Raw genomic sequence first — 72,089 nt, forward strand, 5'->3', positions numbered from 1 at the left:
GATGCTTTCTGATAAGGTGAAGTACCTAGGTATTATCCTTGACAGCAAGCTTACATGGAAACCCAATATTGAGGAAAGAGTGAGGAAGGCAACAATCGCCTTGTATGGGTACAAGGGCGCAATTGGCAAAAGATGGGGCCTTTCGCCTAGAGTTGTTTTCTGGCTATATAATACTATTGTAAAGCCTATCTTGTTATATGGAGTCATAGTCTGGTGGAACTCACTAGAGAAGACGACATTGGTGAAGAAGCTGGAGAGAGTTCAGAGGTCGGCACTCATTGGAATTAATGGGGCGCTTCGAACGACTCCTACTCTGGCGCTTAACGCAATGTTAAATGTGGTACCCGTAGGCATCGCAGGCAGAATTGCCGCTACACGTACCACAATCAGACTGAGACGCTGGAGCTATAAGCTCAACCTCACTTATGGGCACTCAAGCATCCTTAGAAACTTCGAGTTCATCCCTCTGTCAACAGACCCTTGTTTAGTCCAACCGGAACATTCTCCACTCTCATCTCGTCAAGGGAAGAGTGGACGGAGGGCTACACTTGGGGGCAGGGCCTGGTGAACTTGTTAACGGATGGGTCGAAGTTGGAAGGAAAGGTTGGCGGAGGAGTCTTTTGCGAGGGGCTCCCCATCAGACTCAAATTCAGGTTACCGGACCACTGCCGTGTGTTCCAGGCGGAGGTAGCCGCAATCAAGGAGGCAGCTGATTGGCTGCTCAAATGCGTACTAACAGTCAAGAAAGTAAATATCAGCCTCATCTGGGTTCCCGGTCACCGCGACATTGTGGGAAACTGTGAGGCGGATGAGCTGGCCAGACCTTGTCTTGAGGTGACATGTGAGGTGATTTTCCCCGCGAAGGGAGAAAATTGGGATCCCCCTTGACTACCTGCGGTCTGTTCCTGGAAAGATGGGCATCGCACCAACTCACCGAGCGCTGGGCAAATACAAAAACGTGTAAGGTCGCGAAATCCTTCTGGCCACGTGCGGACCGGAGGCGCTCGGGCGAGATTCTGAGGCTGACAAAATATCAGCTCTTCAATCTAGTGGGTTCTCTCACAGGACACATTGCGCGAAAGATGCATGCTGGGAGACTTGGAATCACCTCGAGTCCTCTTTGCGCTGGATGTATGGAGGATGAGGTGGAATCATCTCAGCACCTTCTCCTTAGCTGCCCTGCTCTGGCGGGGCAAACATAGTCATCGTTCGTAATCCGCACGCTCCTAACCATCCCATCACCACCTCTCCCCGCCCTCTCCCTGCATCCCATCGGTCTTTCCCTTTCACCTCACCTCACAATGGTATCACAACGGACGAATCTATCTTCGTCCAAGTGCGCTCACTCCCTGGGCAACCATACCAACCTAACCTAACCTTACCTAACCGTCATTTCTTCGACGTTACTAAAGAAATTTTTATAGGATTCAAGTTTGGCTTTCCGTACTTTTTTCTTATATTCTCTCTGTATAAGTCGATGATTAGCCCAGTCCTCTTCTGTTTGGATCTTTAAGGCCCTATTAAGAAGATCAGGGTTCCACCAAGGAACCGCTTTCCCCAGCCTACTTTGCCTGAGTGGGCACAGTTCCTCAAAGCATTTGATTCAATCATTCTATTGATTTGAGTTTTTCTATCATTTCTACTGATTTGAGTTTTTTCAGGTTTGGTAATCGCTCTGTTACAAGCTCATCATGCCTGTCCCAGTCCACATTTCGAGGATTCCTACCAGAAGGTATTGATATTGTATCAATTCCCAGTCGGAATTCGATAAGACGATGATCAGAAAGTGAGTTCTCTTCCAAAACTCGCCATCGGTTGATTTGATTTCCAACTGACCTATTGGTAAGTGTTAAATCAATCACCTCTTATCTTCTTTTTGTCACAAAAGTTTTTTGTTACCAGTGTTTTGAATGACCAAATCGGATGACAGGATAAAATCTAGTAACTTGAGACCTCTGTGAATTCGTGTCACAGCCCACTATTAGCCCCAGATTATGGGATTCTGCATACTTGACCACTTCTCTTAGCTCCCTCGAAGGAGGTGGCTGTAAAGAGTCGTAGGGTAGGTAGGCCGAAACTATGAAAGCTTCGACACTGTTCCCACTTTTCAAGTACTTTATCTTTGCAACAACGATATTTCCAAAGCATAGCTCTTTTAACATCGTGTGTTCGATCAACCTCCGCATGATAATACATGCTCGCGGTCTCACATTCCCTTCACAATGAAGTATTTGTCTCCACGACATAGCACCTAGGCCACAGATACACTTGTGACATACCCATGGTATTGTATTAGTATTATGTGTTCGTTATGTTAGTAGAGTTCGTTACTTTATCATCCAGACGAACCGCACTTAGTACACTTGCGCAGGTCTTGTTGGATTTTATTAAGTGCCAAAATGCTCTCAGACCTGACTTAACATTATTCTCAACACGAAGAATATAATTAAAATGTATTAAGGCAATTGAATTCTTCTAAAAAATGGATTTAATACAAAAATGATGATTATTAGTTTTTATGAACTTTCCGGTTTATAACTTGGGAATATTGATAAACATATTTCCAGCAACGTTGATTTAAATGACATTGAGTGATAGAAAAATTTAAATTGCCTGTACCGAAAACGATACCAAGAATTCGACGATAGATTAAGTTCCCTAAAAATACAGAGATGAGTACCATCAACTTTATTACGAGCAAAAGAGACAATATTATCAGTGTCAAAAAAAAGTCGATTCCGATGGGACTCTACCCAACAATATTCCAGGCAGAAATGCATGCCATTGAAATGTGTATGGGAGAATGCCTTTGTAGGAAAATGAGAGGTAAGTACCTACTCTCAGATAGCCAAACGGCTCTAAAAGCCCTTCTATTAACAATTATCACCTCTAAATTGGCAAATGACTGCCCAACCTTCTCAACACGTTAGGGAATCCCATAAGTATAAGGGCAGTCCATAAGTTCGTGCGTTTTTTAAAGGTGGTTTTAAAATTAATAAAAAAGATGTTTAAAGAATTTATTAATCAATAATATATTTTCCTTAATTATTTACAATGTCTTCCCAACGTTTAGGCAAATTTTTAATTCCCTGCTCAAAAACTTGTTGTCCTTGGAGCCAAAATACGCTTCGATATCCCGTTTTATAGCTTCTTTTGAGGAGTAGTTCTTCTTACTCATATGGAATTGAAGTCCATGGAAAAGGTGATAATCACAAGGTGCAATATCCGGAGAGTATGGTAGATGCCGCATTAGCTCCCATCCGAGCTCGTTCAGCTTGCCTAATGTTTGCCTTGCGATATGAGGTCTTGCGTTGTCGTGGTGAAACAAAACTTTGCGTTTATTCACTAGAGACGATCGATTTATTTTAAGTGCATCATTCAGGTTTGATAGCTGATGAGAACAATAGTCAGCAGTTATCGTCTGGTTTTTTGGTCCCACAGTCGGAAAATTCAGCCTGCACAACGAAACATCCGGTAACGGACAGAGGCTGATCGACTTCGCCGGGGCCCGAAACATGGTAGTCTGCAGCACCAGATTCCAGCATAAGAAGATACACCAAGCCACCTGGCTGTCTCCTGATCGAAAAACACGAAACCAGATCGATCATGTTGTGATAAATGGAAGACACGCTTCTAGTGTATTAGATGTACGTACGATCTGGGGACCCAACATCGACTCGGATCACTACCTTGTTGCAGCCAAACTGCGCACACGCCTCTGTGCAGCAGAAAACGTGCATCTACCTACGCAAAGAATGTTCGACATCGAAAAGCTGCAATCACAACAGACAGCCAGAAGATTCGCCACTCGACTCTCACTCCTGCTCTCAGTGAGTACTGCCCAACAAACCGGCATCCACGAACAATGGAGCAACATTTCTCGTTCTCTACGTACCGCCGCCGAAGAAGAAATCGGATTCCGGCGAGCCCGAAAAAACAATTGGTACGACGAGGAATGTCATGCTGCCGCAGAAAGAAAGGATGCCGCCTATAGAGCCACGCTGCGATCGGGCGCAACGCGAGCCATGTGGGATCGCTACAGAGAGCTGAAAAAGGAAGAGAGACGTATTATCCGACAGAAGAAACGAGAGGCCGAAATACGTGAGTGCGAAGAGCTTGAGATGCTGGCCAACAGGAACAACGCCCGAAAATTCTACCAGAAAGTTCGGCGGCTTACAGAAGGTTTTAAGACCGGGGCGTTTTCCTGTAAGAACAAAGACGGCGAACTGGTGACTGACGTACAGAGCAATCTTATACTATGGAGGGAACACTTCTCGAACCTATTAAACAGTGACAGCGGCGCATGTCACCGAGAAAGCGAAGATCCCGATACCCCAATCGTTGACGACGGAATTGTCGTTACGCTACCCGATCATGACGAGGTGAGAATAGCGATATCACGGCTAAAGGACAACAAAGCCGCGGGCGTCGACGGACTGCCGGCTGAGCTTTTCAAACATGGCGGCGAGGAGCTGGTAAGGTGCATGCATCAGCTCCTATGCAAAATATGGTCGGATGAAAGCATGCCTGCCGATTGGAATTTAAGTGTGCTCTGCCCAATCCATAAGAAGGGCGATCCTGCAATTTGTGCCAATTACCGCGGGATTAGTCTTCTAAATATCGCCTATAAGGTTCTAGCGAGCGTATTGTGTGAAAGGCTGAAGCCCACCGTCAACCAACTGATTGGACCTTATCAGTGTGGCTTCAGACCTGGAAAGTCTACCATCGACCAAATATTCACAATACGCCAAATCTTGGAAAAGACCCATGAAAGAAGAATCGACACACACCATCTTTTCGTCGACTTCAAAGCTGCATTCGACAGTACGGAAAGGAGTTACCTGTATGCCGCTATGTCTGAATTTGGTATCCCCGCAAAACTAATACGGCTATGTAAGATGACGTTGCTCAACACCAGCAGCGCCGTCAGAATTGGGAAGGACCTCTCCGAGCCGTTTGATACCAAACGAGGTTTCAGACAGGGTGACTCGCTGTCGTGTGACTTCTTTAACCTGATGTTGGAGAGCATCGTACGAGCCGCAGAACTTAATCGCTCAGGCACAATATTTTATAAGAGCGTACAATTGTTAGCGTATGCCGATGATATTGACATCATCGGCCTTAACAACCGCGCTGTTAGTTCTGCCTTCTCCAAACTGGATAAAGAGGCAAAGCGAGTGGGTCTGGTGGTGAACGAGGACAAAACGAAGTACCTCCTGCCTTCAAACAAACAGTCGGCGCACTCGCGTATCGGCACCCACGTCACTGTAGACAGTTATAATTTCGAGGTTGTAAAAGACTTCGTTTATTTAGGAACCAGCATTAACACCGATAACAATGTCAGCCTTGAAATCCAACGTAGAATCTCTCTTGCCAACAAGTGCTACTTTGGACTAAGTAGGCAACTGAGCAGTAAAGTCCTCTCTCGACGAACAAAACCAACACTCTACAAGACTCTCATCATGCCTGTCCTAACGTATGGCGCAGAAGCTTGGACGATGACAACATCCGATGAAGCGACGCTTGGAGTGTTCGAGAGAAAGATTCTGCGTAAGATCTTTGGACCTTTGCACGTTGGCAATGGCGAATATCGCAGACGATGGAACGATGAGCTGTATGAGCTTTACGATGACATAGACATAGCGCAGCGAATAAAGATCCAGCGGCTACGTTGGTTGGGTCATGTCGTCCGAATGGATACAAACGCTCCGGCTTTGAAAGTATTCGATGCGGTACCAGCTGGTGGTAGCAGAGGAAGAGGGCGGCCTCCTCTGCGTTGGAAAGATCAGGTGGAGAAGGACTTGGCTTCACTTGGTGTGTCCAACTGGCGCCGGTTAGCACGAGAAAGAAACGACTGGCGCGCTTTGTTAAACTCGGCCAAAATCGCGTAAGCGGTTATAGCGCCAATTAAGAAGAAGAAGTTATCGTCTGGTTTGGTTCCAGAAGTTCATAATAAACAATACCGGCCATATCCCACCAAATAGACGGTTCTGGTGTTTCATCTTTATCTAACCATTGGCGTTTGCAAACAGGATTATTGTAAAGGATCCATTTTCCTTCACCAGTAACGATACGGTTAAAAAAACTTTCATTTACAAACCGTTGCAGCAGCTGAGAACACACATTCACTCCCTGCTGAAGGTTGGCGACGGAAAGTCTATGCGGAACCCATTTTCCCAGCTTTGAAACCTTTCCCAACTGAACCAGATGCCTGTGAACTGCTCCATGCGATGAATTTAATCTCTGAGCTATCATATCGACTGTCAAATTTGGCTCAGTTCCCACGAGTTCGAGCAAGGCGTAGGAGTTAAAGGCTTCAGGACGACCAGCGCGCGGAGCATCATCCACGTCGCAGTTACCACTTCGGAGTTTTGAAAACCACTTTTGCGCAATCCTTACACTCACGGTATCCTCTCCGTGAACAGTGTTTATTACTGCACCAGAAGTTGCTGCATTTTTAACACTTTTATAAAAAAAATACAAAATATGCCTCTTATACGCGTTCGAAGATTCCATTTTATTTTTTAACAATACGTGCTTCTATCCGCGATTAAAATCACTTGTTAAATGCACAATATATCAATGAAAATATAAATAGTTCCGTTATATTCCGCGAATAATTTTCTGTATGCAAAAATCGTTCAAAAGTGAAATTATGTGTGAAGTACGCACGAACTTATGGACTGACCTGATAATCTAGGCTGGACTCATAAGAAGCCACGTTAATGAATTACTTAGGAAACGGGGAGAAAGAAATTTGCAGCACACTGACTAAACTGTGACGGTCAGCGTCAAGCTAAACAATTTCTAAGTCCCAGCAAAGGAATATCTGACAGGCTACTCTCACTAAGCAGAGTAAATCTGCGACTTTTAATAGGATATTTTAAAGGTCACTACACCCTGAAGTATCATTTCAATAATATTGGACTGTCGCTTTTGCGAAATGGACATAGAAAGCTCAGAACATGTGCTTTGTGAATGTCCTGCATTAGGCAGGCAAAGACTTCCCCACCTTGGTGGTACCGTAGTATCTCCATGCAATCTTTGAACAACAAACTCAAAATCTTGCTAAAATTCTTAAAAGGCCTAAAATTCTAGGGTTACAAAAATAGGCCTTGCAAAATAGATCAACTATGGTCGCAGTGCGTAATGGCCTTATAATAATAATAATCAGTGTCAGCTTTCTAGGTTTCAAATTTCAAACCGGATGAACTTTTTACGCAAATACACAATTGCTCGATAATTCATTATTTATTAGCAAGTTCTATTTGAGAGGCTTCTATGTAGCTTACACGGTGTGCTCCGTTCTACCGACAACACATCCGATCTCTTTTTTTTTTTAGCCGTTTACCAGTAACAGTAGACCACTGTGTAGGAGGCTGTGAAGCAGTATTTGCACCAATACTTATTGTGTTGTTTACGGCAACAGCACCAGCAGCGAACGAGAGAGAAGTGGTATCAGCAGGTGTATGAGAGGAGCATTAGAACGAAGCAGCATAGTCAGCAGAAACTCTATCAGTTACGGGAGTTACAGTAGCATCAGCGAAAGAGAGGGAAGCAGCATCATCACAGCGTATCCCCTATCGAATCGTATATCCGCTTTCATTCAACATTTTCTAAGAAGGAGAACCAAAATTTGGCATTGTTGTTGGCTGCAGTGACAAATTACTCATATTTTGAACGTCGGTTCGGCTACTCAGGTTAGGGCAGACGGCAGTTGGGATTATTCTCCGTATTATCCAGAACAACAGATAGCGGTGGCGAACGTAAAGAATTTCGACGAGCTACAGAATAGGAGGAGAGCAAAAACTTCACACTAGTCGGAAAAATGTTAGCACAAGGCAAAACTAATCACAAGCGCATGCAGCAAACAAACAATTGATTTACAGAAAACGAATCTCTTACAATCTCGCTAAATACTTTAAAACAAAACTTAAAAGTGTATGCATATAGGCTAAGTAAATCAAATGAAAGGAAGAAACAAAATATAATATTTAGGTGCAACGAAAAACTATTTATAAAACTCTAACAACAAAACAACATATACAAAATATTGGTAAAACATATGTCAAAATAAGAAGGGCGTAATAACAGCTTATGGCTAAAACAAGAAGAAGAGATGCACAGAACTATACCAACACAAGAAAACATCACAATAATCCTAACAGAACTTGTAGCACTTATCAAAAATAAACGTAACTGGAAATATCCAGGAATAGACCACATCCACAAATACTGGTACAAAATACTAACATCAACACAAAATAGACTGCTAAAACTAATACTAAGATTTATAAAAATAATTGAAAAATTTACTATAGACATTGTTGAACAATGTAACAGTACGAAGCAATTTTGTATGCAAGTCTTTACGTCATCTATGTATTATTCAAACATTTTATTTTACTTACATACTTGAACATGTAACTTTCTGCACTTCCGTTTTTTTTATTATTTTTTCTTCTTGATTAAAGGGTGTTCTGAGCAACAAGTTATGGGCCCAGGACTATACCAAAATCAAAGAGAAAGATAAGTATTTTTAAGTTATGGTGGATAAAACTATCTGGTAAGAGTTTTTCTTAACAGCCCGTCCATTTACATTAACTATGGCTGGCATATCCATAAGGTTTGATACACTATATCCGGGTTTAGGGATAGTTGGAAATTGCACATGCGTGCTATTCTGATAAAGGCTGACCTGTGCAGCTACGCATCGGCAGAGAAACCTGGTCCAACTGGCGAAAATGTTGCAAAGTGGAAATAGTTCGATCAAAAGGCTTGCAATATCTTCCTCGGAATTAGGTTTGATCTCCGAATGAATTAGGTTTGATCTCCAACTTCACTAACTTCAAAAAAATAAGAAAAACGCTTAGTTTGGCAAATAGTGACACAGCGAATATCACGGGCATAGGCAACGTCAGGGTTGTTATTAACGATAAAACTCGAACATGTTGTGTACGTGCCAGACTTGAGAACAAATTTACTTTCAGTGTAGAAGATTACAGAAAAAGGATTTGAAGTAATATTTAAGCGAGATAAGGCACCGATTATAGAAAAAGGTAAACCAGTACTTACTGCCACTCGCATTGGCGGGTTATATATTATAATATTAAAAGTTCACAACCGACAGCAAATATTTCTTAAGCGAAACTTATCAAACTTCACACCTGGCATGTTCGTATGGATAATCTCAATGAAATCGATTTAAAATGTGCCACAGGTATGGTACATTGTATGAATTTGGAGAGCAATGAAAAATTATTGTAGCAACTTGTGAGATTTGTGTTAGCCAAAAACAAATACAAGAAAGCTTTCCTAAGTAAAGTGAGCAGCGTACCACAGAACTGCTCGAAATTGTGATGTCTGTGGGCCTATGACTTACTCACACTTAGGTGCGAAATATTTTGTGCCATTTACGCACGATTTTCCTCGCTGCAGTGAAGTCTATTTCATAAAACGAAAGTCCGTGGTACTGCCAATGTTTAAAATTAAAAAAAAATCCAGAAAATAAAGTTGCTCCAATCGGACAACGGTTTAGAAAATATTAACGGTAACCCGTGTGGAGTTGCCTGATCTCCCATCGGGCGCGTCCCAGGTGGTGGATAGGGAGCCCTGGCATCACAAAAGTGGCCTTCCCTGATGGGGTGGGTTCAACACTCGTGTGATGACTCAAAGTTGGCATAGAATCAGGGTGCCATCCGCGAACCAAACTGGCTAGGGAGGAGTCCCGAAAAAACCAAAAGGTAATGGAAAACAATGGTTCTATTACTCCAGGTGGAATCCACACAAGTGGCAATCCACCCGCTTCGGCGGCAGGGGCATGGATTCTGGAGGCCCCAACCATTACCCAAGTCTCTCAGCTCTACGAGCGAGAGCGCATCCTGGAGGAGACGGGGGTTGCTATCGCAATCTCCTCTCCTTCAGAGTCTGAAAAACGTTTCCCTGCTTCTGAGGGCCTGAGTTGTGAGGTCTCTTCGGTGGCTGCACGACCTCCCAAAGAAGCAGGGAAATCGAAGAGCGCGGCAAGGAGGAAGAGAAGAAAGCGGCGGGCAAGGCTCATGCGGGAGAAATCCTCATGTGGCTCTGCCGGCCCTTCTGCGTCTGTGCCTTCCAAACGACCTCGGTCAGCGGAAGTGACACCCACGGAAGCTACCGAATCTACGGTGGGCACAGGCACTCCCAAGTTGTCTCGCTCTCGAGGCAAGCGGAGAAAGACGGTGGCTGAAAGCAGCACACCTCCTTGCCCTGCGGTTGCCGCCAATGGCCGAGCCACGACCCCCCAAGGTATGAACGCGGTCTTGGCGCCAGTCAATGTGGCGGGAAAAGGTTCTGCTGAGCCACGTCCCTATCGGTGCCTCGAAAAAATGTCCAGCACAGCTGTCTGCCCGGCGAAATCTTCGTCAGTGGAGGATCGGGAGCTGCACCTTCGCCCAAGCACATCCAAGGGTGCGGCCAAGCAATCCTATAGCGAGAAGGCTGCTGGCCCACGACCTGTGGCTGTGATTGGAAAACTGGGGCCTGACCATCAGCTGACGGATGCAGAAATCAAATACTGCAAAAGTATTGCCTCCGGTCCTGAAGCCAACGCGAAGGGTATGAGACAAAGGACGGCACCATAAAGGTGACGTGCGCGTCTCTGGCCAACTTCGAGTGGATCAGGACCGTGGTCAATGACGTGCCCCCCATGGGGACCACTCGCTTCGCAGTCAACAGCGAGGAGAGTGTACCTCTCAGGAAGGCCATCTGCTGGATTCCGGATCCAGACCTGTCTACGGCGGATGTCCTATCCTGTCTACGTGCTCAGAATCCGGGCATCAACACGAGGCTTTGGCGAGTCCTCTCGTGCACCAAGAGCCAAAACCGGGAAGGAAAGAAAGGGGCTGCTCTTGTGGTGCGAGTGGATGAGGCCAGTGTTGATGTCATGGGCTCACGGTACTGGAACCGTCTGAGTCTCTTCTTTGGGACGGTCAGCTCCATGTCTTTCCCAAATGATTGGCTCGGACGGTTCCTGTAGCTACCGTCCCTTGACGGTGACGCAGATTAACTTGCAGCATTCCAAAGCCGCCACTGCACTACTAAGTAGAAGGCTTACTCAGCTGCATACATTACCCCACATAACAGCAGTGCAAGAGCCCTGGGTCTTTACGGGCCGTCTCTGTGGCCTAAGTGCGCTGAAAGGGGCCACGTTAATATATGACAGGAGTTCGAGTAGACCTAGGACCGGTCTTATAGTATCATCCCATCTCACTGTGACGGGTCTTGAGCAATTCTGTTGCCAAGACCTGGTAGCGGCTGAGGTGTGTTACAGAGGTAGACGCGGATGGTCGAAGTTTTTGATTGCATCTGCTTATTTTCCTTACGATGCTCTGGAAGGGCCACCACCCGGGAAGGCCACTAGTCTCGTGAGGTTCTGTGAGCGGTGCAATCTGGGTCTCATCCTATGTTGCGATGCTAATGCCCAGCATACAATCTGGGGCAGCAGCAAGTGCAATGGACGGGGCTCTCGACTATTCGAATTTATCGCGTCCTCTTGCCTAGACATACACAACAAGGGCTCACAGCCAACGTTTGTAAGCCCTATCCCTGATCTCACCCTATCAAACTCAAAATTTGGGTGGTCAATCAAGAACTGGAGAGTCCTTGCCGAAGATTCGTGCTCGGACCACAGGTACATTGAGTTTCAGTGTGGCGAGGAGGCACAAATGCCATTGCCCTCTAGAAACCCAAGAAAAACAGACTGGCAGAAGTTTAGGGAGGCGTTGCGGGACCTTGACGTTGCGCCACCAAGACTTCGAAAAGAACAGGCCGTTGAGGCGGCTGTTGAGAAACTCAACGCTGCCCTAACCGACTGTTTTGAGTCAGCCTGTCCAATTCGACCTCTCCCGAGCCGGACTCCCGTTCCGTGGTGGAACCGAGAGCTCCAGATGTTGAGGCGTGAGTCGAGAAAACTTCTAAACCGGGCCCTCAAGACTAACCTTGCAGAGGACTGGGAGCGATACCGTGATGTTCAGAAGAACTACAAGAGGCTTATTCAGGAATCGAAAAAAGCCTCATTTAGGGAATTCTGCAGCGGTATTGAATCTCTGAGTGACACGGCGAAATTGGTTAGGATCCTGAAAAGGGACCCAACTGCAAAGCTGGGGTCACTTAGGAAATCTGATGACTCCTTCACGGAGCGGCAAAGTGAGCTTGCTGATGGAATCTCACTTTCCTGGTAATCAGATAAGCATCAGCCGGCAACAGCCCTTATTGATAGAGGCAGTTGTCAGAGCTGATACACCTTCTCGGCATGACTGGTTCGTTGCCAGATCTGTGGTGAATGAGGCCGCCATTCGATTTGCCATCAAATCTTTTGGCGACTACAAGTCGCCCGGACCAGATGGCATATTTCCTGCCATGCTGAAGGAGGGTGCAGAGTTCGTGACAGCAGCCCTGAAGAAAATCTTCTCGGCATGCCTGGCACTGGCTTACATACCACGCTCTTGGAGGATGGTGAGGGTCGCTTTCATCCCAAATGTTGGAAAAGACGACTACACCAGCCCTAAAAGCTTTAGACCAATCAGCATTACCTCTTTCATGCTGAAAAGTCTCGAACGACTGGTGGAACTGCGCATAAGTCAGAAGTCGCTGAAGGCTCACCCTCTGTCTCTATTTCAGCATGCCTATCAGAGTGGAAAATCCTGCGAGTCGGCACTGCAAAACCTTGTTGCTAGGGTAGAGCTGGCCATCGACAGGAGGGACTACGCTATGGGTATCTTTTTAGACATAGAGGGGGCGTTTGATAATGCCACTTTTGATAGTATGTGTAACTCTGCTAGTAGGCACGGCGTAGACCGGGTGCTGGTAAATTGGATTCGTTCGATGCTGGCCCAAAGAATCGTTTCGGTGCGAGCAGAGGAAGATCTGCTGGTGTCATCTGGGGTTAACAGAGGCTGCCCCCAAGGCGGTGTGCTGTCTCCATTACTCTGGTGCATGGTAATCGATCCTCTACTCACCACCTTAAACGAGTCGGGAGTCTACGCACAAGCATATGCGGACGATGTTGCTTGTTTGGTAACAGGCTCTTCGCTTATGAACATCTGCAGGAAAGTGTAGAAAACTCTGGATCGGATTGACACTTGGTGCTGTGCGAACGGGCTGTCGGCAAATCCCGCCAAGACTGCTATTGTCCTCTTTACCAGAAGGAGGAAGCTTGACGGACTCGTTCTGCCAAGGCTAAAAGGAATCATAATCCAGCTATCCAAGGAAATTAAATATCTAGGAGTAATCCTCGATAGTAAGCTCCTATGGAAATCACACGTTGAGACAAAGGCATCCAAAGCGCTGACAGCTTTCTGGCAGTGCAAAGGTGTCTTTGGGAAAACGTGGGGTCTCTCTCCTAGCAAGGTCCTATGGATCTACACGGCTATGATAAGACCCATTATCACCTATGCATCAGTGGTCTGGATGAGTAGACTATCCCTAGTGGGAGTCAGGAGGACCTTATCGAGACTACAACGCACTGTGGCCATCTGTTGCACCGGAGCTTTTCCGACTACTTCAGGCCCGGCACTAGATGCTCTGATTGGTTTACCACCACTTGATGCTTTCATCCGAGGAGAGGCCCTGAAGGCCATCTGCAGACTGAAACACAGTGGGAACTGGTACGGCCCTTGTCCGGCATTGGAACACAGAGAAGGCATGGACATCGATCCAACGATTCTCTCCATGCCCCTTGACTCAATGCCATCAAGAGTCGTACTTGAAAAGAGATACAGTGTAGTGCTACCAGAGGCTCAGTTGTGGGGAGACTCAGAAAATGAGCCCGGCAAACACTGTTTTCGCATTTTTACGGATGGCTCCAGGACCGAGCATGGCTCCGGCTCTGGGGTCTACGTGGAATCCAGCGGGACAAAACTGCACTTTGCTCTTGGAATGCATGCATCTGTGTTTCAAGCGGAGGTGTATGCAGTTCAAGAAGCGATGAACTTTGTTGTGGAAAAACGATGGAGAGGCAGATCTATATGTGTCTGCAGCGACAGCCAAGCAGCGCTTATGGCCTTAGACAGCCCTCAAACCACATCAGGGGTAGTGAAGTCCTGTAAATCCAGGCTGAACTATGTCGGCAGACATAATAGCCTGATGCTAACATGGGTCCCGGGACACGTGGGTATCGCGGGTAACGAGACCTCTGACTCCTTAGCTAAGATGGGCTCTGAAGCCAACTTCTATGGCCCAGAGCCCGCTTTGCCACTCCCCTTCTGCGGCCATCACGGCCACGGTTAGCAAATGGGTAACTACTACCCACAAGCGAGCTTGGCAGGCTGAGAGAGGCTGCAGATGGACAAAACTGATGTTACCTGTCATGTCCGATCGACTGTCGCAAACCCTTCTGTCATTAATCAGAGGGGAGTGCAGACGGCTGGTTGGACTGATGACGGGCCACTTTCTGTGGGCAAAGCACATGGAAAGGTTGGGCATCTCAGACAGTGTACTCTGCCCAGCTTGTGAAGAGGAGGATGAGACGGCGGACCACTTCCTGTGTGTCTGCCCCGCCTTCGCCCGAATCAGGTTTGAGGTCTTTGGCACTGATGTGTTAAGAAGCGACCATCTTGGCTCCTTGGCACCACAAGATCTACTCAGATTTCTTCGGAGATCGGGTAGATTTAAAGAAAATTAAAAGGGAATCCTAGTGTAGTACAATGGACGCAATTAATGTCTGAGTGCTGCACTTGCTAGTTGTCCCGACAAAAAAAAAAAAAAAAAAAAAAACGGTAACTTTCAAAAATATCTGGACAATTGTGACCCGCGATCTGAAGAGTGTATTTTAGTTGGATATTCAAATGAGACTAAAACTTATAAACTCTGGTATCCAAAAAAGCAAAAAATTCTGGCCAACCGCGATGTCAAGTTTTGACAGAGAGAAGCTAGATTTTGAAATAGAATTGGAATTTAAAGCGGTTAGAAACAAAACTTATTGCGAGGAAATAACTGAAAAATCGGTCAGTCAATGAGAAAGTGAAGATGCATTTCCATCGTCGAAATCGAGATACGGAAGATGTAGGCCAAGATAAATGAGAATTGGCTTAACACGTTGACTGCCAACTACGATATAACTCGTAGTATGATTTCCCTTCCAGGAAGCCAACTACGAGTTATCTCGTACTACCTAAAACTACCACTTTTTGTGTAGCTACGAGTAAAACCGTATTATAATAGTGGTAGTATCGACAAATGGCTTCTGGGAAAAGAAAACAATTTTGGGTTTGGCTTCCGTTAGCTTTTTTTTTATTAAAAAAAAATTCATTCACTATTGTTGCGAAAGGTTACTTTGGCAACCCATTTCGCATTTTCTCACCTCTCTGTTTTTCTCATTCGCCAATCAACAGCTGTCAAAGAGATTCAAGCTTTCTTTTCGATTCTAGACGTTGACGAAAGCGCATGGACGCGCATAAAAGCAATTGTAAGACACATACAATATTTTCACTTATTAAATAATTGTAAACTTTTTGATCGTTAAATAAAGTTTTCAGCCTTTCTAAACAAACGGAGTCTTATGTACTGCACCAGGGCTTGCTAAAAGGGAATTTAGCCGCGTCAAACTGCCGTCGTCAATATTCTGAAAAAATTGACTTTAAAGAGATTTTCGTTTAATAAGCTGTAAAAATGGAGGATGTTTCTAAAGCTGCATCGCCACGGGGAAACGCGGATGCTGATACAATAAGCGCAGTCGAGGGTTTATTAGATGAGGCTGACAAAACTGGCCATGCTGTGACAATTGGCACCGAAACGCCTACTGCCGACACCGCGCCAGATCGACACTCATCTACACCTGTTCGTCAAACTGCACCATTTGCACCCCCCTGCACTTCAGGCACCTCCGGGATTAGGGCTACACACTATTACAGTACAGCACAGCCATACGCATGTGGCGTTCCACAACCTATAGAACTGCAATGCAACCAAACTGCAGGTATAACGGGAACACACATTCCATCGACCACGTTCAATGTCGTCCCTAACCTTGCTAACGTGATGACATTTCCGTATACTTCGACTACGAACGGCATGACGACCATGCTGCCCAACTTGACCTCTTCATCTCTTGTCTTCATCTCAACCCTTTTCTGCATATACCTCATTGCACAATTTGCACAGTTTGCCAACATCGGTTGCTTCAGGATTATCACACCCAAATGTTAACCCTAACTTAAATATGCCTTATGGAGGGTATCCGACCGTTACTAATCCGTACAGTTACTCTACGACAGCCGACCTAAACTTGACTGCGGCACATATAGCTAGTCGTGAAGTGCTTTCGAAAGATCTGCCAACCTTTACAGGTATGCCTGAAGACTGGCCCGTATTTATTACTAACTACGAGCAGTCTACCATACGGTGCGGATTCACGGACCAAGAAAACCTTATTAGGTTGCAGAAATGCTTGAAGGGCCAAGCATTAGAGGCAGTTCGTGGTAGGCTTATGGTGCCGTCTACGGTTGGATTGGCCATTAATACACTCCGCATGTTGTATGGTAGACCAGACGTAATTCACCAAGTAATGCTGCGTAGGTTAAGGGAGGAACCATGTGTAAACCCAGACAAATTAGAAACCTTAGTAACACTTTCATTAGCGGTACAAAATTATCGCGCTACAATGCAGGCGGTCGGTCTAAACGATTATCTAAATGATCCAGTGCTATTAAACGAGCTGGTAGCTAAACTGCCATGTAACCAAAGGTTGAGTTGGGGCCAGCAATGTATGTCCCTGAGACGCGCTGACATTGCTGCATTCGATGATTGGCTTTTCGGTCTAGCCATGTGCGCTAGCCAGGTCACTTCCATCCAGACATCAGCGATATCATCATGTAATAGCAACGTCGAAGCAAAAAAGGGAAATCGCGAATCACTAAAGGGCAGAATAATGATTCACGATGTGGTTGCGAAAAATAACGAGCAGAGTGAAAAGTCGATAAATTGCCTGAAATGCGGTGCGAGCCATACGCTGTCCGATTGCTATGAGTTTCGTGCCCTATCGCAAAGTGACAGATGGAAATTTGTACGGGAAAATAAACTCTGTTTACGCTGCTTCAAAAGTCATTTCATTCGTCGATGTAATTCGAAAAGGTGCTGTAGCGTAGATGATTGTAGAATGGCTCACCATCCACTGCTTCACAATGGAACCTCGTTGGCGATTGGAAAACGACAACAAGCAACATTATACCACGAGTTGGGCACAGCTGCTGATAAAGAAACGCAAAGGGCGCTTTTCAGGTATGTGGAGGTAATTTTACATAGCGGTACCAAAGCAATACGTACATTCGCCCTTATCGACGAAGGAGCCTCCTGTACGCTAATTGAGTCTCAATTGGCGAACGAGCTTGATTTAGATGGGCCAGTTGAATCGTTGTGCTTGCGTTGGACGGGAGAAATTACTCAAAATGAGGCAAATTCCAAATTTGTCAATCTTTACGTTTCACCGATTACATTCCCTCTCAAAAATACAGGCTTCGAAACGTTCGAACCGTTGCTAATCTACTACTTCCTCAGCAGTCGCTGTTCAGCTCTACGATTAGTAAGCACGCACACATTAAGGGTTTGCCGATTCGACCCTATAATAAAGCAAGAGCGCGAATTTTGATAGGTTTGGACAACGCTAAAATAGGAATCCCTATCGAAATAAGAGAAGATAGGGGATCCGACCTTATTGCCGCAAAGTGCCGACTAGGATGGAGTGTATATGGGCGCGAGAAAACTAACTGCGCTGAACAACCGAGAATATTGCATACCTGCGAATGTGATACAACCAGAGACGATCGTATGGACCAGCAACTGAAAACATATTTTTCTATTGATCCGATGGCATCATATGCACCAATTAAGCCGTTGATATCTAAAGATGATGAACGCGCTCTTCAAATCATGGAAAAGACCACGCGCTTTATCTCCGCTGAAAAGAGATGGGAAACCGGGTTACTTTGGAAGCACGAAGCTGTCGAGCTTCCCGATTCGCTGCCTATGGCAATCCGGCGACTCTCGTGCTTAGAAAGTAAAATGAAGCGTGATTCGTCAATTCGTCAATTTCTTATAAACAAAATACATGATTATGAGAAAAAAGGGTACGTACGTAAGTTGAACAAAAACGAAATAAAATATAGCGCTCGGTCTTGGTATCTCCCTATATTTACTGTTCTCAATGCCAATAAAAAGAAAACTCGATTGGTTTGGGATGCTGCAGCAAGGGTAAAGGGTGTCGGGCTCAATGATATGTTGCTGAAAGGGCCCGATCTACTAAAGTCTCTATTGGGGGTACTGCTCCGATTTCGCGAACGACGTTTCGCAGTTTGTGGAGATATACGCGAAATGTTCCACCAGATTAAAATTATAAAAGAAGATCAAGTGGCCCAAAAATTTCTTTGGCGAAACGATGGCTCGTCTCGCGACTATGATATCTACGTGATGAGGGTTATGACATTCGGCGCTTCGTGCTCGCCTTCCTTGGCGAACTACATAAAAAATCGTAACGCTCACCGATTTGCTGATCTTCATCCCGACGCCGAACGGGCCATCGTTAGTAACACATTTGTTGACGATTGGCTTCAGAGTGCAGACTCTGAAAATGAATTGGCTCGTCTAGCAACTAAAGTTCGTTGGGTTCATCAGGAGGGCGGATTCCAAATGAGAAACTGGAAATCTAATTCCAAACACGTACTATTTTCATTAGATGCTGACGACGTTCCAGCCGCCAAATGTTTTGAAGAGCCAGAAGCCGTTATAGAAAAGGTATTAGGGATGTGGTGGCTGCCAGTTTCGGATGAGTTAACATACATTGAAAATTTTCCAAAGGAAGTTTTTAATGAAAATACGATCGTGTCGAAGCGACAAATTTTGCGCACAATAATGACGATTTTCGATCCTATGGGTTTGCTCGGTTTTGTCATTGTACAGGCAAAAATTATTTTACAAGATGTCTGGCGCTCCGGAGTAGGTTGGGAGGAACCGATTAAAGAAGAAGAACGTTGCAACTGGTTTCGTTGGGTAAAACGCATTCCTGCGATCAACGGCATAAAAATTCCCCGTTGCCTTTCACTTGCCAGCGAAAACCAAAATAATCAGTTGCACATTTTTGTAGATGCAAGCATAAAAGCCTACGCTGCGGTGGCCTACATCCGGTCAGAAGTAGGTTCGCAAATACCTTCTTCACTTTTGGCTTCGAAAACTCGCGTTGCGCCATTGAAGCCCACTTCCATACCCAGGCTGGAGCTGTTAGCTGCTGTTTTGGGACTTAGGCTGGCAAATGTTCTTAGCTATGATCTGTCCATTACAGTAAATCGCAGAGTATTCTGGACAGACTCAAAAAATGTGTTGTTTTGGCTGCGATCGAGCACAAGAAAATACCATCAATTCGTGGCGCTGAGAATCGGAGAGATCCTCGAGAGTTCTACTATTAGGGAATGGAGGTGGCTGCCATCTGGTGAGAATATTGCGGACGAAGGCACTAAATGGAGCAGCAACCGAGAATTCGACGACAACCAACGCTGGTTCAGTGGACCTAAATTCCTACTAGAACGAAAGTCAAGCTGGCCAATTATACAATTTCCAGATGATGACGAAGAGACAGTTGAGGTTCTACAGCATATGGATTTCGCTAACAACTCATTGGGTACGACCGCAGAAATAACCCCGGATGTAAAAAGATTTAGTACATGGGAGAAGCTTCGCAGTGCGCATCGATTTGTTTTACGTTTTCTACGATTGGTTACGAAGGGAAAGCCACGTTCTCAGTTTCTTCAAAAGCTACTCAACCCAGACAACATAGAGACAGCAGAGCTTGCAATTATGCTTAATTGTCAAAGCGAGGTGTTCCATGAAGAGATCTGTCGTCTGCGTAATGGTGAGGAAATTAATCGAAAATCTTTTCTTTTCAAGTTCTCCCCATACTTAGACCAGATTGGCCTGCTGCGAGTAAAAGGTAGAATTGATGCTGCTGAGGGTGTTGCCATTAATGTCAAGCGTCCAATAATCCTGCCACGCAAGCACGACGTAACGCGACTACTCGTCGACTTCTATCACAGGAAATTTCACCACCATCACAACGAGATCGTCGTCAACGAGATGAGGCAAAGGTTCTGCATCTCCGTCTTAAGAAGGCTGGTAAAAGAATGTGCTGCAAAATGTCAAACCTGCCGGAACCGTAGGGCTTCTCCACAACCTCCTCAAATGGGAGATCTGCCAATGGAACGTGTGTCACCTTTTACCAGGCCGTTCACCTTTACAGGGGTTGACTATTTCGGACAAATGGACGTTGTAATTGGCCGCAGGCGTGAAAAGCGGTGGGGTGCTTTATTCACATGCCTTACCACCCGCGCAGTTCACATTGAAATCTCACCTACTTTATCTACCGAGTCGTTTTTGCTGATTTTTAAACAATTTGTGAGTCGCCGTGGAGTACCGAAGCGAATTATATCGGACAACGGCACCAATTTTCGCGGTGCTAGTGTACTTCTAGTAAAAGAAATTGAAAGAATATCGTCGGATGATATAGAAAGGAAATACCCTGAAATTGAATGGATTTTTATTCCCCCCGCTTCACCACATATGGGAGGGTCATGGGAGCGCATGATACGTTCTACGAAATCGATTCTAATGGACATTCTACCAGATTCCGGTATGCGAGAGAAGGTGTTAAGAGCCGTTCTAGCCGACATCGAAAACATTTTAAATTCAAGGCCACTGACGTACGTGCCGCTTGATTCAGCCGAAGATGAAGCTCTTACGCCAAACCACTTTCTGACGGGACACTCTAGTGGTATTCGAGAACTAACAGATAATACCAACTCTGGATCGGCTCTATGGCAAAACTTTAAAATTTCTAGCCAATTGGCTGACCAATTTTGGAGACGCTGGGTTAAGGAGTATCTCCCCTGTCTTACCAGACGTGTAAAGTGGTATCAGCCACCAGCAAACCCAATCAAATTGAACGACGTGGTGGTCATCGTAGACGAAAACTCCAAGAGAAATTCGTGGCCGAAAGGAGTAGTAATAGATATGAATTTTGGTAAAGATGGCCAAGCTCGTAGCGCAGTAGTCAAGACAGTAAATGGATTATGTACACGACCGATAGTAAAGTTGGTGAAATTGGACGTCGAGGTTGAAAAACGTGGGGTAAACGTCATGCATAAAACCGCATAAGATTTACGAAGGGGGGTGTTGCGAAAGGTTACTTTGGCAACCCATTTCGCATTTTCTCACCTCTCTGTTTTTCTCATTCGCCAAACAACAGCTGTCAAAGAGAACCAAGCTTTCTTTTCGATTCTAGACGTTGACGAAAGCGCATGGACGCGCATAAAAACAATTGTAAGACACATATAATATTTTCACTTATTAATTGTAAACTTATTGATCGTTAAATAAAGTTTTCAGCCTTTCTAAACAAACGGAGTCTTATGTACTGCACCAGGGCTTGCTAAAAGGGAATTTAGCCGCGTCAAACTGCCGTCGTCAACAAATATAATGCAAAAATTCATTCAATATAATGGAAAAATTAACTCAAATACAAGAAATAAAGTAATATATTATTGTTTGTGGAAGTTTTTAAAACAATTTTCCACGTAAAATAGGGAAGTAGCTGTTGATAATGAGTACATAGCACAGATTTCGAATTAAACATGAGACATCGTAGACCGACCTATCAAGCAAAAAATTTTTGGCAGTCGTTTTGTTTTTCGAACGAAAGAGGGCAACAAGAAGAAAGCGCGTCTCGTAGCAAAAGGGTGCGCGCAACGTCCAGGAGAGGATATCAACGTCACATATTCACCAGTCACGCGATTGATATCAATCAGAACAATAGCAGCGGAAATGAATCTTCAGATACATCAAATGGATGTCATAACCGCTTATTTGAATGGCGATCTAGATGAAAACGTTTATATGCAAATACCAGAATATATTATGGAAGTTGTCCTCAAACAAGTCATCTCAGGAAAGACTCCGGACACAGCTGATAAAAAAGAAAGTAAAATTCAAGCTATAGCAGAAAAATGGTTGACAGCTTTATCCGAAAACTCAAACCCTGTATGCAAATTGCGAAAATCGCTTTATGGCTAAAGGTAGTAGTCTGATAACTTACACTTTTTTGAGGGCATGTTTGGGACATTTTTTGGAAGGGAAAATAAAGTTCAATCGGTTTGATTTTCTGATATGTTATTAAAGGTTCAGAAGGTGTACAAAAAAAATTTTTTTTTTTGTTTAATGTTTTGATACTATTTTTGTACACTGCAGCAAGCGGCAAAAACAAGAGGTACAGTGGCTGGCCGGCGTGATTTCGTCACTTGTGGTCATCTGAAACAGAAAAAACAAATTGCTTATTAATCAGTGTGCTTGTCGTTCTGGCGGGTAGTAAGATCAAATGATTCTGACAAAAAATAACAAAATGGCGGACTTCGTAAGAAAATTGCCTTTTTTTAAAGTTCAAATCGGACTAAAAAATGGAAAGTTAGGGACGAAATAAATTAAATCTACTACCCGCCAGAACTATTGATGTGTAGAAAAACATATCTAAATTTCAGCTCAATCCGTTAGATAGAAAATTTGTTTTCACGACGGCCATCCGGAAAAACGTTGTTTTGAGAAAAACGCGTTTAAAATTTTAGCAAATGAGCCCCGCAAGTACGAGCCGATCTTATGTATGTGCTATAATTTCGTCAATATTTCGAATTTCGGTCTATAATTTGTACTGTATATTACCAATATATCGCACTTTCAAAATATGTAAAAAACCGAAATTCGAAATTTTCAAAATAAGTTACCAGACTACTTACCTCACCTTAAGACAATCTGGTTTTCAGTGGTGCCAGAAATTGAGCTCTAAGCTTCGTGAAATGGGATTTCATTCATCTAAATGTGATCCATGCCTTTTTATTATTCGTAAGAATTCGAGCCTTGCGCTGATTACCGTTCATTTGGACGATTTTTTAATAGCAACAAACATTCAGTCGCTCTTAATTGAAATCAAACAATCTCTCGCCGCAAGCTTTGAGATGAAGGACAACTAGTTTAGTAGGGTGGATCCAAAGTTGTATGGAGAATCTATTTTCTTGAAATTTTTATTTCGGACTATGCGGGAAAGTTGCCTCATATAAAGACAATCAGATGCTTACATGGAGTCATGTCAAAATTTTGAGCGCGAATACTGCCACACGTCCTTCAAAATTCTTTAAAATGAGTAAAATTCTTACATAGTTGCAAAGAACTTCGATTGTGTTCATATTACAAAAAAAAATGTATACCAACCTTTTTAAGCTTTTTATGTGTGAAAAAGTCTACAAACGACATTTTTGCCTATTTTCAATATTAAGCGAAATATATTGAAAAATATGAAAACTCAACTGCCTTTTAATACCAAGAACCTTTATATCCTAGTCAAGAAATCAATAACAATTCCTACATATTTATCAAAAAAGAAATAAGTGTAACAAAATATAACATTCCAAACATTTCTTTTATTCAAATTCATTTCAAATTGTATCAAATTTCATTTTTAAGCATTAAAATTAAAATTAATCTTTACAAACACTGTAATCTTTTTTAGAGTTAAATTTTGGCATGACTTTACGGGATTCCAATCGCACTCTAATAAATCCATCTCTACTAGTTTCTCCACAAACAGTAGTTGATAATTCAGTTACCAGTTTAACACATCTTTCTGTGGCTTGAGTGTGGCATGGGTACATTTTTACCATCGACAAAATTAGTACATCCATTTTTGGGGTGATTGTTTGCATTCATTAAGTACATCTGTGCTTATTCTCATTATGAGTGGTGGCTCATTCCAGTTAATCAATTCCGTGTAGTCTTTTGCACTAAAATTCAATTTTGGTAAATATTTTAAAAAATCTTATACTTACACCGGGTGTTTCTCTACTCTTAATTATTTTTTCTAACGCCAAAACCTTCACGTCCATTCTTTCATCAGCCAACATTGCCAACAACATGCTCTCCGGATGTCAGTAAAAAAACATTTCTTTGAATTACAGAGTCCACTATCTTATTTAGGTTTTCTGGTAGATATCTCGATCGGACTATAGTTGAATGTAAATGTTTTGACCCATATATGGGACTTGGTTTAGTTTTTATTTCAAGCCACATTGGAACATAAACTTTTACAACAAAATGAACTAACATCATAAGGTTTTCTGAAGGATGACTTGTTGATACATACAATCTTAATATTCTATTCGCCATAGTAAGCCACCTGGAATGAACAATTTGTCTGGGGTTTTTCTTTTTTAAGCTGTCGTTGCAATGTCCACTTATAATAGCACTACAAATATCAAATAGGTATTTTTGATCCGTTCTTAAATCATTTTAACTGGATATATCTAGTAGTGTGAATATAATTGGTTCATTATTGACCAAAGAAAGCTTCTCACAATCCTTCAATGTTTTCCCTATTTCACCGTTAAATATTTTTGGTCCAGATGTAGAGCCATCGATGTATTCAAGCAAATGTCAATGCGTAAGGGTTTTTTCCTCCAAATATCGTATTACTCCTCCTTTAAATCCTGTGTTCAAAACAGTTCCATCACAAACAACCGCAATCATGTTATCAAAGCTTTTTCTATCAAAAAATTCTTTAATTTTCATACTCACCATTTTTGCTTTTCCGCTTTTTACTGTAATACGCCCAAAATACTGCGAATTTGGTTCCTTTACTAAACTTATGTGCCCTCTATATTAATTTTTCTAAAACCTTCAACCATTGTACAGTGTTTTTCAATAGGGGCGCTTCAACTTTTTTCCGATAGGGAGGGCGAACGACGCAATGTGTTTTATTTTTCGCTTGTCATTTGTAAACTTCATTAGTATACATTTCATCATGGAACGCCACACACTTGAGCAACGCTTGCAAATCATTGAATTTTATTATAAAAATGCGTGTTCTGTTAAGAAAGTTTAAAGTCGAAAAATCATCTTCAGTGATGAAGCTCACTTTTGGCTCAATGGCTTTGTCAACAAGCAAAATATGCGTTACTGGGCAGAAAGCAATCCACACGTGATTCATGAGGCACCGTTGCATCCCGAAAAAATCACTGTTTGGTGCGGTTTACATGCCGGCGGCGTAATAGGCCCATATTTTTTCGTTGACGAGAACGATCGCCACGTTACTGTGAATGGAAATCGATACCGCGATATGATAAACGATTATTTTTAGCCGCAATTGAATGGTATGGACTAAGACGACATGTGGTTTCAACAGGACGGGGCCACAAGCCACACAGCACACGCTACAATTGATTTGTTGAAGAGTAAGTTCGATGAGCGCATTATTTCCAGAAATGGACCGGTCGAATGGCCGCCTCTAGACTATTTTCTTTGGGGTTATATGAAGTCATTGGTCTACAGTAACAAGCCGGCGACGATTTGTGGGCTCAGAGCCAATATTGAACGCGAAATTGCTGGAATTTCGGCCGATTTATGCAAAATAGTGGTCGAAAATTGGGTTCAACGATTGGACTTCGTAAAACGTGCACGCGGTGATCATGCAAAAGAAATCGAATTTCATACATAAATGTATATGTTCAAACTCGATAATAAAAAAAAATTAGTTAAAAAAGTCAAACCGTTTGTGTTTTATTCAAAAAAAAATTGAAGCGCTCTTACTGAAAAACGCTTTATAAGTTGTGTCCTTTCTCCCATAAAAAAAAAGCGCAAATGGTCCCGAGATTAACAAAGGCGTATTACTTAAAATATTTCTCTGTACAGTACGGGAACGCCTTATTTTATTTCTGTCAATAACATTAATTAAATCATCTTTCGTTACGAATCCAACGTCTTGAAGTGTAGCTGTCACGAGAGCTGCTGCAGCTCTATCTGATATACCGTATCTGTCAGCTGTATTAGCTACGGTAGCCATGGAAGCAATTTTTAATTGTTTTGGCAATGCAATCTCCTCCAAAGCTTCTGACGATTTCACTGATATAGGTTCTGAAGGAATTTCCATTTCATTATTCTGGTTACCAGAGAAAGTTGGTTCATCGATTTTTTTATTGTGACTTTCTTCTTTCTTCCTTTTTCTTTTTTTCTTCGACTTCATGGAATTCTTCATGTCTGTGCCACCAATTTCCATTTTCCTTACTGTGAGCTGGTCAGACAAAAATAATCTTTCAAGAATTGGTACTTTTTCTGGTATCGCACACCTACATGAATCAAAGTTCTCCCATTTACATGATGCAATATCGAAAAGAAATTGATCTTCCTTTCCAAAATTTTGAATTTTCTCTTAATAAGAATTTTGGTCCTTTCTAGATTTGTACGGTTTGAGTAAAGTACGGTATTTATCATGATACTGTTTTATTTTTCGAACAATTGATCGAGGCTCTATTGTAGGAATCGAAGCTGATTTCCAAATATCCAATAAATTTTGAGATACCTCCACGGAAGTGTCACTTGCAAGATAAAAATTGATTTTTCTTATTTTTACTAGTCCACAAATAACATAGAATTACATCTTCGTAACTTGGTAAAACATTAGGTTTAAACACCCGTCCACGTCCAAATAATGGACATAATAATTCACTACGTAAAGCCATAATCTTCTATATATATAAAAGAAAGTCATGTTAGTTACACTATTTATAACTCGAGAACGGCTGAACCGATTTGGCTGAAAATTGGTGGAGAGGTGGTTTAGAACCAGGAGACGGAGATAGGATACTTTTTATCCCATTCGAACGCGTCTCCGTGAAGTCACTATAAAATGTGGTATAACATCTGATATGGAATAACAAAACGCAAATGACAGCTAAACGTAATTTTGTCTATGGTTAAGTAGAAAATTTGATAATATAAATTTTGTCAGAAATACATAATCACAGTCATTTTTATTCTCTTTGAATCATCATTATCAATGCCGCGACCAAGACACCAAGACGATCGAATCTTTCCCGACAAAGCCGTAATGCAAGAAGGATACGAAACATTGCGAATGAAACGACTGAAGGAGCACAAGGAATTGCCGGTGAAGACCCCCGCGTTAGTATGGCTCGACTTCGTGCTTCTCAATCACAAGAGCAAAGCGAGGCAGCCCGTGAAACGGCTTGGTTGGCAATGCGAAATCGTCGAGCGAATAACAGAGGTCAATAAGTAGATCATTTTCGACGCACAAGAAGAGAATTATTAAGTGCTGATTTGAATCGAGCAGCATTTCGATATGATTGCAACACTGATTACTGCTTGCATCCTAGCGTTTGCATTGGGCCAATGAACGTTGCTTGCAAGTATTGTGGCGCATTGAAGTTTTCCGGAGAAACGCCCGGATTGTGCTGCCTTAGTGGAAGAGTGAAATTACCATTATTCCCAGGTGAAGAAACTACAAAGAAAGTTAGCTCGATGAATTATTATTAAATGCTGACAACTATTTGCTGTGGTTTCGGCGATTGTTTCAGCAGTACTGCGTCGACATGTACGTCAAAATAGAAACGGAGCATTTAACTTTCATTAGGTTGAACCAAGGCAAACTGCGTTCTGAGGAATGTACATTTACGTGATGCAATTGGTACTGAAGGAAATGCAGCTAATATTGGTCGATTAACTATTCTGCCGGCGACGTACATAGAGGTAGTCCACGTCATATGCATGAATATGCGCAAGATGCAATGACATATGTTCGTCTTAAGGTAGGCCAAATCTCTTTATTACTTTTACCTGTAATCCAAAATGGATAGAAATTGTTCAATGGCTGCTTCGCGGACAAACATCAAGTGATCGACACGACATCACAGCACGTGTATTCAAACTAAAAATGCGGTCCCTGATGAACTACATTGGGAAACAACACGTCTTTGGAGATACTGGATGCTGGATGTATTCAATCGAGATTCCTGATCACGAAGCCGACCCAGACCTATATGATGTTGTTATTACATATATGATTCATGAACCGTGTGGTGCCATCAATCCCCAATCACCTTGCATGGTCGACGGCAAGTGTTCCAAACGATATCCACGGAAATTAACGGCGGAGACTGTTACTGACAACGATGGTTTTGCACTGTATCGCCGTCGATCACCCGATGATAACGGTCGAACTATCACAACAAAAGTGAAAAGAATGGATTTCGTTGTCGACAACAGTTGGATTGTTCCATATTCGCCACTTATTTCCAAAACGTTCAAGGCACAACGTTGAGTATGGCAATTCATACATTTGCAAATATGTCACGAGAGGCAGCGAATGGAGGTTTTTGGCATCCAATCCTCCAATACCAACCATGAAATTGCGCGCTATTTGGTCGTTATGTGAACTGCAATGAAGCGATTTGACGTATATTCGCATTCCCTATTCACGAACGTCATCCTACTGTTGTGCATTTGTGCCTCTAGGGCGGAACAAAGTTCGCCGGGTCAGCTAGTAGATATATATATGAGAACAAGCTAATTATTTTAAATTTTATATCTTATATAAGTAGAACAACTTTGTTATTATTATTACGAGTACTTTTTTAATTTAATGTGTTGACTCCACAAAAAAAACGAGGGATAGATTTCAGTTGGATAGTGGATAGTCGATAGAATTATCACTAAAGGATAGATTTGTAATAACTAAGAATTTGGCAGCCCATGCGAGGCTGCGTTTGAGAACACACTTATAGCAGAGATGGGACACCGATCCAGTGATGTGAGAGCTCCCTAATGCTCGGTAACTTTTTCACCGCATTCCCTCCCTGCTCGTTTGGCCTGTTAAATTATTTAGTTACAAATCTATCCACTATCCTCTATTCCACAGAAATCTATCCCTCGTTTTTTCTGTGTTTTTGTATTATGTCTCTACCTAGAGATCTAAGATTCTTAACCCTTCTGCTATGTTAGGAAAAAATTACACATATAGTGTTTTGGGTCAATTTGACCCACTTATAAAAACTCCACTAATAACACTATTTTATTGAAAGAATTCATATTTTTTTTTATTTGAATCAAGTTAAGTGTATGTTAATTGTAGAAAATAGTTGAGATATGTATGTTTTAACGGCAATTTTATAAACTAAGCTGCTATGTTCCTTGCAAACAAATTTTTGGCACGTACTGCAAACAGATGAATATTTGTTCGAATTTTTTGTATGATGGCAGAAGAAACATCGCTGTCGTTTTTTGGTGGATTCATTTCTGGCAGAAATATTAGAAGTAGACGCTTCTTCTGCAGATTTGGAGTTTTCTTGAATATTTTTACTATATTCTTAGCAGCGATTCCTCGCGGCAGTCTCTCTCTGCGGACAATATTTGGTTCGATCATTTGCTTTCCCAGCTCTTCAAGAAAAAGTCTTCGCTTATAAAGCTTGTTGGAGCTCGATGAGGGATTTATCTCTGTCCATATTACGTCTGACGTTTAAATGTATAGTTAGCAACCAGCTGATCAAGCGCATCCACACCAGCTTTTGTTTCATTATAGTGAAGTATTATTTAAGGTTTTTTTCTGTCACCCTCATCAACAAGTGGAGAATGGTGAAGGGAGCTCAATGCTACAACAAATTTATATTTTTTTGGGACGTACGATACAATAGTTACATTATCCGTAAATAAAAATTGGCTTTCTAAAACGTTCTTTTTCTTCATGTCCACAATTTCTCGTGGCAAAAAAAGCTTATTTTTCCTCACTGTACCGACTAAAGTAATGTTCCTGCGAAGTAGCTGAACGGCGAGATTGTACGTCGTAAAAAAGTTATCGCAAGTAATAGTGTGAGCTCTGATAGGGATAGAACAACACGTTCACCTACAAATATTTGTATAAAGACGGTTTATTTATACTGTACATAGGTTTGAGATATACAAAAAGCCAATTTATAAATGCATTACCTTGGTTCCTTTCCGGTTGCGTATTTCTTGCCCGTTCTAAATAAACTTCCATGTTCCAGGCATACTTGCTTTTTGCACCACATAGAGCCCATATTTTTAAGCCGTATTTTGCGGGCTTCGATGGAATGTATTGCCTGAAGATGCAACGACCACGAAAAGGTACTAACTGCTCATCTATTGTTACATTTTCATGTAAGTGATAATATGACCTGAGCTGCCGATTCCATTGATCCCAAATGTTTCTTATTGGTGCTAATTTATCACGCTGTCTTCTCTCATCCCTGTCTGCAGCGGAGTCAAAACAAAGGCATCGTGATATGTTCATAAATCTTTCCAAGCTCATTGTGGTCCGAAAAATTGGTCTGCCATTATTTTCATCCCACAAATGAATTAGACTTTCATTGTGCGATTTGTATACTCCTGCTAAGATTTGCAATCCAATGTATGCTTCCAATTCTATAAGGTCTATAATTTTCCAATTGTCTCCAAAAAACTGCTCATTTCTACCACTATGTTTTTTATACTTGAGGGTATGAAAATATCAAAAGAGGATTTTATATCTGTGACCATAGAAATAGCACGCTTTGATGGGCCAGGACTTTGGCATAACATTTGATTTCGAGGAATTTTGCCTCTTGAAATTGGAAGTGTCTGATCATGCCATATTATGCTCTTATCTTTCGATAAAATATTTGGCAAATTGACTTCTTCTGTCGCATTGCTACCTTCAAAAACGACATCTACTTCACTTTCACTGGATGAAGTATTTGAGTATCGTTTCATTTTCTGCGATAGGTACAAAGTCTTCATCGCTATCACTTTCCTCGAAAATATCCTCAGCATCAGAATTAATAATTTGGTGTATTTCTTCAATACTTAGTTTCTTTTCAAAAATAAAATTATAAAAATGAGTAACAGCAACATAAACATAGTAAATTAAATAACTTGACTTACTCTCTTCCTTTGGGACATTGTAGAAATTTATATTTAGCAATCACTTTCTTTATAAAAACTTTGATAAGCTCCTTACTGCGCGATAATAAATTACTAACTAAGCAAACAATCGACACTTACTCTTTGCACAGGTGCATAAAACGGGAGTTCCCCTTTTTCGAAAAGGCTATAAATTTATCGAGAATATACATATAAACATAGAGCTGTGCAAAATATACTCGATCTCCGATAACTAGCTTTCTTTGTCTGCGTTTTTGATCGAGTGATGTAATAATAAACGGCAAAATGTTTCAAAACACTAGGTGGGTCAAATTGACCCAACAACGTAATAAGTGTAATGAAATTACATTTGGCATCCTCCAGCAACATAAAAAACAGATGTTATATTAATTTTCATATTTATCTATTCCTTTTACTGCAGTTAACAAATAGAAGAAGAATCAATACAATACGACTAGACTAACAGGCGAATTTCGATGAGTTTTACTGAAAATTGGGTCAAATTGACCCAAACATAGTAGAAGGGTTAAGATATTCTTTAATTAGCGTGAGGATACTTTGTTATGTGATAATAATTAAAAGTTGATAATAAAAAGTTTACAAACTTTGAATGATTCGATATTCAAAAAAGTGTGTTTGATTTGCATTTAAAAGAATGTAAAAAAGTTTAAAGTTGACACCAAGCTAATTTTTATGAAATTTGCGTAATCAAGGGCTCCGTATATAAATTTTAATATTTTTCAATATATTTCGCTAAATATTGAAAATAGAGACAAATGTCGTTTGTAGAGTTTTTCACACAAAAATAGCTTAACAAGGTTGGCATAAAATTTTTTTTGTAATATGAACTCAATCGAAGTTCTTTGCAACTATGTCAGAATTTTACTCATTTGAAAGAATTTTGAAGGACGTGTGGCAGAACGAATTTTAAAACGCTTTCAAATGGAGGACTGCAAACCAACTCCACTAGAATTCAATACTAAATTAGAAAAACCCGCGGTACGTGATGAAACAGAAATGAAAATATATCCATATCAGAGCTTAATTGGAGCCTTATTATACTTGGATGTAACAACGCGTCCTGACTTGGCTTTCAGTATTAATTTTAGCCAGTTCAAATTCTAACTACAACGAAACTCATTGGAAGGCAGCTAAACGCTTTTAAGGTAAGTAAGGTACAATAAATTACGGTATATTCTACGAAGAACCAATTGCAAAATTGCATACAGTTAATGATGCGGATTGGAGCGCGAATATGGCTGATAGGTGATAGTATTCTGGTTTCACCTTTATACTAGCAGGAGCAGCAATATCATGGTAGGCAGGCAAACAGAGGACTGTTTTATTGTCGAACACTGAATCCTACTATATGGCTTTATCTGAAGGGACAAGAGAGGCTCTATACCTGCGTAACCTACTAAACCGGAAATCGGATAGCTCGATTATGATCTACAATAGCAGCCAAAGTGCACAAAGGTTAGTGCCCAGCAGCGCTTATCACTCGCGTACCAACTATAGATGCACGCCACCAACTGAAGAAATGCCTGCAGATGTGCTCACATCATGGCCATTAGTTTGGCTGATGCTAATTGATTGTTGCCGCATCCGAAATTCTTCGAGAAGGGGTGTCGGACAATGCAACAGTCTGAAACAATTTCATTTTACTTATATGCATGTAATTTTCTGCACTTTCGTTTTTTTATATTTTTTCTTCTCGATTAAGGCGTGCTCTGAACAACAGACATAAAAATGGAATTCGCAATAGATAAATGCAAAAACACAACAGAAGCACTAAACAATGAAACACTCTTAAACATGGAAGAAAATGAATTTTATAAATACGTAGGTTTAAAAAAAAAACCTGAACATAGCAACAAGAACGAAACTAACTAAATATAATAAACACCATCCACATTCATGTAAGCAGCGTACAACAATCCCCAATAAAAATGGAGGAAGAGAGAGAACTAGCGCCCCTTAATCTCCACAACCATAGCGTGGAATTAAATAATAATAATAATAATAAGCATACCTAATGATCACAACATACATAGCAAATACATTGAAAAAATAGAAAAATACACACATTTAGCACAGCAAATAACACAGATATGGAAACAGAACGAAGTGAGTATCATACCAGTCATAATCTCAAATACAGGAATATTGCATAAAACTTTTATAGAAAAATTATAATTATTAGGTGCGCAACTATGTTATCGCTATTTCTTTTTTTTTTTTGATGAAAATACAACTTTATTCTGAAAAAATGGTTACAAGTGAATCACTAAAAGCATTGCTTATCGCTGGCTACTACTTTTTCCATCTTTTTGGTAGATCTCGTGTACCGTCACTGTAAAACTGTTCATCTTTTGAGGCTATCCACGGATCAAGCCATTTTTTGATGTCTTCATATGAATGGATCTACTGGTTAGCTAGACCATGTGCCATCGATCGGAACAGGTGATAATCGGACGGCGCAATATCTGGCGGGTGGGGTAGGATTTCCCATTTCAGGGTTTCCAGATGGGTTTTAACGGGTTTGGCAACGTGAGGCCGAGCGTTGTCATTCTGTAGAATCACTTTTTCATGCCACTCCGCCTATTGCGGCCGCTTCTCGCGCAGTGCTCGGCTCAATCGCATCAATTGAAGTCGATACCGGTCCCCAGTGATGGTCTCGCTTGGTTTTAACAGTTCATAATAAATAACACCAACTTGGTCCCACCAAATACATAGCATAACCTTCACAGCGTGAATATTCGGTGAAGGCGACGACGTTAAAGCATGACCGGGCAGTCCCCATGACTTTCTTTTCTTTGGATTGCTGTAATGAATCCATTTTTCATCACCCGTCACGATGCGATGAAGAAACCCCTTCCTTTTTTGCCGCTGGAGCAGTTGTTCACAGGCGAAAAAACGACGTTCAATATCCCTTGGTTTTAAACTCATAAGGAACCCAAGTCCCCTGTTTCTGAATCATTCCGAAAGCATGCAATTGCTTGGAAATGGATTGGTTGCTATTCCTAATTTTGAAGCAAGCTCTTCTTAAGTTTGACACTGATTCTTATTGAGCAATACCTCCAATTCAGCGTCTTTGAAGGTTTTTGGCCTTCCTTCACGTGGACGGTCGTCAACATTGAAATTACCGTCTTTGAAGGGAGGGAACCAATCTAGGCCCGTTGTTTCACTTAAAGCAGCATCTTCATAAACTTTTTGTAGCTCTCGATGCGCTTCAGCCGCCGTTTTTTTGAATGAAAGAGGAAAATCAACACTTCCCGCAAATGATGATTATTCGGCACAAAATCAGACGTTTTCACAAAACCGAAAGTATATGATAACAAAACAAAATCACTAATGTGTCGAAGCAGTTTGTTTACCATATGTCTAAGCTTGGTTTGTGACGTTTAGGTTATGTTAGAATCGACTAGCACACACTGCTGGCTGCATCTATTGACAAACAGCAACAAACTTAGTTGCACAACTAATAATAAAAATTAAAAAAAAAATACACGGTAACATTTAAAAAGTGTGTAAAAAACCGATTTATGGTATTTTTGATGTAGTAAAAATACATTACTAACCCAATTTCCAACTGATTTTTTATTTCAATATGGTCTTGGGGTATAGTATGTGCGTTATGAATGTGTATATTGGGAGGTTGAATTAGTTTTAAAGGTGACACACAGATGGCGCTATTTATCACTTTATCGCGTTGGCAATACTGAATATATATTCATGACAAAGCCTCATCCCTAGGCTTTGTTTATCAGTATCTGTCATTTCGCTGAAGTATAAACAACGCAGTGTTTTCGTGCTCCGAGTATGTCAACTTTCGTGCCGTCGAAACGCAATTTGCGGGAAGCTTTGCTTTTCTGCTTCAATTTGAAAAAAAATACAGCCCAAGCCCGTGAATTGCTGCAGGAGGCCTACCCAGACCATACTCCGTCGATTTCAACATGTGAGTACTGGTTTCGACGATTCAAAAGTGGTGATTTTCACACCGAAGACAAGGAGCATCTTGGCCAGCCCAAAAAGTTCGAGGACGCGGAATTGGGGGAATTGGTAAACGAGGACTCGTGCCAAACCCAAGAAGAGCTTGCTGAATCATTGGGCGTTGATAAATCAACCGTTTGCAAGCGTCTAAAAGCGATGGGAATGATCCAAAAGCAAGGACATTGGGTCCCGTACGGGTTGAAGCTGCGCGACGTCGAACGGAGATTTTTTACGTGCGAATTGCTGATCGAGCGACAAAATCGGAAGGGTTTTTTGCATCGGGTGGTGACAGGCGACGAAAAATGGATCCACTACGATAACCCAAAACGCAAAAAATCATGGGGTTTGCCCGGCCACGCATCAACGTCGACGGCCAAGCAGAATATTCACGGCAAGAAAATCATGCTCTGCATTTGGTGGGATCAGGTCGGCGTCGTATATTTTGAGCTGCTCCAACCGGGCGAAACAATCACGGGGGATCGTTACCGACTGCAATTGATGCGTTTAAGCCGGGCATTGAAAGAAAAACGGCCGGAAACGGTAAAAAGGCACGACAAGGTTATTTTGCAACATGACAACGCTCGGCCGCATGTTGCTCAACCTGTCAAAAAATACCTTGGAACGCTTGGCTGGGAAGTGTTACCCCACCCGTTGTATAGTCCAGACATAGCTCCCTCCGATTATCATTTGTTCCGGCATATGAGTCTCGATTTGGCGGACCAGCGGTTCTCCTCGTACGAGGCTACCAAAATATGGGTTGAGTCATGGATAGCCAAGCAGCGGCCAGAATTTTGGAGAAACGGCATCCGGAAATTGCCCGAAAGATGGGCGAAAGTTGTAGCTAGCGATGGCCAATACTTCAAATAAAATATTTTGTACCGTTTTTTCACAATAAAGCCCCAAATCTTCGAAAAAACCTTTAAAACTAATTCAACCTCCCAATAATTCTAAAATTGAACGATTGACGTTCAAAAGAAATTTTCAGTAACAAGCTCTGTTTTTTGCAATTTTCCCACGTTTTTTTTCAATGTGATGCAATTTTTCGGCCACTATTCTCCAATGGGGACCACAAATGTATACATATTTTTTAACTGCAATAAAATGTGCTCCAAATAAGCTACTTTTTATCTTCATACATTGAAAAATGTAAAAGTTTTTTCTTTTTTTAGTTTTTTCCACAATTTAAAAAATCTAGCTAAACCGAGACTGCGAGAGAATACCGCATGACCGATAGTGCTTTACTGCTCATTGTGGCTAATTTGGAAGACAGCATAACCCAAGCTTATCTAATCCAAACTGACCAACGGAGCCTTGCATGACACAGCAGAACCGTTTGCAATTTGCTGGTAAGCATGTACAATTTAATGAGTGTGAAAAATCATCACTCTTGAATGATCAAGACCTATTAAAACTTAGCATAAGTGCATCTAATATAACCTAACCTAACCTTACCTAAGTGTATTAAGTAAAAATAAATCAGAATTTTTTAACAGTATTTTATGTTCAAATATTGCATTAGATTCGTTCAGGTTAATGAAGTTTGGTTAGGTTGATTTTATACGAATTTCCTGTAAGGTTATGTTATTTTGTGTTATGCTAGTTAAAGATACGTTACGTTTATTTGTAGATGTTTTGATTCGATTACACATAGAAGTACAATGCAATCGGTTCAATTGTGCTACGTAGGGTTCTAATAGGACTATGAATAAGTTCGTGCGGTTTTTTTTCGAAATTTGAAACTTTATTGACGTAAAATGGTTACAAATTTAATATTCAAAATATTGTCCATCGCTTACTACTACTTTTTCCCATCTTTCTGGCAATTCACGGATTCCCTTTGTGAAAAATTCGGTCGGTTTTGCCGCAATCCACGAATCGATCCATTTTTTGACTTCATCGTAATTACGGAAGTGCTGGTCAGCCAGTCCATGTTGCATCGATCGGAAGAGATAGTAATCGGATGGCGCAAGGTCTGGACTATACGGCGGGTGGGGTAGGACATCCCATTTGAGCGTTTCTAAGTATGTTTTGACCACTTGTGCAACATGTGGCCGAGCATTGTCATGTTGCAAAATAACTTTGTCGTGTCTATCGGCGTATTGCGGCCGTTTTTCTCGCAGTGCTCGGCTCAAACGCATCAATTGTCGTCGGTAGACATCCCCCGTAATCGTTTCATTCGGTTTCAGTAGCTCATAATACACAACACCCAGCTGGTCCCACCAGATACACAGCATAACCTTCAGGCCATGAATATTCTGCGCCGACGTCGATGTTGAAGCATGGCCAGGGTATCCATACGTTGCCCGACGTTTTGGATTGTCGTAATGGACCCACTTTTCATCGCCAGTCACAATTCGATGCAAAAAACCCTTTCTTTTGTGCCGTTGAAGCAGTTGTTCGCATGCCATAAAACGGCGTTCAACGTCTCTTGGCTTCAATTCATACGGCACCCAATGGCCTACCTTTCGGATCATTCCCATGGCTTTTAAACGTTTGGAAATGGTTGATTGATCAACTCCCAAAGTTTTTGCAACCTCTTCTTGCGTTTGAGCCGGATCTTGATCGAGCAATTCCTCCAATTCGGTATCCATGAACTTTGGCGGCGCACCCTCGCGTTCTTCGTCTTCCAAGCCAAAATCACCACTTTTAAAGCGTGCAAACCACTTCTGGCACGTTCGCTCAGATAGAGCATGCTCACCATAAACTTCCACCAAGATACGATGACTTTCGGCTGCTTTTTTCTTCATATTAAAATAATGAAGAAGAATTCCCCGCAAAAACACATTATTTGGCACGAAATTCGACATTTTCAAGTGTGGTAAAAATATTGTTGTTTACGCTTCAAATAAAAAACTTATACTGACGTTTGTGCCTTACGACAGTAGCTCTCCAATGAATGTTTGGAAATGTGGATCGATGGAATAATAATCAAGTTACGCCATCTGTTGTAAAACCGAAACGAACTTATTCATAGTCCTATTATGTTTTTAGTGAAGTGAGATTAGGATAAGTTATTCAAGGTTACGTCGAGTTTGGATAGGTTGGTATTGCAAACTAATCAAAATGACTTCCTTTTGCAATGCAAAAAAGCAGCACAATGGGTTCGATTGTCTCAAATTGTGTACGGTTGTATTGATTTCGATAACATTAGGTTAGGTGCGGTTTAGTTAGGTACTACTACGTCCGCTAAAGTCAGAAAATTCCAGATACGAACTAAGAGGGAAGCTCCATATGGGGATTGGCTAGTCATCCATCTGCTTTACGGCGTACTTCGTGGCAATCCAATCACCATGCGAAGATCACCGTACCGACGAAGATCCCTTTGTCATCCCCAAACCCCTTTCATCCCGTTATTTCTTCTCCTTCCCACCCCCTAATCCAGGGTGTTATGCGACACCGTGCCTATTGGATGGTTTGCAGCCAGGGGGTTCACCAGACCGGCTGCATTTCAACGGCGCCTTCCTAACACCGGACCGCCTTAGGAAGTACCTGTGGCCTTGTCACGGTATGGGGCGCTGCCGTGGTGGACCGTTTGAATTCCCCGTTATTTAAATAGACTACTGCGCTCGCCTCGTCAAGCAGGTGGTCGTACGAAAAAGATGAATACAAATAACAATTAAAGCGACAAAACTTCCATTGTAGCGGGAGCAGACTACAGTGGTCGTAATGCTACCTCCAAACACACACATAACGCTCTTCATCGCGGAGGTGCCGTTGTCCACGAAGACTTGGACTACGGAGCCTCCACAGCTGAGGAAGAGGCTCTTCTGCGTTCTCCGGCTGGGTCCAATGGTGCTGCTTCAGATAGCAAGAACAGGCCAAGGATCAAGCCAGATAAAGAGAAGCTGAAGGCCAAAGTTCGATACAGGGCCGCGGTCAAAGTTTGTGACCGATTTTGCAGCAAGTCCAACCTGACGAAACAAGAGGAGGAACGGTTGGCTTGGGCCAGAGAGGAGATCAAAAATGGCCGGGCCTTCTACACAGCACAACCAATGTTCGCAGCCTCCAATACGAAGTATGCGAACAAAATAGAAGAGGAGCTAGCCATCAAGAGGCAGCGTTCTGCGGATAGCGAGGCCTTAGTGGCATCGAAACAGCAGAAGCACAGGCACGAGATGGCTAAACCGAAAAACGGAGACGAAAGACCTACGCCGTCGAAAGCAGCGGCAGCGGTAAGTGGAATTGCCAAGAGACACCTCATAGTGGCACTCACTGACCGTAGTGACCAGCTACAGCGAATGTCGCAGGAACGGTGGAAGGTAGTGGAAATGAAGCTACTGGAAACTCTATTTACGAAAATGGACGCACAGCCGAGCGCACTCATGCCAGCACTCGGCGGAGCAGGGTGGTTTGGCGGCGTCAAGATTGGAAAGTGTGGAGCGTGGCAAAACTAGCAACTGCTGATGGAGGCCAAGACTACATTATCCAAATCAACAAGCCGGCAGAGGACCTGCTTTACGCGCGATTCGGGAGGATCTCGGTTTAGAAGAGATCCCTGAAGCCTATCTCAATATACAGGAAGTGGAGAAAGGTGAGCTGGAGGAAGTATCCAACCCCGAGAAGGTACTGAGGCCTTATGCTGAAGGTCCTTCAAATAAACCTCCACAAAAGTAAGAACGCCTCAGCCGAGCTCCTGCTCAACATAGAGGGAGTCGGCTACGGTTTGGACCTAGTCCAGCACCATGGATAGCATAGGGCAACATAGTCTCCGGTCTAAAGTCACTTAACTACAACACCCACATCCCGATTGCAAAGAATAAGGTAAGAACAGCGATAATGGTTAAAAAAGTAATATATATGCTCTTATATTGAACATAATCTGTCTTCAGACGATCTGACAGTGGTGGCGCTGGAAGGCTGCAAGGATGAGACGTTACTCTTTGGGTCTTGCTATATGCCACATTATGAAGAAGCACCACAGATAGAACTTAGAAAGCTGGTAGAAACAGCTGTGAACAGACGCAAACGCACATCACACGGTCTGGGGTAGCCTAGAAATACCTAATAGAGGTGAAGAACTAACATATTTTAGACCAACCTCGAAGAACGTACTTGATTTAACACTTTACACAAGCAAGCATGGTACAGGAATGGGAAGTGTTGAGTGGGCTCTCATTCTCTGATCACAGATACATAAGCTTTCAGGTTATATTCCGCTCAAAAGTAAACCTATATCCTTTAGAAATCCTAAGAATACGAACTGGGACTTGTATTGGGATATTTTTGATAACCAATGATACCCCGGAAATATAGGTCACGCTTCAAAGCCTTCAAGAGATCCTGCTCCCCAACACGTAATAGACGCAAGGTGAAGCCTCCTTGGTGGAACAAGGAATTAGGAGCACAAAGGCGTAGGGTACATGAATTCTATAGGTTAGCCAAAGTTGCTAACAATGAGTTCTGTTGGAAGGAGTATAAGAATCTACTTGGAAAGACTTCTGTAGCAGTATGGAAGACACTAACGAAGTGGCTAGACTTATCAAACTGTTATCCAAGAATTCGTTTATGCCAAGAACAATACGAAAAATGAACAGGGAGTGTACTGAAAGCTGGGAGGACTCTCTAGGAGACCTGGTCAGAACACATTTTCCAGGATGTGTGGACACTACAGATCTCGAACCAAGATAAGATATTGTGCACGACATCCCGACGAACGTAATTACGACCAACAATATAGAATGGGCTATACAAAGTTTCGACCCATATAAATCGCCAGGACTGGATGGAATCTTCTCAGCCATGCTCCAAAAGGTAAGCCATCTTGTGGTACCATAGTTAAGAACGATATTCAGGGGATGCTTTAGGTTCAGCTGTGTTCCTGTATTGAGGAAAGAAGCGAGAGTTGTGTTTATTGCAAAAGTTGGAAAAAGCAACCCTCTCTACTCGAAGGCATACAGGCCCATTAGTCTGACCTCATTTCTCCTGAAAACGTTAGAGAAGGCGCAGCATGCTTACACTAAAGGCAGATCCACTGAAACTGCACTTCACTCACTTATACTAAACATAGAAAAGGCGTTAGAATATTAGGAGTATGCTCTAGGAGTATTTCTAGATATATCAGGGGCCTTTAACAACGTAGCGAAAGGTGCTATTTTAAATAGCATGGAGTCACTTAGTGTGCAACCCGTTGTTTATCTATGGATAAGGCAGAGTGATAAGAGCGGAATGGAACGATACGAGCGTCACCAAATATGCATGCAGAGGCACTCCGCAAGGTGGAGTACCATCGCCGCTGTTATGGTTACTTGTAGCAACGGCGGCGCTGGAAATGATTCTCAGCATGCCACCTATTGACCTCATGGCGGAAAACCTGGCAGCGAAATCTGCGAGGAGGCTAATGGCTGCTGGTGTATTCACCTTCAGAACCTTCGGTCACACCTCAATGGGAAAGTTGAGCTCAGGTTGCACAGACTACATGACTCCGTACTTTAGTTGGGAGAGAAGATTTCGCACTACAATTGAAGAGGAGGGATGGCACAATGGCATGAAGCCTGGCCATAGAACTTTTTCACATCTATACAGACGGCTCTAAAACTTCAGATGGAGTGGGAGCGGATATTTACTGCTCAAAACTAGGGATAAGGCAGCCTATCAAGCTGCCAGACCCCAGCAGTATTTTCCAAGCGGGAGTTTTTGCTGTGGGGAAAGCCGCGGAGCTAGCCTACACTAGAACAAGAAAAAACTCTACAATTAATATATACGTGGATAGTGAAGTAGCAATAAAAGCAATTAGCTCATATTGTATTAAGTCCAAAAATGTTCGACGGAGCCGGGAGGCCATACAAAGGCTAGCCGCAAACAGTAGGCTGCATATCTATTTTGTGCTTGGTCACAAAGGCATTATGGTGAACGAAATAGTAGATGAGGTAGCAAAAAGTGCTGTTAGACTACCTTTTGAACAAGAGAACGACATACCAAAACCTCTAAATAGAATATACATTGTTTGAGGGTGTGGAGGACGTCTCAGAAGCGGATCTCCCAGCGCTGCTTAGATTCGCCAAAAGCGCTGATATCCCACATGATATCTACTTGAGGCATTCATAGAGGTCGGTCTCCATCTGGTATCGCTAGGGACCAAAAGGTCTATGTGTGTCTTGTTGCCAACCAGGCTAACCTAACCTGATGAAATAATGCTTGCTAAATTCGGAATGGACACAGGTATGACTAAAAATACTTCATTATACACGTATTTCGCGAATAATAACGGAGAACCGCATTAAATTGGCAAATATGAAAGTAGTGAACAAAACCTTCAGTTTACTGATTTTTGTGTTTTACAAAAAATGCTTGATTTTTGAAACTAAATGCTTTTTACATTCTGAATAGACACAAGACTTTCTACTAATAAATAAACCTTTCATTTCAATATTATCGACAACATCTCGTTAAACTCGCAAAAATTGGAAAAATTGACTACAATTTAAGTTTTGTGTTGAAAAATCAGTGGTTTTTTTTGCTTAATATGAGAAGGACTAACATTTACCTCAACAGAACTGTTTCAAGATTGGAAATCGGATAAAATGCACACGAGCTACGAACTTTTAAGTATCAGAAAACACCCAAAATCGGTTTTTTAACGATAAATTAAAAATTTGAAGGTGTTAAAAATGTTTTGAGCACGGTTCCACGTCGTTCTCGGCTATATCTGCAGTACTCATCATGTCACTTTAAAAGTTCTGATTCACTGCAGCACCGTGTAATAATAACCCCGCAAAGGCATCCTCCTTGGGGTATCTTCCTTATAAGGATGACGGATTTAATAATCCCGCGAGACCCTAGTTAAAAGGGAAGACACGAAAATACCGCCAAATGCCTCACATGCTGGCTAGTAAACTATGTGTCGGAAGAAATCTCAAGGATATCCTATGAGGATACGGGTCTAACAACCCCGTGAATCCTAGTCGCCCACTGAGCAGGACCAACCACCAATGTGTAAAACGGTTCGTATAAATACAAGAGCCTCGGACATGCACCGAAACAGTTGGCGTCGGCGCGGGATGATGATGATAGCAATAAACCGGAAACACAACAAGCCCCAGATGTTTTGACAGGACAACCAGCAACCACGAAGGCAGAGAAACTCAGGCAGCTGCTATGCATGCCTACTACAAATCAACAAAAATGGAAACGCAGACGTTTACAGAATTTGAACAAAAAAAATCAACGCAAAGATTAGCCGACAAAGAAAGAGCAAGTTAGCCCGAATAGAAACCAAAATATTAGAAACCTTAACCCTGGAAGCAATACAATAGATCTATTAGGTGAAATTGAAAGTGAAATGCAAACAAACAAATTAAAATGGGAAGGTATAGGTCCAACTCTACGTCCTCGAATTCCAAAGCTTATAATGAACCAAAAAAACACTATAAATATAATCGAAATTATAAGCAATCAAATTTTACCATCTTATTTAAATAATAATAAAACAATAGAAGGCATCCACACATACATATATATCTGCAATAACCACAATAATAATCAATCAATAACTCAGTCTCCGACTAACACTCAACGCGAACGGTTGTGATTTATCTGAGTGCGCATCTATATTCAGTGAGTAACTAAGGACGACTACAAACTGGTAAAACCCACAAAACAAAACAACAAACAAGCAAAGCAATAGCAGCATACCAAATCGTGAAACAAATAAAACAATAATAACACAAAACCCAAACAAACGTGCAGCTGCGCTATTAACAACTAAAAACTAAAAAAGGGACAAAGGAAAATAATCATTACACAAGCGATAACAGAAACAAAGTAGAAAAATGGGCGGTCCACCGGATCGAGGAAAAGCAAACAACCAGCTCGTTTACCCAACCAACAAAAACAAAACACTGAAAAATAATTCTAATGCACCCAAGTACCTAGTAATATCAAGAATTGACAATACCGAAACGCTAGCAAAAGTATCACCCTTCCTAATACTAATTATCGACTCAGTGTGCGGTGGTGAAGTAGAATTGTGCAAAAAAAATAAAAAGCGGAAATATTTTAATAAAAACCAAAACTCATATTCAAGCAACAAAATTAATTACACTAAAATCATTTACACTGTCCATAAAAGTTGAAGTCACGGAACACAATACCCTAAACACCACAAAAGGCATTATTTTTTCGAATTGAAAGAGATACCAGAGCACATAATTAAAGACGAACTCAAACACCAAAACGTAAGTGATATAAGGAAAATAATAAAAAATCGACCACAATTTAGTCGAAACGGGTTTAGTAACCATCACGTTCGACCATCCTACACTGCCAAATGACCTACTTATAGGCTACGAAAACGTAAAGCTAAAACCATACATCCCACTTCCCCTCCGATGCACCAAATGCTTAAGATACGGTCATTCACAAAAAGTATGCAACAGCACTCAAATTCGCGTAAACTGAGCAAAAGACTCCACACCGACCCTGAATTAAACGAAAAGCGTACCGACCCCACTGCCTGCAGCAGTTGCATTCACCAAGGTATCAACAACACAAACCCCAATGCTTTGAACAAAACATGTCCAATATTCGTAAAAGAAAGGGAAATCCAAGCCTTTATTATGCTAGAAAAAGCGGATAGATAACAAGCAATCACTACGTACGAAGAACGTCACCCACAAAACACATCATACGCAAAAAAGGCAGCAATTATACCAACGCCACTTCCAACACACTCCACAACTCACACACCAATAACAACCAGAACACCCAAAATTAACAAAACGCAAACAACCAGCTCCAGCAACACCAACGATAATCTATCACGCTCAGCAAACTGACCACATAATTCGCCTCCACCACATGCATCGGTCTCCACGCAAAGAGAACAAACTGACTACTCAGATGTGTTACTCAATAGCACCACTACGCCGAGATACACCATACAAAAAATTGAGAAAGAAAACAAAATCAGAATCTTGCCAAAAAATATCTCCAACAAAACCAAAAACGAGTTAAAGAAGATAAATAAGACATCGAAAAGAGCCAAGCGCAGCACAAGCCCAGCAACTTTAAATACAAATAACGGCGGTTCAGAATCTTCTGAGTCAATGGCAACAGACTAAACAACAAATAGAGTAAACATACACCAATTATTCATACGAACACACTCACATAAACACACACATAAGTACAGTAATCTATACACAGGAATTTATAAATAAGAAAACACAACCCCACAAGGAAATACATATATAATATTTACACTACAATTCCATTTGATATGACATTTCAAATACTGCAATGGAATATGAACGGTTATATAAACATCTACAATGAATTATTACTACCAATAAAAACATACAAACCACAAATTATATCTATACAAGAAACCCACATCCCCTGAAACTTCCAAAATATTCCAATTCCCAACAGTTTTTCACTGTATTCCTACAACTCAAATCTGCCATACGATGGAGCAGCCCTTCTTATACATAAATCCATTCAAATGGTATCAACAAGTAAAGATTCCGACAACATAACATTGGAAATTTATTCTTTAAGAAAATTCAGAATTATCAGGAATGTATGCTGAATTCTGCCCTCCTCCAACTTTCAGATACACAGCTTAGAAAACGTATTTAACCAAACACAGGACTCAAACATTATTACAGGTGACTATAACAGCAGGCACCAAAACTGGGGCTCACACAAAAATAACCGAAAGGGTAACATACTAGCAAACTTCATCAACCAATTCAACTATATACTTTTAAATGACAATTCTCCCACTCACCTTTCTAAACATAACACGCTCACTCACCTCAACTTCACTTTCTGCTCTCCCGACCTCGCCGCACATGCGGAATGGAAGATTTCAAACGACTTAAATGGAAGCGACCATTTTTCGATCATTATTTCCTTATTTCCGACGAGAAATCATTCGCAAACACTCTCCAAGCCCAAATTCCAAGTCAATCTTGCAAATTGGTCACTATTCGACAGAAGATGTACCCACTACGCGTCAATCAGACCTATTAGCCATAACATAAATTCCGAAACCTCCAACCTCAAAAAAAAATTTACTACAATCAGCTAATGAATCAATCCCTCAAACAAAACCTCACAACAAATGTCCTTTGGTGGAATAGCCACCTTACTAACGTAAAAACGAAAATATATAATATATTCAACATGTTTAGAAGAAATATGACTCAGGAAAATCTCCTTAACTATAAGAAAGTTAATTCCAAATTAACACGCGAAATAAAAACAACCAAACAGTTACCGATACAGAAATTGACAGAAGACATAAATTCCAATACACCCACAAAAATCATCTGGACAAAAATTAGACGATTTTGCGGATACAAATTATCTCATGGTATTCACTGCCTACAATCGCACAAAAATCCAAGCCAGGTGTATACAAATCCCAAAGACATCACCAATAAAATTGCTACATTCTTGAGCGAAAACGCGTCAGATCTCAATTTCCCTATCAGCTTTCAAACCAGAAAGAGAACAACATTAAACACTCCAGTCGACTGGATTCCTTTCAGGGAGTCGATAATTATAGAACAAGATATAAACTACATAGAATTAATATCAGCACCCAGTAAATTGGGAGGGAAAACAACAGGTATAGATAATAGGACTATGAATAAGTTCGTGCGGGTTTTTTTCGAAATTTGAAACTTTATTGACGTAAAATGGTTACAAATTTAATATTCAAAATATTGTCCATCGCTTACTACTACTTTTTCCCATCTTTCTGGCAATTCACGGATTCCCTTTGTGAAAAATTCGGTCGGTTTTGCCGCAATCCACGAATCGATCCATTTTTTGACTTCATCGTAATTACGGAAGTGCTGGTCAGCCAGGCCATGTTGCATCGATCGGAAGAGATAGTAATCGGATGGCGCAAGGTCTGGACTATACGGCGGGTGGGGTAGGACATCCCATTTGAGCGTTTCTAAGTATGTTTTGACCACTTGTGCAACATGTGGCCGAGCATTGTCATGTTGCAAAATAACTTTGTCGTGTCTATCGGCGTATTGCGGCCGTTTTTCTCGCAGTGCTCGGCTCAAACGCATCAATTGTCGTCGGTAGACATCCCCCGTAATCGTTTCATTCGGTTTCAGTAGCTCATAATACACAACACCCAGCTGGTCCCACCAGATACACAGCATAACCTTCAGGCCATGAATATTCTGCGCCGACGTCGATGTTGAAGCATGGCCAGGGTATCCATACGTTGCCCGACGTTTTGGATTGTCGTAATGGACCCACTTTTCATCGCCAGTCACAATTCGATGCAAAAAACCCTTTCTTTTGTGCCGTTGAAGCAGTTGTTCGCATGCCATAAAACGGCGTTCAACGTCTCTTGGCTTCAATTCATACGGCACCCAATGGCCTACCTTTCGGATCATTCCCATGGCTTTTAAACGTTTGGAAATGGTTGATTGATCAACTCCCAAAGTTTTTGCAACCTCTTCTTGCGTTTGAGCCGGATCTTGATCGAGCAATTCCTCCAATTCGGTATCCATGAACTTTGGCGGCGCACCCTCGCGTTCTTCGTCTTCCAAGCCAAAATCACCACTTTTAAAGCGTGCAAACCACTTCTGGCACGTTCGCTCAGATAGAGCATGCTCACCATAAACTTCCACCAAGATACGATGACTTTCGGCTGCTTTTTTCTTCATATTAAAATAATGAAGAAGAATTCCCCGCAAAAACACATTATTTGGCACGAAATTCGACATTTTCAAGTGTGGTAAAAATATTGTTGTTTACGCTTCAAATAAAAAACTTATACTGACGTTTGTGCCTTACGACAGTAGCTCTCCAATGAATGTTTGGAAATGTGGATCGATGGAATAATAATCAAGTTACGCCATCTGTTGTAACCGCACGAACTTATTCATATTCCTATTAGAATATCGTATCCAATGATCAAAAACTTTTCAGAGTAATTTAAACAACGCCTTTTAAGATTCTATAACTCTGTTTTTCAAAGTTACATTCCACAAAGTTTCAAATATAATTTAGTTGAGCAACACAGAAAACCCTTGCATATTCGTATAGACCGATATAACTTAACCTCTACCTTGCTAAAGTTCTACACAAAATAGTCGCAAATCGGCTTTAGTGGTTTGTAACAAAACACAAGCTACTCAATAGCCGTCAAACTGGTTTTATGAGAAGAAAATCAACAGCGGATACCCTTCTTTTCTTAGATTATTTAGCGTGAACTAGATTCTCTTCAAAAAGCCATCTAACCCTTATATCCCTCGATTTCGAAAAGGCTTATGACAAAATCGGCATTCACACTATTGATGAGCAGCTTAAAACATGGAAACTTGGCCCCAAAAGTACGAAATATCTCAAAAACTTTATGAACCACCGTAAATTTACGGTACGCGAAAAAACCAATTCCCCGATATCCGGTCCATGGCCAATGGAACCCCCCAGGGCACACCCATATCGGTAATCATTTTCCTCATCGCCTACAACAAACTAAGCTCTATCATATCTCATCACAAAGAATTCGATTTCTGTGCATACGCGGACGACTTCTATATAATAATTAAAGGAAAAAAAAAATCCAGTAATAGACATGAGGAGCATTTTCAGGGACATACTAGACTGGTGCAAGTATTCAGGAACAAGACTATCTAAAACTAAAGGCAAATACATTCACATTTGTCGTAAAAACCAGCCAAGCAATGAATTAAGAGTACTAGGTGTCATATTTAACAAAAGGTACATGTGAAACTCCCACATAGATTTAATGAGCACAGCACTGATAACACAACTTAATGTCATAAAGTGCCTGGCCACTCCAAAGTTTAATTGTGATACCTAAACTTTACTCACATTGGTTAAAACGCTACTAATTCCGAATATAAAATATGGCATTTTTTTGTACGAGTTCGCCTCAAACTCACAGTTGAAAAAAATCAACACAATACTCAATTCAGCTTTAAGAACTGCCTTGGCGGCGCTGCGCTCCACTTCAATCGCTAACATACTCTTCGAAGCCAATATACGGTCGGTAGAAAATCAGAGCGACTTGACCACGGCAAGGTTATTAAAAACACTTTTTGTATCAAAACACAACCCTCTCCATAACATCTGTTAAAACTAAAAGAAAAGAAAATGCATACCCAAACAAGAGCCAGCCATAGGTCAAATATTAAACCTCAGTGCACAACTCAACCTACCTACAAAACATCCAAAACAAATCATCCACAACTCGCCTTTCTGGATACTTAAGCCTAAAGCAATTAATACTACCTTAAGTAACTTAAAGAAAAACAACACGAACCCAATCCAGTATCAAACAAAGTTTTACGAAATTAAAGAGAAATACCACAACTATACCTTCATCTACACAAACGGATCTAAGATAGACAACAATACTACATACAGCATAACCTCCCAAAACGAAGTTATAAAAATGTCAAACCTACCAAGCTATAGCTCAACATACTCTGCAGAAGCTATAAACACAATTAAGAGCAAAACCAAAAACTTCGCAATATGTTCTGACTCCCTCTCGGCCATCAAATCAATAGCAAACATATACAACTACGATCACTATCCAACCACCATTAGAAACGTTATGATAGCGAAATACCCTAAAATCAAACTAATTTGGGTGCCGGGACACGCCAACATAACCGGAAATGAGTTCGCTGACTACACCGCCAAACAAGCACATCAAACACCAACACTAATGACAGATAACTTTAACTTAACCGACATTAAACATATAAAAAGCACTTACATAACAAACAGCACCATACATGGAACTCAACTAATGACTGGTACCAATAGATAAACAACACAAAAACCCACATATCGGACTTTATAAAAAATAATAAAAATAGGGTGACCCGACTAAACGTCATAAAGTTCGGGCATCTGCGTCAAGGGCATACAAAGACTACACATGGACAATTCAAGACCAACACCAACCCAACTACTTGCGCGTGCAACCCGGACGTAAGATGTGCCATAACCCATATCCTCCTTCATTGACTACTTTACACCGCCGGCAGAACACAAATCTTCAGCAACTCAAATCCAATGACGCATCTATCTTCCCCAACCTCCGATTCAATATCTTTAATAACCAAATTCCTTAAAATAACCGACCTATAAGAATTTAAGACACAATACAAAAGTACTCCATGTACACAGTTTAAGCGTAAGGCCTCGACGCTATCGCTTTATATTACAATTAGCTTATAAGATTTACTCTTTAAGTCAATTTAAAAAACACAAAAAAACAAAAAAATCAATAACTAGCACCCCCACCACAAAACAAGCAGGCTGTGTTCGTAAATGCAACATGACGCGCAAACTACAATTGCATAACAAACAGAACGTTCAGAAATGCCAATATTGCAGCACTGCAATAATCAAGCGTTCAAAAAGACAACAATTCTATCAGTTGTCACTCATAATTTCTATCAAAAAATTGTTTACTGCATTTAACTACGATGTCTGATGAAAAGTAAGCAAAACTGTTTTATTTTAATTTTTGTATTGAAATTTAGTTAAATTATGTTAATAATAATTGTATAAATTATTATTTTTAAATTTTTAGTGAAAATTTCAGTAATGCGGAGACACAGTTATTGCTGAGAGTACGGTTGAATATGGAGGACGAGTTTAAATCGGGTAGAAGGAAAAAAAATGTATTGTGGAAGAAAGTTGTGACTGAAGTTAAAAATGTAAATCCCAATATAAGACTGGACAGCACCACAGCGCAGAGAAAATGCTTAAATCTCTTGGTAACGTACAACTTCATTAAGAAAAGAAATAATTCTTCCGGTAGAGAAGCTACATCCTGGAGGTATTTTGAGGACTTCGACGAAGTTTATGGTACAAGGCACTCAATGACTCCGCCAACAGCAAATTGTTAAAGTGAAACTATAAATTATTAATTTTCATAAAACTTATAAAACCTTACTTTAAAAGTGGCCCAATTCATTCGGAAATGGGAATAGAAAAGGTCCTCGGGAATCGACTTTATTGTTTTAATAAACGATTTGTTTTTAAGTATTTTTCTTTTTAAAGACAAACATTTGTACTAAACATTTTTCTCTTTGACTTCAATAGCCTTCTTTTTCTTAAATTTAAAGAAAATCTATCTTTTCTTTGCTCACAAATTTCGTCTAGTGTTAGATTCAGCAAAATTTCCATTTTAGTATTATACGCGTTCAAAAATGCAAACTTGCAATGTTGCCACTGATGCTTATGCTGCAAGTCATGTTGCATTTACGAACACAGCCACAATTACACTCTCTGCGCAAACCAAAATGGCAAATTCGGATTGAGAACAAAATAAATAACTAATAACATTTGGGAGTCATCGTCAAGCATTCGCCGCGATCGGTCACAAACGCTCTTCGATTGATTATTCTGATTCACATTCGTACATATAAATAACACTTTGCATCTTGAGTGCATTGTTATTGTTCCATATAGTATTTTCCAATTTACTACTGTACCAAAAAATTCGTTGTGTATAAATCAATAAATTATTTAAGTGTATAATGGCTCTCACGGGCCACAAACTTGTTCTAGTCACGTACACCGTAGCAAGCATTTTCATGTAGACATTATTAGAACAATAGAACTTGTTTAAGTACTCAGCAACTCCGGAGGAAATCGGTAATGTTGACTCTCCAATCAGTGTTCTTGTATGGGACAGAAATATAGGCTGACGCAGTGTCCATTAGAAGGATGTGCAAAGGACGATGGACCACACTGTAAATAGTCGACTTTGAGCCATGGCTGAAACTACCTCTATATGACGCAATTCTTCACAGGCCACGGCTACTTCTACAAATAGGCCCATAGAATGAGTTGAGTGCAAGCTTTGCTCTATCTGAACTGTGGGTAATGATGCGCTGTAATATTGTAGTACTCCACTTTACTGAACAGTATTCCAAGCACAGTCATCACGGCAATGATATCTGACTCAGAAAGCTTGGAAGCTATTACAAGGAATGTTAATGCGTACTTTGTCAGAAAATATCGGAAGGCTTTCTATTAATAACCACCTGAAGAAATGTCCCAACTAAGCGATTTTATTGAGCTGATCGTTCCAACTCTGACGGGGCTTATGAAACGGCTCAGGGCTCAATTAACAGATTTCATCTAGAGCTCATCTCGAAGCTCAAATAAAGCATGCACTAATGCATCAGTGCCTTGCATCACGCTCTATCCACTAGAACGGGACTTATTAAAAAAGCCTTTCCTTAAATACATCTCATCCTGAAGCTCATGCACCAACGCGTCGCATCAAGAAGCCATTCGCAATAAGAGCGTCTCTTTCCAAGGGGACCACTCGCCCAAAGCTAAACATGATGATTTTTTTATTATTTACAAATGTTTTCGAAATCATCATGCGCTCAGTTATGCTCTCCACTGTATTTCTTTAAGGTATTTTTGAATGACTGCTCCATACCTCCATGCACTGCATCAAATTGATTATTAAAACGGCATTATGAAGGCCAGCTTCACCGCACTATGTAAAAAACAAACTTTGAACATTGTTATAACCGATCTAAAAATTTAGTAAATTTAATTTATTTGTTAAATAAAATACTATAACGCTTTCATTGAACGAAAGACATTGTATTAACTGCACATAATTTATAAACGGAAGCCTAGGCGAAAATAAATGTGTATGTACCTATGTTGGTAGTTGACCTCATTAACCATTGTATAAAATCCGGCACTCGAAGTGTAACAAACTTTATACCGCTCGCGCAGCTGATACACGGGCATCAGCTGTCTGTTAGTTGGCTAAATGATAGTCCAGAGTATTGTTTACAAGCGCTCGGAAGCATTTTGTCGAGAGTAAACGCGAAAAAAAATTAGTAATGGATTTCAAACGTAATAGTGTGATTACATTATACTTGGCTGGAAAATCACTACCAGCGATTGTTCATTAGCTCGAACACCTTAAAGTTAATAAAGTTTTTTTATCGCAGTACTACTCGTTACAATGATACTTGTAGCATCGCAAAACGTCACGGAGGTGGTCATCAAAAGACTACAACGTCACGTGAAATGGTGAATGATTCAAAAAGTGAAGAAGCGACTTGAGCGAAATCCCCGATGAAGAGCCAATCAAATGGCGAAGGAACTGTAAATATCTGACCCTAACATCCGCCGCATACTGAAAAATGATCTTAAAGTCAAGCCTTAAAAGATCCAAAAAGCGTATCATCTCGCACGAAAGCAGCAACAAGTCAGACTTGAGACAGCGAAGGAGTTGTTTCGCTTGGCCGAAAGCGCTCAGTTTCCGAACATTGTGTTTTCTGACGAAAAAAATTTTCAAATCGAGCAATTCTTAAACTCCCAAAACGACAGGGTTTATTTGACCAACCCGTCATACGAGAATTTTAGTCATCAATTTGGCACCAGGAGGTAGCACCCGCCACAGGTAATGGTTTGGGCCACTGTAACCGCATATGGGCGCTCTCGGACGTTTCAACAGGACTCAGCACCGTCTCACAAAGTTCGAGTGAACCAAGAATGGCTCAAAAACAACGTTCCGAACTTTATAATGTCCACACAATCATTCTCAAATTCACCAGACGCGTATCCGATGGATTATTCTCTTTGGACCATTTTGGAGAGCAAAGTCCAAACTAAACGACTCACCAGTCTCGAGGCGGTGAAAAAGCCATTGCCCACAAGTGGGCCAAATTACCTGCAAGTCACATTCGGGCAGGCTGCGATTCGTTTCTGGACCGCATCAAGGCCATAGTCAAGGCAAAAAGTGGTCATATCGAGCAAAAGTAAATTAATTCTTAATTTTGTATTATTTTCACACACTTTTGACTTTGAATTGAATAAAAGTAATTTTCCAAACTAAATGTATGGCCTTTTTAATTGGTACTCTGTAAATTTAAACATAAAGGTTCGAAAACTCTATTAATTGAGATACAATAAAACCGATACCACCTTCTCTCAAACCTTTTTGTTAGATAAGAAGCAAATAGTATAAGCAGAAAACAAAAGTTCAGTAAAAACACGTAAATTAGAAGTGCCACCAGGCTCCAAACTTGTTGTGACCTCATTTATAATTTACATAATATAATAGTGCGATAGCGATAGTACTATCCTATATGCAGTAGATGTATTAGAAGGATTAATCAGTAACATGAAAGCATACATATGTGTAATTTTCAGGTCCAGAGGTTTTCTAGAGATCTTCTGCAAATGAACCAATCGAAAGCAAATTCCCCAATTTTTAATAATTCGAACTGTACTGAACAGATCCATTAAATAAAAATGAAATTTTCACCTTTGAACCTTGGCATTTATTCAAACCGAAATACTATTCCAAAGAAGTATCTGTGTAATATAAACTTTATCTGGAACGAAAAATTTAAATCAAATTTTGCACATTGGTTAAATAAAAAATTAAGTAAATTACAAAGATTACAAAACAAAATTATAAAAAATATTCGCTCACTGCGGCATAGAAATAATACATTGAGTTTATGTGTGAATAGACTGGACATAATAAATTCACGTTATTTTTTCCTAAAGTGAATAATTGTCACTTTTGTGACAACATAACAAAACAAAGATTTAATTTCGTGAAAATCTTATATTTATTACAATTCTTAAATTTATCTCTTATCGTTGCAGCAGTTTACCAAGCCCTATAAGCGCGGTAGAATCATTGGCCACCATCGTCAATCTCATCTAACGGTTGGCCCAGACCGTTTTGACTGGGTGAGTTCTGAGTGAAAGAGGTGTTAGACAAGTAAGTTGAAGGCGCTCGTAAATATGTGGTTAGTCTCGCGTAGGGTACATTCATATGCTGGATATAACACCTTGATCAATATTCCTGAAAATTCAAAATAAATGTTTATTCCTCAAAAGTGCTATTATCCCCCTCAAAGTACTTCCCACTAAATCCTACGCACTTATGCAAGCATTTGGTCCAGCTCTCCAAACATTTCTGGAACTCTATATTCGGTATAGCTGTCTTTGATTAGTTAGTTTTTTTTTCTTGACTCGATCAAACAAAAAAAAATCGTAGGGAAAATATCAGGTGAATTCAATGGTTGTTAGATGGTATTCGTTTCGTTCTTGGCTAAAGCTTTACGGATAAAAATTACGCATACGCAAAGTCCACGAGTGGTTTTCGCACAAATCCTTTCTTTTTTTTTGCGAATTGCTTCACGTAACGTTTCATAATGCCCAAATAATAGTCTTTACCAACTGTCTGACCTTTTGGCAAAAATTCGTGGTGTACAATACATAAAACCCGTGTGTATCGATTTCTTGTTTAACTGAAAACGACGAGGTTTTCTTGGACTTGTTTATTCGGAGCTCTCCACTCACTCGCCTGATGTCTGAATTTCGTGTCGTACTCCTATACCCACGCCTTTTTTTGCATGAAATTCAAGCCCTTTGGAACCAACTTTGGAGCAACATTGCTAAAACCCAAATCATTAACTACAATGTCCTCAACGGATCTATAAGCAATGTTCAAGTCCTCTGCCAGCTCTCTGATGGTAGCTTTGTTAATTTGGTGGTCATGATCTCTTCTGCCATCTTGTAAACGATTGTTTTCTTTAGAATTTCATTACCGAAACAATTTCCCAATGTTTCTGAGGCTTACGCACCACTCAATCCATTTTGATTGTAAATTTTAATGCAAACTCGTTGCAAATTCAAATCCAGTTTTAAAACCGTAAAAAATCGAAAACACCTGCACTGATAGACTTACTTAATACGGTCTAACTTTTATAAATATCAAAAAGAAGCGATACAACTTTAGCAAAAGTATTAATCACAGATGTTGCAATCTAACGAAAAAACCTGGACTCAAATCAGTTGGCTTAGAACGTCACATAGCGGTTGTTTCGGCAACTTTTTGATCAAGATGGGTATGTGTATATGCCAGTTTCAATTCTGAATATGTAGATGGGAATTTTACCTCTTAAAATATATAGAACGTTTTGACTCCTGTGAAGACAGGCATCTTGAAGTGGTGTGAGGGCTTAGTCGAATCGTTAATCCCACCTTATCAACGTATATTAGTGTAACTAACACTATTCCCTCAATGAAGAGCTTTCGCTTGAGTCAGGCGGAATGCCTACTATCATTAAAGCAACCTGAAACAACCAAGGTTTGTGCAGAGAATGATGGTCCTACTTCATCTTCAAAAATACTAATATCCAAATCGGAGCTAAAAACGGAACTTGAAAGTATCGTTATGTAGAAACCATGTATTAGTGATCCTCGAACGGGCGAAAAGCTGACCGCAAGACGATATTAGAAGACAGCTCCGACTATGGCTAATACTTCGATCTCCAGTTCTGCAGCCACAATGACAACGGTAAAGCGTGGCAGGACGGGAGCTGACACGCCTGGTTATATTTTCCATTACCAATTAGGTGTCTGTTCAAGTACAAAGAAAGAGTAGCATCCCAAAGAAGAGGAAAGTCTTAGGCCCATAACGAAACATGTTAAAGGACGCCGTCCAGCAGATAGTACGTGGGAGTAATACGAACCAACGCCGTACATACTCATACATCAAAGGAGGAGCTAACTAGTGGTGAACAATGACGAAGGCTTGTTGGAAATGAATGAATTTGACGAGAAGTAATAGAGTGATTTCATTTTAAGATAAACGTGCACATGTAAAGTAAAATGTTTAAAATAAAGTAAAGCAAGTGTGTTACCATTAATTTTCTTACTTTTATTTGACGATCTAGTAATCGCACTCAAAGGCGTATTGTAAGAGATTTATTTTAATTTTAACGTTAAATTCGTAACAATTGGTGTGAGAAGTTGGACTGTTAAATCGACTCATCGACTAAAATACAGGGTGGGCCAAATAAGACCTACTAATGATTAAAGACTATTGCCTAGCAGTATGTGCACTTGCTCCATCTTGTTGAAACCACAAATTAGGATACTGCTCCGCCATTGGCCGCAAAAAGTTTTCAATCAATGTTCTGTAAGAAGCTCCTGAAATCGATTCCGGCGTTTCATCCTCATTTTCGAAGAAATATGGTCCGATGACTTCTAGTGGCCATAACACCGCACCAAACAGTTCATTTAGATGGGTGCAACTGATGTTGGTGTGCTGCCTTTGGATTTTCAGAGCCCCGCAATCTACAGTTTTGATTGTTGACATAACAATTTAAATGGAAATGCGCTTCATCCGACATCAAAGCATTATTTAAAAAATCAATTTGTGTGGCTAATTGTGTAAGAATATAAAAACTCGATAATTGTAACGCGTTGTGTTGTACTGTAGGGTTCCATAATAAATTTTCAACAATGCAATTATAACCTACAAAAAGAGAAAAATAAATATGCCAAAAAATAAAAAAAAATGTTTCTGCTTAACATTAGTAGGTCTTATTTGGCCCACCCTGTACAAGAGATAACAGAACCAACAACACCTTCATCAGGTATAGGCATGTGAGTGATTATGGCTGCATTATCGCAGATGTCTTCGCAGTCATCGCAAATAGCACAGCATTCAGCATAGATATCAGCGCAGTTATCGTCGAAGATATATGAGCAGCTGGAGAAACAAGATACACGTATATCCAAATTGGAAACAGAGAAGACTAATATAACGTCGAAACTGGAAACGATTGAGGCTGAGGTAGATGCAGTGAAAGCTCACCTCTGTGAAATACAACTAAATCGTACGAATATGTTAACCAAACAGTCGGCGTCCTCGCGTATCGGCACCCACGTCACTGTTTAGAATTATAATTTGAGGTTGTAAAAGACTTCGTTTATTTAGGAACCAGCATCAAAACCTATAACAATGTCAGCCTTGAAATCCAACGCAGAATCTCTCTCCCCAATAAGTGCTACTTTGGACTAAGTAGGCAACTGAGTAGTAAAGTCCTCTCTCGACGAACAAAACTAACACTCTACAAGGCTCTCATCATGCCCGTCCTAACATATGGCGCAGAAGCTTGGACGATGACAACATCCGATGAAGCGACGCTTGGAGTGTTTGAGAGAAAGATTCTTCGTAAGATTTTTGGACCTTTGCACGTCGGCAACGGCGAATATCGGAGGCGATGGAACGATGAGCTGTATGAGCTTTACGACGACATAGACATAGCGCAGCGAATAAAGATCAAGCGGCTACGCTGGCTGGGTCAAGTTGTCCGAATGGATAGAAACGCTCCGGCTCTGAAAGTATTCGTTGCGGTACCAGCTGGAGGTAGCAGAAGAAGAGGAAGGCCTCCTCTGCGTTGGAAAGATCAGGTGGAGAAGGACTTGGTTTCACTTGGTGTGTCCAATTGGCGCCGGTTAGCACGAGAAAGAAACGACTGGCGCGCTTTGTTAAACTCGGCCAAAATCGCGTAAACGGTTATAACGCAAATTAAGAAGAAGAAGAAATCCGAAAGTAGAAGCACCATCCTTCAACGGTACTGGAGCATTCCCGATATTTAAGCCCCACTTCGAAACAACAGCAACCATCGTTGTGTCGCTGCTGCATTGGTTGTGTCGCTCGAGGGCCATAAATTCCAGATGGAACTTACGACTCGCTATCAGAAGACAAATGAGAGCTTGCAGAAATACGAGACAGAAATTGAGCGGTTGGCACATTTAGCGCATGCGAAAGAAACCGCAGACTTCGTTGAGAAGATGAAGTGCTAGGCATTTATAGGAAGTATACGAAATCCGAACACGAAGCGGGCAGCATACTCAACACCGAAGTGGACGTTTGCTGAAGCAGTGTAATTTGCGTAAGGGACCTACACAATTTCAAGCCACCAGTTATTTTGGCTAAGGAAGCTGTTATAAGGAAATGGCGGGCTGTAGAAGCCATAGGAAACTACGATGGACCACAACAGGAAAGGTAAGAACTATAGGAAGCAGAAAGAAAAACTTACGATTTCATAAGGACTTGATTACAAGAAGTAAGAAGGCTAGAGAGGATGAAGGCTAAGAGATTGCTGGAGAAATACGGGTACCTATTCAGCGGTTTTGGGAAGTCTGCCACCGTGAAACATCGAATAGACACAGGAGATGCAAAGCCAATTCACCAAGCTCCACGTCTAGTTCCACAAACTAAGAAGCAAATCAGATAATCTAGGATATGCAGCAAAGTGGAGCCATCAATAGGCCCGTGGAACTCACCGGTTCTGCTGGTTAAGAAAAAAGACGGAATCACGCGATTTCGTGTGGATTATAGAAAGCTGAATGAAGTCTCGAAAAAGGACAGCTACCCATTACCACGAATAGATGACGTTCTGGACACATTATCCGGCGCGAAATGGTTTTCCACGCCTGATTTAAAAAGCGGATACTGGTAGTTGGAAAATGAGGATTACGATCGTGAAAAGACAGCCAAGCATGGAAGATGGGCTGCGGCAGTTTCCTGCGATGCCTTTCAGATTATGTAACGCACCAGGAACCTTTGAGCGCCTGATAGAGCATGTGCTAAGAGAACTCCATTGGAAAACGTGCTTAGGCTACCTGGATGATATAATCATCATGGGTAAAAATGTTACCGACCATCTGGTGCTATTGGCGAATGGAAGAGAGATGATTAACGATTTTTTATTGCCGGAATTGGATGGTATCGATCTGGATAGCGTTTATTTTCAACAAGACGGCGCTACGTGCCACACAAGCAACGAAACCATTGATCTTTTACGGGAAAAGTTTCCGGACCGTATTATCTCTCGAAGAGGTGATCACAATTGGCCACCGAGATCAAGTGATTTAACACCTTGTGACTTTTTTCGTTGGGGCCACGTGAAAGAGAAGGCCTACGCCAACAGCCCATGGTCGATGCAAGACCTCAAAGATGGAATTCGTGAGGCTGTCGGGGACATAGGTCAGCCATTTTGCAATTCGGTTATGGGAAATTTCATGAAAAGGCTATTGTCCTGTAAGCGTGGTCGTGGTGGGCATTTGCCTGATGTTATTTCCCACTATTAACGGTATACCTTTCTCTTTATAATGAAATAAACCTCCGATCATTTATATTAAAAAATAGCATAAAAATAACACCTCTTATTGGAAAACTCTATACGCATAGCCTCTGCGGAATTGCGACTGAGTCCGTAGATGTGTGCCTTGTTAAAAAACAGAAGTCACGTATCTTGGACATAAGGTGACAACCGAGGGCATTAAGACGGACCAGGAGAAAATAAAAGCAGTAAAAGCTTGGTCCCGACCAGGAAATGTGCACGAAGTGCGAAGTTTCCCCGAACTGTGCACGTATTACAGCGATTTGTTTCAGGATAAGCAAATGTTGTCTGGAGTCTCCACAATCTCACCAAGAAGAATTGTGTGGCACAAAGAACAGGAGAAAGCGTTCCAGCAATTAAAAGAGCTTCTTTGTACTGCACCTATGGTTGCGTATCCGGTCGCGGAAGAAAAGTTCTTTCGTCCCAAGTAGAGAGATTTGAAGGGGTAGTTGACGTCAGACTAATGCAGTTGCAACCCGATGATGAGTTAGAACTAAATGCGATAAGAGGTCAATTTAATGATGCTGACGCTAAAAATGAAATGGCGAAAGAAAGTCCAATGGCTAAGCCGTATTGGGTAAAGTAGACTAGTCTTAAAAAAATTGATGCAGTTCTGATGGAAACCATTTCTGCGATTTGATTATAGTTCCTAAATCCAGAATTGCATCTGTGTTAGAGGAATTCCACGATGGGCCCAGTGGAGGTCAGCTGGCTATCACTAAAATTCTGGAGAAGATTAAGAAGCGGTTTTACGGGTAAATGGGAGATAATTAGTAACCGAATGGATTCGAAATTACGCGGAGTGTATAGCAGCGAAAGGTCCAAAGGAGAGATGTCGTAGATCGCAATACAACGCTGAATCTTCCAGGCCCGTTTTCAAGAATTGATTCTGGCAACACATATGTGCTCATTGCTATTGACTACTTCAGTAAGTGCCGAGAAGTGTAGAGTAAGGAGGGGTATTGTGATATGGGTGGCTAAAGTGATATACCAGCACATTTTCTAAACTAGGCACCGTCCCCAGGTGGTGGATAGGGGAACACCTCCCAGAAATGGGGGTAGGATAACAATAATCTCCCGCGAACCACACTGGTCGAAGACGCAAAGCTCTTTCAAAAAATTCCCTGAACCCAAGGTGTAAGGCGACCCGTGCTATTGGGTGGGTTTGGCAGCCGGGGGATACAATTAAGCTGTCTCTCAAAGGAGCCCTCCTGATATCAGGCCGCCTCAGTGGCCTTACCATGCTATGGGGCGCTGCCATGGCGGACCGTTTTTATCCCCTATGTCCTCATTGGTCACCACCCACGGCGACATGGGCAGCCCTCCGGAAAGGCAAGTGACCGTAAGAAACAGATTAATGCACAAACAACAACAAACAAAAAATTCGGATAGCGCAACCAAACGAACACACAAGCAGACGGACAAACGGACTGACACAAAGACAAAACGAATGGACAGTCGGATGGGCACAATGACAAAACGGACAGACAAACGAACGGACACAAACGAGTTGAGGAAGTTCGTAACTGCCTCAGAGGACGAGCTCTTGGCTTCTACTCAAGAGACAGTTCATGAAAAAGCAGGACATCAACTCTAAATCAACTTTCCCTGATGCCAAGGGGCAAAAGCGTCAATACGTTAAAAAGGCCGTATAGGTATAAGCTTTACCAGATGTCTCTCGCTATTCTGGGCAGAATAAGCAAAAATGAGAACGAAGGAAAAACTCATCCCAAACATGCGGCCGATAAGGCAAGGTGCCGAAATGGGGTCGATGAGTACCTGGCATCCCAGGCCACCCAGAAGGCAGAAGCCGTAAAACGCATTCGTTCGCATGACGAGGGCGATAAAACCGCGAGAAGGCATAAGATGTCACACACTGCTTTGACGCCAAAACAAGCCTAACGCACTTTTAATGAGGTGGCGCGGGATCACCTGCAAATGACGTTGGTGGACGAACTAACGAGCCGCGGCAAACCTGCGTTGGAAAGGTGGTCCGAAATTGAGGCACGGCTGACTCATATTTTCGCTCATCACGTCATGGTAAACCCAGAGGGTCAAGTGCCAGGATTTGATTCAATGGAGGTGGTTGGTGGATACAGGCTCTTTTGATTTCATGCGAAACGCTGTTAGTAAAATCCAGAGCGACTGGGACGGTTTGAGGCTCAAACTAATCCCAGCCAGGAAGGTACCACGGCGGTCAAGGGCTCGTATCTGGATACCGAACATAGAGTTTGAAGCTAAGCAGCTAATCCCATACTTAAAACGCAATACACAACTGCACTGTTCCGATTGATGACTGGAGGATCTTCAAGGAGGAGGCTCCGCAAAAGAACACTGTGTCCTTCCATCTCCAAATATCGGAGGAGAGTAAGAAAAAGTGGGCAACAAACTTCGGTTTGGAGTGAGGAAAGCGCATCTGAAGTTATTCCGTTCTGCAAATCCGGAGGCTGAGCAGGTCGAGGTTGACGACGCGAATGAGTTGCTCATGTGCATGCAACTGGAAGAAGCCGGTTCTACCAAAAACGACGGCGCTAATGAGCTGCATACGGGCATGCAGCTTGACGCCCCTAAAAACGACCAATAAATATGGGTCTCCAGGTTGACCAGATCAATCTGCAGCACTCCAGGACTGCAACGAACAACCTAACCGTTCTTCTGTCGAAAGAGGACATAGACATCGCACTGATACAGGAACCCAGAGTGGGTAGCACTGAGGTAAGCGGATTCTCTCTCAAAAACTATAAGCGGACTCAGGGTAACCCCAGGTATGTATTGTAGCAAAAAAACATTTACATATATTTTTAATCCCATCCTATAGCTCATCCGATGTGACGGTCATCAAAATGGAGGCTGCTGACGGCGTCTGATTCAAAATTGCCTCCATCTATATGACACACGACCAACCAGCACCGCATGATGAGGCTCGTAGGCTTGTGCTTGACAACAAAAATAAAATCCTGCTACTAGGATGTGGGGCCAATGCGAGGCATACCTTATGGGGGAGTACCGAAACGAAAGATCGATGTGAGTCCTTACATGAAGTTATCATTAATACTAGTAGTAGTAGTAGTAGTAGTAGTAGTAGTAGTAGTAGTAGTAGTAGTAGTAGTAGTAGTAGTAGTAGTAGTAGTAATACCCCGACTTTCACCTTTCCAAGCACGGAATGAGGATGAGCAGAAGTAATAGATATAACATTACTGTCTGAAAATAGCTCAGTGAGGGTAGAAAATTGGAGGGTCTCAAGCAAAAGGACCAACGACCTTACCATATCGTAGTACAAATTGGAAACGGTTAAAATATGAAGTAGGGAACAGAAAAGGAAGGATTCCGATCCCTCAAATCACTGTCACAGAAAACATTGAGAGTAGGGTCACAACATTGGAGGAGACATTTAGTAGGGCTTAGAAAACGTCGTATCCAATTAGATAGAGCAAAAAATCCTATCCTCCTTGGTGGAGCAATGACCTCTCAAAATTAATGGAAGAAGCCAGATCAAATTTTAATCTCAGCTACTCAACAGGTCATTGGCAGTTGTACAGAGAAAGTCAGAGACAATACAAGAAGGCAATCATTGCCGCTAAGAAAGAGAGCTAGAGAGATTTCTGTACTTCTACTGAATCTACCAGATATTCTGTAGGCTTAGCCGTATTTTGAGATCATTCAATGGCTTATTGGGTCAAGAGGCCAGATGATACTTGGACTTCTACGGCAGAAGAATCTTTAGAACTTCTTTTAAATACTACTTTTGCGGGATGTAGCGCTCATGACAGTGATGTTGGGAGAGTCCGGCGGACCCGATATGACCCACAGCATCTTGTCGATTTAATAGTTACGAAAGATAAGGTTGCATGGGCAATCAAATCATTCTCACCTTTCAAATCTCCAGGCCCTGATGGGATCTTTTCTATGATGTTACAAAAAACTCTTTATAGTATTCTAGTATTCAAAGCGCGTCTAAACCAAGGTTATATTCTAAATAGCTGGGAACTTGTTAAGGTCGTCTTCATAACAAAGGCAGGTAGAAGAGGACATCAATCAGCGAAGGACTTTAGGCCAATGAGTCTTTCGACCTTCCTTTTAAAAACTTTTCAACGGCTTTTAGATGTGCACGTTAGAAGTTCGCTGGAGAGCTCTAGTATATCAACTGCACAACACGCTTACCTCAAAGGCCAATCTACGGGAGTATTATCTCCACTTCTTTGGTTATGTGTGATTAGCAAAATCATAATAAAACTTAATAGAGGTGGGGTAAAAGCGGTGGCGTTCGTTGATGTGATGCTAATGGCGTCAGGACTATGCCCTAATACGATCAGAGGGATCATCCAAAGGCATTAGGCGGGCTGTATTCTTGGGCCACAGGCTGCGGCCTAAGTTTAAACCCGCGTAAAACAGAACTGATGATCTTTACCACCAAATATAAGGTACCAATCTTTACCAAATATAAACGGACCAACCCTCTCACTTTCACCCAGTGCAAAGTACTTAGGGGTAATTTTGGACTCCAAACTTAGCTGGAAATTAAACGTCGAAGAACGGATAAGGAAAGCAGAAATTCCTTTATATGCCTGTCAACGTATGCTTGGAATAAGATGGGATCTTCAACCTAAGCATACATTATAGTTGTACAAGGCGGTTATACGACCAATTTTATCCTATGGTTCGGTAGTCTGGTGGAAAGCTCTAGGGAGAGATTACAGCACCAAATTACTCGCAGAATACAAAGATCAGCCTGTGCAATAACGGTCAGTGCAATCAGATCATGTCCTAAGGAGGATCTCTACGCACTCACACACCTTATTCCAATAGACCTACACATTACGAAGACGGCAACCATGAGTGCATTTAGGCTAAATGAAGCTGGTCGCTGGCCATGCCAGTCTATTAGTGCGACAAACTCAGTTAATCTCGGTGAGGACTGATGGCTCTAAAATGGATTGTGGTGTTGAAGCTGGTATGTATTCCCATAGACTTGAAATTGAAAAATCTAAGCGACTGCCTAATGCCTGCAGTGTCTTGGGCTGCCCTGCCCTATGGAAGACAAAATGTTAACCCTGGGCAATCCGCTGTTCGAGGGTCTCGAACAACTATCTGGCTTCGATGTCAATAACCTAATAAGGTTCTTAAACCGCACAGACTGGATATAGTCATGCCATAAATAGCTGGTAAACACGTTGGCAACGAGGATGTGGCAACAAAATGGTGCGGAAGCGCTAGCTTGATTCTGGATGAATCACCACTCTAACCAACCAACCTACAGACATAATTAGGATCTTTCCGTGAGTACAATAGTAACAGTTAAATATAAAAACTGTTACTGCAAGGCAGTGACGGCTTAAATGCTTAGTTTGCTATCAATGTGCAAATACTTTTAGAATTGCGCGGTTGCAAATAGTTTAGTGTGTACTTTGAAATAAGGGTTACTCCGAAATTTACAGATTCTCAACTTGAAATACTTGATTATGTATTATAATTCAAGTAATTTTTTAACATTCTTCAATATATTTCTAGGACACATAGTTTTTATCTTCAAAACACGTGTTTGGCTACAATGATAATGTTGAAGTAGTTCAGTGTAATATGGTAATGTACATTAACCGCACTATATATCGCACTTAACAAATAACTTATCCTATAAATAAAAGTAAGTTACAACTTAAATTATACCAATAGGCCATACCGAAGACATGCAAAATTCGTGGGATGTAGAAAACAAGAAAAAAAGCTATATATGCAGTAAAGGAGAAAAAATGGGAATAATTTTGACGTCTAAAACTTTTAGTGTTCCATTTGCAACGTTGCAGCGCGCTTATGAAGGCCAGCTTCACCGCACTATGTAAAAAACAAACTTTGAACATTGTTATAACCGATCTAAAAATTTAGTAAATTTAATTTATTTGTTAAATAAAATACTATAACGCTTTCATTGAACGAAAGACATTGTATTAACTGCACATAATTTATAAACGGAAGCCTAGGCGAAAATAAATGTGTATGTACCTATGTTGGTAGTTGACCTCATTAACCATTGTATAAAATCCGGCACTCGAAGTGTAACAAACTTTATACCGCTCGCGCAGCTGATACACGGGCATCAGCTGTCTGTTAGTTGGCTAAATGATAGTCCAGAGTATTGTTTACAAGCGCTCGGAAGCATTTTGTCGAGAGTAAACGCGAAAAAAAATTAGTAATGGATTTCAAACGTAATAGTGTGATTACATTATACTTGGCTGGAAAATCACTACCAGCGATTGTTCATTATCTCGAACACCTTAAAGTTAATAAAGTTTTTTTATCGCAGTACTACTCGTTACAATGATACTTGTAGCATCGCAAAACGTCACGGAGGTGGTCATCAAAAGACTACAACGTCACGTGAAATGGTGAATGATTCAAAAAGTGAAGAAGCGACTTGAGCGAAATCCCCGATGAAGAGCCAATCAAATGGCGAAGGAACTGTAAATATCTGACCCTAACATCCGCCGCATACTGAAAAATGATCTTAAAGTCAAGCCTTAAAAGATCCAAAAAGCGTATCATCTCGCACGAAAGCAGCAACAAGTCAGACTTGAGACAGCGAAGGAGTTGTTTCGCTTGGCCGAAAGCGCTCAGTTTCCGAACATTGTGTTTTCTGACGAAAAAAATTTTCAAATCGAGCAATTCTTAAACTCCCAAAACGACAGGGTTTATTTGACCAACCCGTCATACGAGAATTTTAGTCATCAATTTGGCACCAGGAGGTAGCACCCGCCACAGGTAATGGTTTGGGCCACTGTAACCGCATATGGGCGCTCTCGGACGTTTCAACAGGACTCAGCACCGTCTCACAAAGCTCGAGTGAACCAAGAATGGCTCAAAAACAACGTTCCGAACTTTATAATGTCCACACAATGATTCTCAAATTCACCAGACGCGTATCCGATGGATTATTCTCTTTGGACCATTTTGGAGAGCAAGGTCCAAACTAAACGACTCACCAGTCTCGAGGCGGTGAAAAAGCCATTGCCCACAAGTGGGCCAAATTACCTGCAAGTCACATTCGGGCAGGCTGCGATTCGTTTCTGGACCGCATCAAGGCCATAGTCAAGGCAAAAAGTGGTCATATCGAGCAAAAGTAAATTAATTCTTAATTTTGTATTATTTTCACACGCTTTTGACTTTGAATTGAATAAAAGTAATTTTCCAAACTAAATGTATGGCCTTTTTAATTGGTACTCTGTAAATTTAAACATAAAGGCTCGAAAACTCTATTAATTGAGATACAATAAAACCGATACCAGCTTCTCTCAAACCTTTTTGTTAGATAAGAAGCAAATAGTATAAGCAGAAAACAAAAGTTCAGTAAAAACCCGTAAATTAGAAGTGCCACCAGGCTCCAAACTTGTTGTGACCTCATTTATAATTTACATAATATAATAGTGCGATAGCGATAGTACTATCCTATATGCAGTAGATGTATTAGAAGGATTAATCAGTAACATGAAAGCATACATATGTGTAATTTTCAGGTCCAGAGGTTTTCTAGAGATCTTCTGCAAATGAACCAATCGAAAGCAAATTCCCCAATTTTTAATAATTCGAACTGTACTGAACATATCCATTAAATAAAAATGAAATTTTCACCTTTGAACTTTGGCATTTATTCAAACCGAAATACTATTCCAAAGAAGTATCTGTGTAATATAAACTTTATCTGGAACGAAAAATTTAAATCAAATTTTGCACATTGGTTAAATCAAAAATTAAGTAAATTACAAAGATTACAAAACAAAATTATAAAAAATATTCGCTCACTGCGGCATAGAAATAATACATTGAGTTTATGTGTGAATAGACTGGACATAATAAATTCACGTTATTTTTTCCTAAAGTGAATAATTGTCACTTTTGTGACAACATAACAAAACAAAGATTTAATTTCGTGAAAATCTTATATTTATTACAATTCTTAAATTTATCTCTTATCGTTGCAGCAGTTTACCAAGCCCTATAAGCGCGGTAGAATCATTGGTCACCATCGTCAATCTCATCTAACGGTTGGCCCAGACCGTTTTGACTGGGTGAGTTCTGAGTGAAAGAGGTGTTAGACAAGTAAGTTGAAGGCGCTCGTAAATATGTGGTTAGTCTCGCGTAGGGTACATTCATATGTGTATCGATTTCTTGTTTAACTGAAAACGACGAGGTTTTCTTGGACTTGTTTATTCGGAGCTCTCCACTCACTCGCCTGATGTCTGAATTTCGTGTCGTACTCCTATACCCACGCCTTTTTTTGCATGAAATTCAAGCCCTTTGGAACCAACTTTGGAGCAACATTGCTAAAACCCAAATCATTAACTACAATGTCCTCAACGGATCTATAAGCAATGTTCAAGTCCTCTGCCAGCTCTCTGATGGTAGCTTTGTTAATTTGGTGGTCATGATCTCTTCTGCCATCTTGTAAACGATTGTTTTCTTTAGAATTTCATTACCGAAACAATTTCCCAATGTTTCTGAGGCTTACGCACCACTCAATCCATTTTGATTGTAAATTTTAATGCAAACTCGTTGCAAATTCAAATCCAGTTTTAAAACCGTAAAAAATCGAAAACACCTGCACTGATAGACTTACTTAATACGGTCTAACTTTTATAAATATCAAAAAGAAGCGATACAACTTTAGCAAAAGTATTAATCACAGATGTTGCAATCTAACGAAAAAACCTGGACTCAAATCAGTTGGCTTAGAACGTCACATAGCGGTTGTTTCGGCAACTTTTTGATCAAGATGGGTATGTGTATATGCCAGTTTCAATTCTGAATATGTAGATGGGAATTTTACCTCTTAAAATATATAGAACGTTTTGACTCCTGTGAAGACAGGCATCTTGAAGTGGTGTGAGGGCTTAGTCGAATCGTTAATCCCACCTTATCAACGTATATTAGTGTAACTAACACTATTCCCTCAATGAAGAGCTTTCGCTTGAGTCAGGCGGAATGCCTACTATCATTAAAGCAACCTGAAACAACCAAGGTTTGTGCAGAGAATGATGGTCCTACTTCATCTTCAAAAATACTAATATCCAAATCGGAGCTAAAAACGGAACCTGAAAGTATCGTTATGTAGAAACCATGTATTAGTGATCCTCGAACGGGCGAAAAGCTGACCGCAAGACGATATTAGAAGACAGCTCCGACTATGGCTAATACTTCGATCTCCAGTTCTGCAGCCACAATGACAACGGTAAAGTGTGGCAGGACGGGAGCTGACACGCCTGGTTATATTTTCCATTACCAATTAGGTGTCTGTTCAAGTACAAAGAAAGAGTAGCATCCCAAAGAAGAGGAAAGTCTTAGGCCCATAACGAAACATGTTAAAGGACGCCGTCCAGCAGATAGTACGTGGGAGTAATACGAACCAACGCCGTACATACTCATACATCAAAGGAGGAGCTAACTAGTGGTGAACAATGACGAAGGCTTGTTGGAAATGAATGAATTTGACGAGAAGTAATAGAGTGATTTCATCTTAAGATAAACGTGCACATGTAAAGTAAAATGTTTAAAATAAAGTAAAGCAAGTGTGTTACCATTAATTTTCTTACTTTTATTTGACGATCTAGTAATCGCACTCAAAGGCGTATTGTAAGAGATTTATTTTAATTTTAACGTTAAATTCGTAACAATTGGTGTGAGAAGTAGGACTGTTAAATCGACTCATCGACTAAAATACAGGGTGGGCCAAATAAGACCTACTAATGATTAAAGACTATTGCCTAGCAGTATGTGCACTTGCTCCATCTTGTTGAAACCACAAATTAGGATACTGCTCCGCCATTGGCCGCAAAAAGTTTTCAATCAATGTTCTGTAAGAAGCTCCTGAAATCGATTCCGGCGTTTCATCCTCATTTTCGAAGAAATATGGTCCGATGACTTCTAGTGGCGGAGGTGGTCATCAAAAGACTACAACGTCACGTGAAATGGTGAATGATTCAAAAAGTGAAGAAGCGACTTGAGCGAAATCCCCGATGAAGAGCCAATCAAATGGCGAAGGAACTGTAAATATCTGACCCTAATATCCGCCGCATACTGAAAAATGATCTTAAAGTCAAGCCTTAAAAGATCCAAAAAGCGTATCATCTCGCACGAAAGCAGCAACAAGTCAGACTTGAGACAGCGAAGGAGTTGTTTCGCTTGGCCGAAAGCGCTCAGTTTCCGAACATTGTGTTTTCTGACGAAAAAAATTTTCAAATCGAGCAATTCTTAAACTCCCAAAACGACAGGGTTTATTTGACCAACCCGTCATACGAGAATTTTAGTCATCAATTTGGCACCAGGAGGTAGCACCCGCCACAGGTAATGGTTTGGGCCACTGTAACCGCATATGGGCGCTCTCGGACGTTTCAACAGGACTCAGCACCGTCTCACAAAGCTCGAGTGAACCAAGAATGGCTCAAAAACAACGTTCCGAACTTTATAATGTCCACACAATGATTCTCAAATTCACCAGACGCGTATCCGATGGATTATTCTCTTTGGACCATTTTGGAGAGCAAGGTCCAAACTAAACGACTCACCAGTCTCGAGGCGGTGAAAAAGCCATTGCCCACAAGTGGGCCAAATTACCTGCAAGTCACATTCGGGCAGGCTGCGATTCGTTTCTGGACCGCATCAAGGCCATAGTCAAGGCAAAAAGTGGTCATATCGAGCAAAAGTAAATTAATTCTTAATTTTGTATTATTTTCACACGCTTTTGACTTTGAATTGAATAAAAGTAATCTTCCAAACTAAATGTATGGCCTTTTTAATTGGTACTCTGTAAATTTAAACATAAAGGCTCGAAAACTCTATTAATTGAGATACAATAAAACCGATACCAGCTTCTCTCAAACCTTTTTGTTAGATAAGAAGCAAATAGTATAAGCAGAAAACAAAAGTTCAGTAAAAACCCGTAAATTAGAAGTGCCACCAGGCTCCAAACTTGTTGTGACCTCATTTATAATTTACATAATATAATATAATAGTGCGATAGCGATAGTACTATCCTATATGCAGTAGATGTATTAGAAGGATTAATCAGTAACATGAAAGCATACATATGTGTAATTTTCAGGTCCAGAGGTTTTCTAGAGATCTTCTGCAAATGAACCAATCGAAAGCAAATTCCCCAATTTTTAATAATTCGAACTGTACTGAACAGATCCATTAAATAAAAATGAAATTTTCACCTTTGAACTTTGGCATTTATTCAAACCGAAATACTATTCCAAAGAAGTATCTGTGTAATATAAACTTTATCTGGAACGAAAAATTTAAATCAAATTTTGCACATTGGTTAAATCAAAAATTAAGTAAATTACAAAGATTACAAAACAAAATTATAAAAAATATTCGCTCACTGCGGCATAGAAATAATACATTGAGTTTATGTGTGAATAGACTGGACATAATAAATTCACGTTATTTTTTCCTAAAGTGAATAATTGTCACTTTTGTGACAACATAACAAAACAAAGATTTAATTTCGTGAAAATCTTATATTTATTACAATTCTTAAATTTATCTCTTATCGTTGCAGCAGTTTACCAAGCCCTATAAGCGCGGTAGAATCATTGGTCACCATCGTCAATCTCATCTAACGGTTGGCCCAGACCGTTTTGACTGGGTGAGTTCTGAGTGAAAGAGGTGTTAGACAAGTAAGTTGAAGGCGCTCGTAAATATGTGGTTAGTCTCGCGTAGGGTACATTCATATGCTGGATATAACACCTTGATCAATATTCCTGAAAATTCAAAATAAATGTTTATTCCTCAAAAGTGCTATTATCCCCCTCAAAGTACTTCCCACTAAATCCTACGCACTTATGCAAGCATTTGGTCCAGCTCTCCAAACATTTCTGGAACTCTATATTCGGTATAGCTGTCTTTGATTAGTTAGTTTTTTTTTCTTGACTCGATCAAACAAAAAAAAATCGTAGGGAAAATATCAGGTGAATTCAATGGTTGTTAGATGGTATTCGTTTCGTTCTTGGCTAAAGCTTTACGGATAAAAATTACGCATACGCAAAGTCCACGAGTGGTTTTCGCACAAATCCTTTCTTTTTTTTTGCGAATTGCTTCACGTAACGTTTCATAATGCCCAAATAATAGTCTTTACCAACTGTCTGACCTTTTGGCAAAAATTCGTGGTGTACAATACATAAAACCCGTGTGTATCGATTTCTTGTTTAACTGAAAACGACGAGGTTTTCTTGGACTTGTTTATTCGGAGCTCTCCACTCACTCGCCTGATGTCTGAATTTCGTGTCGTACTCCTATACCCACGCCTTTTTTTGCATGAAATTCAAGCCCTTTGGAACCAACTTTGGAGCAACATTGCTAAAACCCAAATCATTAACT

At 41.1% G+C, this 72,089-nt stretch overlaps 1 protein-coding gene across 1 annotated transcript; it reads left to right on the forward strand.

Annotated features, from left to right (window-relative positions):
• Window positions 1–15,645: 15,645 nt before the first annotated feature.
• LOC128870147 (uncharacterized) lies at window positions 15,646–21,171 on the forward strand. The gene is made up of 3 exons (XM_054112750.1): window positions 15,646–16,025; window positions 16,138–17,554; window positions 17,698–21,171. Exons 1-3 carry the CDS (start codon window positions 15,646–15,648, stop codon window positions 21,169–21,171), a joined length of 5,271 nt encoding a protein of 1,756 aa, XP_053968725.1.
• Window positions 21,172–72,089: the final 50,918 nt, after the last annotated feature.

Source organism: Anastrepha ludens, chromosome X, assembly GCF_028408465.1.
Source record: "Anastrepha ludens isolate Willacy chromosome X, idAnaLude1.1, whole genome shotgun sequence".
Classification (NCBI taxonomy): domain Eukaryota; kingdom Metazoa; phylum Arthropoda; class Insecta; order Diptera; family Tephritidae; genus Anastrepha; species Anastrepha ludens.

Coding starts and splice junctions, on each gene's coding strand:
- LOC128870147 (XM_054112750.1), top strand. CDS start 15,646: ATGGAGGATGTTTCTAAAGCTGCATCGCCACGGGGAAACGCGGATGCT. Junction 16,026..16,137: donor GCTAACGTGATGACATTTCC/GTATACTTCGAC, acceptor CAATTTGCACAG/TTTGCCAACATCGGTTGCTT. Junction 17,555..17,697: donor GCTGTTCAGCTCTACGATTA/GTAAGCACGCAC, acceptor ATTGCCGCAAAG/TGCCGACTAGGATGGAGTGT.